This window comes from Dendrobates tinctorius, unplaced genomic scaffold (genome assembly GCF_039654945.1).
Source record: "Dendrobates tinctorius isolate UK_male_01 unplaced genomic scaffold, ASM3965494v1 ptg000226l, whole genome shotgun sequence".
NCBI lineage: Eukaryota > Metazoa > Chordata > Amphibia > Anura > Dendrobatidae > Dendrobates > Dendrobates tinctorius.
The window spans coordinates 7,175,001-7,239,303 of NW_027361893.1; the positions used below are offsets into that span (position 1 = coordinate 7,175,001).

At 46.3% G+C, this 64,303-nt stretch overlaps 1 protein-coding gene across 1 annotated transcript; it reads right to left on the reverse strand.

The window, feature by feature from the left end:
- Nucleotides 1-13,820: 13,820 nt before the first annotated feature.
- On the reverse strand, nucleotides 13,821-48,722 carry LOC141059316 (oocyte zinc finger protein XlCOF8.4-like). Its single transcript, XM_073555642.1, has 7 exons — nucleotides 48,607-48,722; nucleotides 38,774-38,923; nucleotides 38,465-38,644; nucleotides 38,258-38,381; nucleotides 38,077-38,174; nucleotides 37,808-37,898; nucleotides 13,821-15,138 (listed from the first exon to the last, which is right to left on the reverse strand). The coding sequence occupies exons 2-7, from the start codon at nucleotides 38,849-38,851 to the stop codon at nucleotides 14,207-14,209; spliced, it is 1,503 nt and encodes a 500-aa protein (XP_073411743.1). The 5' UTR covers nucleotides 38,852-38,923; nucleotides 48,607-48,722; the 3' UTR covers nucleotides 13,821-14,206.
- Nucleotides 48,723-64,303: the final 15,581 nt, after the last annotated feature.

Sequence of the window (64,303 nt, forward strand, 5' to 3'; positions counted from 1 at the left end):
GGTCAGGGTTAGGGTTAGGGTTAGTTAGGGTTTAGGGTTTGGGTTAGGGTTAAGTATGATTTGGTTAAGGGTTAGGGTCAGGGTCAGGGTTAGGGTTAGGGTCAGGGTTAGGGTTAGGGTTAGTAAAGTCATGGTTTGGGTAGTGTGAGGGGCCACCTAAAAATGTTGGAAAAAAACGCAAACGCGGTAAAAACGCACTAAAAACGCATACAAATGCATAAAAACGCTGCGTTTTTTTCATGCATGCTCATAAAAATGCTTGAAAAAAACGCAGCAGTTGTATGCTTATGTATGCGTTTTTTCAATGCGTTTTTTTGCGGGAAAAACGCGCTGCAAAAAAAAGCAAGTGTGAAACTAGCCTTAGAGAAGGCTGTTGATTACCCATCCAGCGTAAAGTCAATATTTTCCTGGCTAAAAAAAGTGTTTCCCACAGGAAAATTCTAACGTGGTGTCCCCATATCTCTTCCTCCAGCACACCAAAGAGACATACCAATGGAGTTAGAGGAACAGGAGTACCTATGAGGGAGGTTAACAACGAGGTCACCGCTCTCCAAAAAGATGGAACAGTTGGGCATCTCCACACCATATGTATAAAATCCACATCCATTGTATGGCATCTTAAACATTCTGAGGATTGGGACCACCCCATCCTAAATAGCCATACTGGTGCACTATATACATTTGAGTCATTTTATTATTGGCTGATGGAGACACCCCGCTTGGAGAACCAAGGATCTTCTCCCAATCTTCATTCTGGATATCTGCAACGAGAGACCTCCACCTCTCCCTTACTGACGATAAAGCAGAGTCAGAGCCCGCGGACAACATATGAATATACAAGGTAGAAATAAGACCCTGGGGGCCTTGTGATTTTGAGAATCCCTATTAAAGGAAAGGACGATATTACTTGGGTCGTATTTCTGCTACGTAAGTGTGATTGAATTGCTGATCTAAGCTGTAGATATCGAAAAAATTGGGACCTCGGGACACCGTGTTTAGTTTGTATTTGTTCAAAGGACATTAGGACATTATGATCTTATAAATAATTAATCGAGGAAACATATGAGATCCAGAATTGAGTGAACGGGTGGTTTAATAGCGTTGGGAAATAGGAATTATTCCATAATGGCATTTAAGCTATAATCTCAACAAAGCGAACCACTCGTTTAAGTTGTCTCCAGACTGACCTTGCCAACCGGAGTAAGGGTAATAATCCAGAGATGTTAGGTTTGTCTACTTCTAAAAACCCCAGCAAGCAATCAGTCCCTGCAGTGTGGGCCAGATGGCTCTCCGAGAAAGGCAAACAATTATTGGGCATCCATCTACTCAGGGCTCTGACTTGCCCAGCCAAGTAATATAAAAAGAAATCCAGCAATGCCGCCCCGCCCAACTATTTAGACCTATGTAAGGTAGACAATTTGAGTTTGGGTCTAGTCTTCCCCCATATAAAGGCTGAGATTAAAGAATTTAGGCCTGAGAAAAAGGATTTAGGGATCAGTACTGCACTATGTTGAAGGGAGTAACTGAGTTTGGGGAGTAGGATCATTTTAATCAGAATAATCCGTCCGGAGACAGATAATGGCAATTAACTCCAGATAGCGCATTTAAGTTTTTAACAAGATCTAACAACGGGAGAATATTCATTTTTAAGTCAAGTCTACTGTATTTTGAAATATTTATTCCCAGGTACTTAAAGTTAGTTACAACAGGCAATGGGGATAACGTTTCAAGGTGATCTATTGGACCAAGGGAGAGAGGCATCAAGGCGGATTTATCCAATTTATGCATAATCCCCAATAGTTACTAAATTTGTCTATAGTAGCAATCACAGGGGGTAATGTTTCTTCTGCTTTATCCATAAATATCACCATATCATCAGCGTATAGGCCAATGGTATCTAAACGGCCTGCTATTTCTATACCTTTTAATGCCTAGAGTGGATCTTATACGGATCACCAACGCTTCAATTGCAAGCACGAAAAGGGCCGGGGAAAGGGGGAACCCCTGGCGCGTTCCTCGCCAAAGAGAACGATTCGGATACAGAGTTATTTATTATTATTCGGGCTTTAGGTTTCATGTATATCGCGCATATCCACTTCCTAAATTTTGAACCGAATTCATATTTTCTATGTATATAAGGATATGTTTGTGTGTATTTGTGTTTGTGTATGCTTTTTGCTGGTTGTTTTATTTATAGGATAGAAGGTTATGTGTAGTATATATAGCATATATTTTATAAGTTTTTATAATGATCGCATTTTGCATGAATTTTATCTTTTTTTTCTCCTTTCCACACAATTTTTGAATATTCAATCTTTTTAAACATACTGTTAATATTACTGACCTCTAATAGATACTAAAGGACAACATCAATATACAACTCTCACAGTAGAAGTTTTTTGATTGTGCTACGTAATGTGCAGTTGCTAATACCCTTTGCCGCTGATAAACATATTGTTTCATGGTCTGTTTTTTTTTATTTATTTATTTTAATCTTCACTTTCTCTTTTCCCTAGAATATAATGATAACATACCAACAAAATAAGCCTTCTGGATATCCTGTCTCTTCACTGCTCCCACAGCTCTTTAACGGACATCTCTCTGTCGACGCCCTTTGGTATATGAAGCAACTTCACTATATAAAAACCTTCTTTTTTTTCTTTCCTTATGTTTTTTCTCCCTTTTTTCTTTTTATTATATATTTTTGTACCCACATCAAGGGGATATTCCAGGGTAAGCCAGTTTCAGTGGCGTTCAGCAGAGAGAGACTTTCCAGCTGAGAGATCACCTTGCTACGTCATTATACAGCAGCACTGTTTGTACTTCACTCTGATTACGGCACATATTCACACATATTTGTTTCACCACATAAAAATAGTCAATTAATGAATGTATAATAATAGTTTTTTGTTTTGTTATTCCTTTTTTTTCACATCAGGCTATGAATTCTTGTTATCTTCATTTATCGGGGCAGTCTGAGTTTGGTGCAACAGAAGATTAGAACGTTTTCATGGCCTAAATTCAACTCCATTTTATCTACACATAATTATATATTTTTACCTTTTAAATACATAAAAAAAATTATTTTTGTTTTTTCTTCTTTATGTCTTCTTTGGTTAGAAATAAATACAAACGAAAGTATAAGTCTGTACTACCAACCTGTAAAAAAATCTATTTTTCTCTCTTTTTTTCCCTGATGAACTTGGTTCATCATCAGGTGTCATCATGTGTCTATTTGGCTCCAAGATTTGAATTTTTATCACTATAAGGCCTGGGTCAGACTTGCGAGAAACTCGCACGAGTCTCGCACCTCAATACCCGGCACTGCCGCCGGCACTTGGACCGGAGCGTTCAGCTGCATAGAAGTACACTCCTGTCCCGATTGCCGGTGGCAGTGCTGGGTATTGAGGTGCGAGCCTCGTGCGAGATTCTCACAAATCTGACCCCGGCCTAAATGTAACTGCATTGTGGTGTGAGCTCGGCTTTTCTTGTCCTGATGAAGAAGTCTGTAGTACTTGGAAACGTGTAGACTAAATAAAGGTTAACCACATGTACTTTCTGTCTGGATTTGTTATATCGGATACCAGCAGCGCAGATTACCCACAAACCCTCCTTGTCTGTGTTTTCATTGTCTGAAGACCCGTTGGACCTGCAGCAGCTAGATATACAAGTGATTGAAATGTTGTGTATACACAAATAAATCAGGTTAGTATAACCTTATTTAAACAGCTTTATCTCCCTTGGATAAAACCCTATTGCACTGTCTTTTTCCTCCTAGTTTTTTTATTACAGTTAGGTCCATATGTATTTGGACAGAGGCAACATTTTTCTAATTTTGGTTCTAGACATTACCACAATGAGTTTGAAACAAAACAATTCAGATGCAGCTGAAGTTCAGACTTTCAGCTATCATTTGAGGGTATCCACATTAACATTGGATGAAGGGTTTAGGAGTTTCAGCTCCTTAACATGTGCCACCCTGTTTTTAAAGGGACCAAAAGTAATTGGGCAATTGACTCCAAGGCTATTTCATGGACAGGTGTGGGCAATCCCTTCGTTATGTCATTCTCAGTTAAGCAGATAAAAGGCCTGGAGTTGATTTGAGGTGTGGTGCTTGCATTTGGAAGGTTTTGCTGTGAAGGACACAAGCGGTCAAAGGAGCTCTCCATGCAGGTGAAACAAGCCATCCTTAAGCTGCAAAAACAGAAAAAACCCATCCGAGAAATTGCTACAACATTAGGAGTGGCAAAATCTACAGTTTGGTACATCCTGAGAAAGAAAGAAAGCACTGGTGAACTCATCAATTCAAAAAGACCTGGGCGCCCACAGAAGACAACAGTGGTGGATGATCGCAGAATAATCTCCATGGTGAGGAGAAACCCCTTCACAACAGCCAACCAAGTGAACAACACTGTCCTGGAGGTAGACGTATCAATATCCAAATCTACCATAAAGAGAAGACTGCATGAAAGTAAATACAGAGGGTTCACTGCACGGTGCAAGCCACTCATAAGCATCAAGAATAAAAAGGCTAGACTGGACTTTGCTAAAAAACATCTAAAAAAGCCAGCACAGTTCTGGAAGAACATTCTTTGGACAGATGAAACCAAGATCAACCTCTACCAGAATGATGGAAAGAGAAAAGTATGGCAAAGGCGTTGTACAGCTCATGATCCAAAGCATACCACATCATCTGTAAAACACGGCGGAGGCAGTGTGATGGCTTGGGCATGCATGGCTGCCAGTGGCACTGGGTCACTAGTGTTTATTGATGATGTGACACAGGACAGGAGCAGCCGAATGAATTCTGAGGTATTCAGAGCCATACTGTGTGCTCAGATCCAGCCAAATGCAGCCAAACTGATTGGTCGTCGTTTCATACTACAGATGGACAATGACCCAAAACATAAAGCCAAAGCAACCCAGGAGTTTATTAAAGCAAAGAAGTGGAATATTCTTGAATGGCCAAGTCAGTCACCTGATCTCAACCCAATTGAGCATGCATTTCACTTGTTAAAGACTAAACTTCAGACAGAGAGGCCCACAAACAAACAGCAACTGAAAACCACCACAGTGAAGGCCTGGCAGAGCATCAAAAAGGAGGAAACACAACGTCTGGTGATGTCCATGTGTTCAACACTTCAGGCAGTCATTGCCAACAAAGGGTTTTCAACCAAGTACTAGAAATTAACATATTATTTACAATTATTTAATCTGTCTAATTACTTTTGGTCCCTTTAAAAACAGGGTGGCACATGTTAAGGAGCTGAAACTCCTAAACCCTTCATCCAATTTTAATGTGGATACCCTCAAATGAAAACTGAAAGTCTGAACTTCAACTGCATCTGAATTGTTTTGTTTAAAATTCATTGTGGTAATGTCTAGAATCAAAATTAGAAAAATGTTGTCTCTGTCCAAATATATATGGACCTAACTGTAAGTTTGAGTAATGGCTGTCTCCTCTGAACTTGGAGCCAGGGAAGGCAGTGTGCGATAACAGTGCAAACCTGGTGGCGGACCTACATCGGGGCAACCTCACACATGTGCCTTGCATGGCTCGCATTCTCAAACTCATGGTACAGCAATTCCTCCACCACTGTCCCAGCCTGAATATGCTACTGCAGAAACCACTGTCATTGTGTGTTCATATACAACATTTCACTTGCGCTGGTATAGACATCTTTCAGCCTATCAGTTAACCAGTTGATATGCGATGTGATGACACCATGGATTTCAACTCTGCACATGTTGTAGTGCCGAGACCTGGTGCAGCATGACATTTTGCACAGCTTTGCCCAACGCAACATGGAGGTGGTGCAGTTCACACTTGCGGAATGGACACAGATGAAGGACCTCTGCACTCTTCTGCACGTTTTCAAAATGGCTACTAAGATGGTTAGCACAGCAAAGTCGGCATCAGCATCACTGTTACTGTCATCTCCATGCTGGAGGACACATTGAATAGTCTGAGGGAGGAGGTGGTGGTCATGGGGGAAGAGGAGGAAGCAGAGGAGTATGCAGAAGGGTTAACAATATCTCTAAGTTCAGGTCTGCCCTCTGACAGGCAGTTGCCATGAGGAGGATGAAATGGAGAAGGATGAGGCGGAAGAGGTGATGGACGCACAACAATTAGGAGATGAAGAGGATAATGATTCCCTCTCTGTTGTCCATGCTTGCCAGGAGGGGATGGAGGAAGCAAGCATGAGTGTTATCCCACTGTAAAGATACTAGAGTGAGGTTCGCGGGATGCAGTGAAGAGCCGGAGGCAGAGAAGGGTTTAACAGAATTTACTTATACAGGTTATTGACATACAAGGTATACTCCGCACAGGGAGATAAGATCAAACAACGAAATGTCACAGGAACACTAAGCGCAAAACAGAATTTTGAACAAAAACACAATATTAGGGGAAAAGGGTGTACGAAAGAGGTAACTTATCACTTGAAGTTCTTGTTGGGGAGAGGCTGGAATATCTCCCGCCGGCATCGTACATCATTAACAATGTTTTTGGCTGTTACAGAGAAATTAAATGCACTGTCTCCGGACCGTGCTGACGTATCCGGACTCACTTGGTTTGAGTACGTTGCAATGTAGAAAGTCTCTTTCGTTGATCCCTCTGGGATGGCACAGAACACGAACAGTATGCAGGCCCGCAGACTACGTTCGGATCTCGGACGTGCTCGCTAAACAGGAGACTAAAGGACAAGGCACTAGCACTCAGAGCAGTGGGGAGGGAGTCAACCTTCTCCTTGTTCTACTGTCGACTTCACGCCAAACCTTTCCCATTCCCGCGCTCAGCTGTCCAGTGCAAAGGTCCTCCCCCCTCAGAAGAATCTTCCCCCGGCAACAGTGGTGACAGTCCCGATAGTTCTAGCCCTAAAGTGTACAGGAAACCGCTGACTCTGTTCTGGTTCATCTTCTTACACCACCATCAACACACTATGGACTTGGACCTCATGAAAAAGACCGACCCATGAATGCCTTCTTGCAGCACTATCTGCAACATGATTACTGCCCGTATTGTTAGGATTCAAAATAGTGCAGACTACTGGGTTGCCAGTCTGTTCTGTACATTAATCAAAAGTACATTTTGCCAGTTGCTTCCCCCCTGGAAAGGGACGCACCCATGCTGCAGTATCAAAACATGCTTGAAGACAATTTTAACAGTGGTTTTCTCCAAGACAGCAGTGAGGCATACAGTGTGCATTGCAGTGATAGGCTTCCAATTCCAAGAACATTGAGTTGTCAATGAACAAACATGAGCAGCCTTGCTGCATTGTAGTCCAGGGTTCCAATCCCACCAAGGACAGTATCTGCAAAGAGTTTACATGTTCTTCCCGTGTTTGCGAGGGTTTCCTCCTAGTACTTTTTTTTTCTTCCCACACTCCAAAGACTTACTGATAGATAGGAAATTTAGATTGTGAGACCCAATGATGACATTGTCACTATTGTCTGTAAAGTGATGTGTAATTATTGGTGCTTTATAAGTGAGTAAAAGAAAATAAATAGAAATTGATGCCACTTTGATGCCCATAATTTTGGAAATGTTTGGTCTCCAAGTGGGGTTTCTTTCATTTGTGTAGCCTGAATTTGGCACAGCTCTCAGAGCACTAGGTCTACACTAGTCACTCATACACCAGTTACTGATCAAACGTTAAGCAAGAAATCCTGCTCAAAGCCCTGTCCAATGCTTAAATGTGGCATGGTTTAAAGACCACTCAACACAAATAATTTATATTGTAAAATGTGGACTCCTGGCTGGAGCACAATACCAGCCCAAAATAATTAAAAGATAAAATGTGGCCTGCTTTATGTAGCAAGGTCGGTAGTAACCTTGCCTTTCATGTGGGCAGAGAGGACACATGCAAGGCAAGGAACGATAGCACAGGGATCAGTATATGCTGCCTCCTGGAGGGCGGACGGAGAGGTAAAAGGCAAGGTACAAGGACACAGAGACTAGGATATTCTGCCTCCTAGAGGGCAGAAAGACAGGCACAGACACAGAACTAGGAATCAAGCCTCCAGAGAAGGCAATACATAGGATAGGTATGAGCTAATTGAATCTGTAAATAACACAGTGCCAAATATATTCATCTAACCATACTTGATCCCTGATGAAGGAAAGCATTCTTTCCGAAACGCGTTGGATGTTTTTTGGTCATTTCTGCAACCCGTACTCCTTCTAGCCAGCAGCAAGCCCCGGTCACGTGACTACCCGTGTTAAGCCAGGTCCTGCTTCTACCTTATCCACCAGCGGATCAGCAGGTATTAACCTAGGCGACCGGGATTCTTTCTACAACTAACCGGCGCAAGCTTAGCTTATCCACTATAGAGAGACGCGCCGCTTCGCTCTCTAGCAACGGTGTTCTATTCCGGATTGCGGTTGATCACGTGACACCGGCGTCACGCCAGGTCCTGCTTCTACTATCACAAACAACGGAGACGCAGGTACAGACCATGCGTACCGGAGTTGCTTGCTATCAGCTGGCTATAGTTTCTATATCTTCCTAGACTTTAAAGGTATTTTTAATATATATAAAGAGTGCTCTAACTATTCATTTGTTAGGAGAAACTGCCACCGGCCGGGGCTGTCTCCATGTGACTCTAATCAATTTGCCATTTTCTCCTCAATTACGTTTTTCTGTTGGACGATATTTTGGAATTTTTTACAACTCTATAGGTGGTGTGATATTTTTGATATCTATTTTTTAGGCATTACTTAGATTAGTGTATGATTTTTCTGGATCTAAAGTAACCCTTTGTTGGGGCAGATATAGCGCTATATCTATCTTATGTGCCTATTATTGTGACCTTTTTTTCCTTCAACAGGATCCCACTGGCACACATATCTATGGTGGGCAACTTCCAGTAGTCCTCTTATATATTCCTGAATTTATTAGTGAGCCATTAACACTGTAGTATTGTGTTTTTCCTCTGACTAAAACACTTATAAATAGGCTTTTATTAGTATGGTTAGATGAATCTTTATATTTGGCACTGTGTTATTTACGGATTCAATTAGCTCATACCTTATTTGCCCTTTTAATTAATGGTATTTTCCTGGTGTATTGTGCTTGTTTTATAGGTTTTCTATTATAATAAATTCATTATAAACAATTCTATAGTGTAGTGAAGTTTTCTGTGCGCGAAATTATTTTTATTTTATTCTCATTTGATTAATTTGACAAAATTGTGTTTTTTTGTCTAATTTTGCAGCACTATATACTCTGATCGCCACTGAAAGGCTTTTTATTTATTTAAAACATAGAACAGGACCTGGTGACTCAGCAGCAAGACACTGAGTTAAGGCTTTGCTCAGGCAGCTACCACCGGGTGGGACACATTAGACAGGTGCACCCTGAGTCCATAAGAACCAGAGAGTTCTGGAGCCGCCCCCCTATGCACAAAGCTAGGAAGCATGCAGAGAGCAGGCAGGAAGCAAGAGGCACACAGCATGGAGCTGGCAGCAGACAGAACATACAGCAAAGCCTAGAGCAGTAAGTTGGTGTGTGGGGGATGGGATGCCATGCAGTGATGCCGGCAAGGTTTGTTACAGTACCCCCCCTTAAGGCCCCTCTACTTGAAGCCTGTCAGGATGACCTGCAGAAGGAGTATGGGACCACACACAGTCTAGGCCAACAGGACACCCTTCATATAAGGTGAAGTAGGCGTGCCATCAGGAATCACAGAGTGCCAAGTCTCTTGGTGCCCGATGGAGTCAACTTCCACAATGACCTGGGCCTCCTCCTCTAGACTGGTGGAAAGCAGAGATGAGCAAATTTCTGTCTTGGGATCTTCGCCAATAGGCCACATGGAAGCTGGAGGCATACATTCAGGAAGCATCATCAGCCTGGTACCCTTAAAAAACTGGACCACCTCTTCCAGGTTAGAGAATGAGTAAAGCTCTGTCTTGGAATCTTCACCCACTGGCTACAGGGGAGCTGAAGGCATACACTCAGGATCCATCATCATCCCTTTATCCAGGGGAAGACAATCAAGAGTCAGGGATGCTCCTGGGAGCAGATCACTGGTATAGTCGCTGTAGACGTGAAGAGAATGCCACCGCTTCCCTCTCTTCGGAGACAATATCACAACTTGACTCGACGACTAGCAGACCAGATGATGAAGACGACATTGCTGACTGACTCTGACGCAAGGGAACCAGACACCTTTTGTCACTTGGTTGTTTCAAATCGAAGCACCTTGCTGGGTCTTCAGACCTGAATGGGTCCAAGAATCTCAGAATGACCCATGGGCATACCAAACAGCAAATGGAAGATAAACTTCTTTGTGTACAATGCTCCGACTTGGAGCTGCAGCTGTCCTTGCAGGACTAGACTGTTCTTTAATAGGGCTCAGTCATCTCTAGACAACGCCCACACCGGTTTCTGGAGTTGCAAAACAGAGACCACACACCGTTTCCGTATGGCTTGTGGCTCAAACACACCAAAGCTCCCAGATGGCAGAGAAACAGTCATTGGCTTTAATGAAGAGGAAGTACTCTCACCCAGTGCAGCCTCTCCTACTGACCTAGACATGATAATATAAACCAGGATTTAAAATACCAATACTCCCCTCCCTTGTCAGCTGGCCAAATTAGGAGATCAGCATTATCATCGAGTTGTTTCAGTGCCATCTTTTCCACAACAGATTGATTACCTTGCATAAACATATTATTCTTATCTAAATTAATCAAATCTTTTTCTATCAATTCTTGAAGTGAGTCCAGTACTTGGGGGGTCGAGGCTGGATCGGATAGAAGGGATTGTGAGTTTGAAATTTGTCATTTAAGGACTCCTGGACATTGATAGATTCTGAAGCCAATCCCCTCAATACACTTAAATGTCTGAGTTCTGTATGTGGCCTACAGCCTTTGTATTTATTGCTCTATGTCTTGTTTAGCAGGGATAGATGCTATATGATATAGAAATCAATTATGGCTTTCCCCATATCAGAATCCTTTGTGGCAGGAGGGGATCAAATATCACTGTGATGTAAGCACTGTGGCATGGGCAGACATACCGCATTTGCAGCCTATGTGGCTGCATCGGGGCCCAGAGGTGGAGGGGGGCCCCTGCAGGGTGGCTAATAATGAGGGCAGTCTGGCCTGTTTATCTGGCCCTGAGGCTCCAGTGGCCCCTTGTCAGATTGTCCTCATGTGTGACAGGCAGGTGAGTGATCCCTGCAGCTCCGCTGCCTACAAGAGAAAATAGCAGCGGAGCGGAGCTGCAGGGATCCGTCCTGCTTCCAGCCCGCGCTTCCTATCTATGACACAGCACGACTGGATGACATCATCATTCAGTGTGGCTATGCCAGAGAGAGGAAGCTGCCGTGACAGTGATGTTTCAGCTGCAGGAGAGCGTGCGGAGAGGTGAGAGGTGCTGTGTGTGTGTTTTGTTGTATGTATGTGTTGTGTGTAGAAATAAGTGGTGGTGTGTGTGCGTGCAAGCATAGCGATGTGGGGGGAATGTGCAGAGAGGTGAATGGTGTTGTGTGTTGTGTAGGTGGAGGAGAGGGCAATGATGGGGTGATGGAGAGGGCAAGGCTGGGGATGGTTGGGGAGGAGGAAATGATGGACTTGTGGAATGGGCAATAATGGGGGTGGAGGGAGGAGGAAATGATGGAGGTGGTGGAATGGGCAAGGATGGTGGTGGAAAGGTCAATGATGGGGATGGTGGGGGAGGAGGAAATGATGGAGGTGGGGAAAAAGGCAATGATGTTGGTAGTGGAAAAGAAAATGATGGGAGTGGTGGGAAAGAAGGCAAAGATGGAGGTGGTGGAAAGGACAATGATGGTAGTGATGGAGAGGGCAGTGATGGGGTGGTAGGGGAAAAAGCAATGATGGAGGTGGTGGAAAGGTCAATGATGGAGTGGTGGAAAGGGCAATAATGGGGGTGGTGGGGAGGAGGACAATGAGGGGTGTGGGGGATTGGGATGGGAGGAAGGGGGACCTATAATGGACTTAGGAACAGGGGGATGTGGAGGAAGACATTATTATTGCTTATTTTGTCTAACACAGTCCCTTAGTAAATAGTGTACTCACTTATATATAACACAGTCCCTTAGTATATAGTGTATGTACTTATGTCTAACACAGTCCGTTAGTATATAGTATACGTATTTATTATGTATAACATAGTCCCTTAGTATATAGTGGACTCACTAATTCTGTATAACACCATCCTTAGTTACATAGTTTCCTATTTTATTATGTATAACACCATCCCTTATTACATACCATTCTCTCTAGTTATACATGATGCATCCTGTTATGAATGAGTCACCGAAGGAGGAAAAAACAAAAATACAAGCTAAGTCCAGAAAACCGGAAAGGTTGGTAGCTATCGGATTGCAGACCCCTGATCCTATCCACAACTAACAGTAGCCGTGGGGGGTTCCTACGGTGCCCTAGACCCCTCGATCACAGCCGGAGAACTAAATAGGCCTAAAGAAAGGGGAAATCTAAACTGCCCCAGAGCAGACCCCAAAGCAATAGGCAGCCCCCAACATATAATGACGGTGAAGCAAGATGAAAACACTAACACAGATAGAAAGATAGGTTGAGCAAACGATGGGGCCCAAGCTAACTAAAAAGGACAGGATAGAAAAGCTGCTGTCTGCAATCCGTAAAAAACCCTACCAAAAAATGTCCCAACCGTCTGATAGGAAAAACAGGCCCTGAAGTCGCTAGGACTTCAAAAAGACTATATCAGCACTCAGGTATATTCTGAAGACAGAGCAAAGAGACAAACTGATCAGAGACAAAAATGGAACTCAGCACACCCCCGACCGGGGATGGCAGAACTCAAAAAACAAGGAAAACAAAACAAAACTAATAAGTTCAATAGCAGAGCAAAAACTTATCTTTGGGAATCAGGAATCAGACTGGTCTCCAAGAATCCAGCAGAGAAATCACCAGCGACTCAGAAGGGCGTTGGCTGCCTTATATCCAGTCAGAAGTTCCTGTTACCCAGTCATCATCTACCTGATCAGGTGCTTGGTAATCAGCCTCACTACCTTCCTTCACCAGAAGAGGGAGTTCATCAGACATCGACGGTGAAGGGGAAAATGAACTCACAACAGCGTCCCTTATTATATGTTTCCTCTGCTGTTGTGTACAGTGCTGTCTCTTACAGAGTGTATTCTTGTAAATTTTGTTATTCACAGCACCCTCTTTTATTACATAGTCCCCTCTCTTTTTAGATATAAAATGACTGCTGATGGAGGAGCCGGTGACCAACTGACCAGTCCATCAGGTCCTCCATTAGAAAAGCTTTTGCATGCTCCATCAGCCATCATTGCATTATACATCTACCTGAGGCATCTTCTTTTTATGTAAATTTGTGATTAATAAAAATTGAATGTTTAAATATACACTCCTTTGCTTTTCATTGCATGTATGATGGCATGGTAGTCTATCATGAGGGTTAAGACTGCTTCTTTTTCCAAGCTGAGGTGAGGCAGTAATGCCGCCAGAGCGGAAAGATGAGGCCTTCGATAAGAAACACTGTATAACAGATGTGTTCATGGAGGTGGAGGACCTCAGATTAACCTCTGATCACTTGTCTTTGTTCCCTATATCGGACATCACGTTGGAGGGTGTAAATTGCTTATAATTCTCTGCGGAGAGTGCTCCCAGTGTGTGCGTTCTCTTGGTGATAAGTCCAGGTCATGTCCCTCCTATTGATGTTCAAAATGTCTGAAGACGGGGACAGTGAAGCCAGCATTGATTGGGCGCAGAGATTGTGTGATGTAATAATCCTATGTGAACACCGGAAATGCAGGTTGCAGCACCAATGGAATGACACCAGAAGAGGAGGTGCATACGAGTATTTTTATTTTAACAATGCCAAACATGAGGAATGAAAAGGCGTTGTCCTAGAAGTGGAAAACCCATTTAACAAGATACAATTTTCAGTTCAATAATTTGTAACATTCTGAACATGAAAAATGGCATCTCTACTGTGTGTCTTCTCTGATGTCTATTAAGAGTTGATTTCCGTGTAAAACATTTACCACAATAAGAACCAGAAAAAGGCTTCTCGCCTGTATGACTTCTTTGGTGACTCTGAAGAGGTGATTTCTACACAAAACATTTTCCACATTTCTATGATTCTATTGAGATGAGTTAGTGAATCCTGTTTTGAGCAGGGGGGTTGTACCACATGACCCAGTAGGTCCTTTCCAACTCTTCCATTCTATGATTCTATGACCAAGAAAAACACTTCTCCCTTGTGTGAGTTTTCTGATGTTTGATAAGATTTGATTTATCTGTAAAACATTTTGGACATTCTGAACAAGAAAAAGGCTTCTTCCCAGTGTGGGTTCTCTGGTGGTTATCAAGATGAGCTTTCTGTTTAAAACATTTCTCACATTCTGAACATGAAAATGGCTTCTTCCCTGTGTGGGTTCTCTGGTGGTTATCAAGATGAGCTTTCTGTTTAAAACATTTCTCACATTCTGAACATGAAAAAGGCTTCTCCCCTGTGTGGGATCTCTGGTGTTTATCCAAATCTGATTTCCAATTAAAACATTTCCCACATTCTGAGCATGAAAAAGGCTTCTCCCCTGTGTGAATTCTCTGGTGCTTAACCATATCTGATTTCCAATTAAAACATTTCCCACATTCTGAACATGAAAAAGGCTTCTCCCCTGTGTGAGTTCTCTGGTGGTTAACAAAATGTGATTTATAGTAAAAACATTTCCCACATTCAGAACATGAAAAAGGCTTCTCCCCTGTGTGATGGATCTGGTGATTAACAAGATCTGATTTCTGGTTAAAACATTTCCCACACTTGGAACAAGAAAATCTATTCTCTGCTGTGTGAACTTTTTGATATTTAAGAGATTTTTCGAGGGGAAAATTATTTCCATATTTATGAGAAAATGGCTTCTTTGCTTTAGGATCAGTTTGTTTTTTAATGCCTCTTTTGTGACTGTGATTTTCCTTAGTAGTTGGTAATGAATCAGAAGATCGCAATTGTTTCAAAGGATCCGATGACAGATCTTTGATGTAAAGGGTTGATGGTATATCTGCAATAATGGCATTTAGTTCAATTGTATCATGTGGGATCTCAAGATCACCAGGTTTAAAAATTGAAGATGTCAGCTGTCCCTCTGATCTCCTGGTACAGTCATCTGCCAAGAATAAAACCAATTATTATTATTGAATAAAATATCCTTGAATTTTATATTTTTTTAACATTTCTAGTTAAACTGTCTGTAAAATTGGCAAGTTACAGTATGTAAAAATATTGATTTATTCACCAAGACAATGACAGTTTACAGTCTGATAGAAAACCTCTTAACATAGTAACACAGTATTTAAGGTTGAAGGGAGACTTTAAATCCATCTAGTTCAACCCATATCCTAACCTAACATGCCCTAACATGTTGATCCAGAGGAAGGCAAAAAAAAAACCCATGTGGCAAACAATAAGCTCCACAGTTGAACCAGTAGTGCATGGTGTTCAACTGTTTGTTCATTCTGCCTCCTAAGGGTATGTGCACACGCTGAGGATTCACCTGCGGGTTTTTTCCCGCGGAAACGCAGGTAAAACCGCAGGTAAAGTGACCTGCGGTTTTGCTGCGGTTTGGCCTGCGGTTTTGCCCTTCGGTTTCACACCTCTACTATGTTAAAGGTGTGAAACCGCAGCAGAATCCGCAGAAACAATTGACATGCTGTGGAAAAAAAAATGCAGCTTTTCCGCAGGTAAAAAACCGCAGCGTGAGCACTGCGGTTTTGAAAACACATAGGCTAACATGGTGAAGTACCATGTCTGCGGAACTGCTGCAGTTCTGCAGGGCCAAAACCGCAGCAAAACCGCAGCGTGTGCACATGGCCTAAATATGGATTAAAAAGCCAGTGCCAACAAAAAATGTTAAGTAGGCATAAATAATAACAATAAAATCTTCTACTCCTCTCACAAAAGACAAGTCTCCACTCAGGTCTATCTAACATCCCTCTCAGAGTGAAATTTCCCCCCTCACTTCTAAGCCTTGCCGTGTGCCCAAACCACATTTAGCATCCATGTATTTGGCATTACTATAGTGAGAACCTACTTAATTTACGGTGTGTCTCCTGATGCACAATCTGGGCACTATTGTTGACCAAAAAAATGGCAGATGTGCAATTTTCACTGTCCAACATCCGTTGCATACTAATTTCCAGAAAATGGCTGTGTAGTCAAAATAGTCACTACTCCTAGAGATTAATTTACTGAGACTTATTATTTCCAAAATGGAGTCACTATCTGGGGATTTCTACTACTCTGGTTTTCTGCCATTTTGGGATCTGCTCCTGCAACATCTATTTCTGTCACCAGGAGCCGCCTTGTTCATTCTGCAGGCAGCGCTGGTAATGGAGAAGTCAGAATCAAAATCTCTGTCCAACCACTAACATTAGGGTGCCTGGGATCAGTAGTACCATCCAGCCTGGCAGTATGGATGTGTGTTGTCCAGCTGGAGTAATCTGCTCCCTGCATCCACCAACTGAAAAGCACCACACTCTACTAAAGCTCAAAGAATATGGCCAAAAGCTTCCAGATGCAGCCTTGTTCAAATCTGGTTCAGTACTCTGTGGTCAGCTCCGAGATTGTGTATTCTTTCCTGTTGTGAGCCTGGCACATTTACTGATTACGTGTTTCTTGTGATTTTGTATATTATCCGTCCTCCTGTTTCTGACCTGGCTACCTGACTATACTTTTTGCAATCTCACACCACAGAACAACAGGTATCTCTGTGGCCAAAGCCTAGGGGTTTCTGTGTAAGTTCAGATCCATGTAGAGGGGTTGAAGGATGGAGATTAAGACAATCACTGGGATCTGGAAAATGGAGTCGATAGTGCAATCCCTGATCATGGTGGCCATCTTTTGAGCTGCCAGGTGACCATGAACAATTCCCAAAATAAATTGTGTGTGCAAACTATTCCACCAATGTCTAAATTCAAATATCTTGTAACGATCAACGTGTGACTGGACACAGCGCCTCCAGCAGGGCGAATTTATGGCACACGTGACCCTGGATACACCGCCTCCAGCGAGGCGAATTTAAATAATAATGGAACGTGCAGCCGGATACAGCGCCTCCAGCTGGCGAATTTAAGAAGTACACGTAAAACTAGATACCCCGCCTCCAGCTGGTGAATTTAAATAATAAGGGTAAACACAGGGAACAATTACAGTGGTGGGCCCTGCACTAGGGAATGGGGACGTGGAGACCTCCTGCACTCCCCTGAGCCAGTGACCCTGCACTCAACAGTCCATATGCCGGTTCCGCACTGGGCGCCGATTGGAAACCTAGAAACCCTGACTCCCCCTGCACCTAGTCCCTCACTAGGGAATTGGTCGGTGCGGAAACTAATCCCACCACTGTACTAGAACACACATAAGGAAAGTCACAAACAGGGATAAAGAAACACTTAGCTCTCTCTGTGCTAATGCTCCAGCACAGAGTCCACCACCAGAATGCAGCTCTCCTCCTGAAATGCTGCTACCAAGCTCTGTCAGAGCTGCAAGGAAATCCCCTCTAAATACTTCCTCAACAGGGCTCAGACCGTGCTGCAAGGAGCTCTCTCCAGCTCCTTCCTCCACCAAGGTTGGTTGCAAATGAACAACTATCACCAACTCTGATTGCAACACCTGTGACTCTTTTATAGCAGAGCCAGCAATCACACCTGCATGATAAATCATAGAATCATAGAATCGTAGAGTTGGATGGGACCTCCTGGGCCATCTGGTCCAACCCCCTGCTCAAAGCAGGATTTGCTAAATCATCCCAGTCAGATGTCTGTCCAGCCTCTGTTTGAAGACTTCCATTGAAGGAGAACTCACCACTTCTCATGGCAGCCTGTTCCACTCATTGATCACTCTAACTGTCAAAAAGTTTTTTCTAATATCTAATCTGTGTCTCCTCCCATTCAGTTTCATCCCATTGCTTCTAGTCTTTCCTTGTGCCAATGAGAATAAAGTTGATCCTTCTACAATGTGACAGCCCTTTAGATATTTGTAGACAGCTATTAAGTCTCCTCTCAGTCTTCTCTTTTGCAAACTAAACATTTCCAAATCCTGCAACCTTTCCTCATAAGACAGGGTTTGCAGACCGGTCACCATTCTGGTCGCTCTTTTTTGAACTTGCTCCAGTTTGTTGATGTCTTTTTTAAAATGTGGTGCCCAAAACTGGACACAATATTCCAGATGAGGTCTGACCAAAGAGGAGTAGAGGGAAATAATGACTTCACGTGATCTAGACTGTATGCTTCTGTTAATACATCCTAGAATTGCATTTGCCTTTTTTGCTGCTGCATCACACTGTTGACTCATATTCAGTCTGTGATCTATTAGTATACCCAAGTTTTTTTCACATGTGCTGTCACTTAGCCCTATTCCTCCCATTCTGTATATGCTTTTTTTCATTTTTATTGCCCAGATGTAGTACATTGCATTTCTCCCTGTTAAAAACCATTCTGTTAGTTGCTGCCCACTTCTCCAGTTTATTTATATCTTTTTGAATCCTCTCTCTTCTCTAGTATTAGCTATCCCTCCTAGCTTTGTGTCATCAGCAAATGTAATCAGTTTACCCTCAATTCCTTCATCTAAATCGTTGATAAAGATGTTGAACAATACAGGGCCCAGGACAGAGCCCTGTGGTACCCCACTTGAGACATTCTTCCAACTGGATGTGCAGCCATTTACGACCACTCTTTGGGTCCGATCACTAAGCCAGTTATGAATCCACCTAACAGTTGCCTTGTTCATTCAATACTTAAAATGTGCACTCTAACTAAAGTGTAATACCACTAACCACCACCGGGGTAACTTAGACCAAACAACACCATATGTAATGACCCTTATGGCCACCGGGGGCAATCAACCCACTGTGGCACCAAGCCAAAGGAAAAAAGTTCACTATATACATTAAATCTGCCAGATCAAACTCAGATCATGACATATCTAAATGGCATTCCTTCCCTTCTTAGCCCTGCCATGTGCACAGACAGTGGTGTACAATTGTATATAGAGTAATGTCGGATTAATGTGAAGTTGGAGTTTTTTTTTAAGGTTTATTTATTTCCTATTATCCTTTGTGAAAAATTCTAAAGATCACCACATAAACTTACACACGTAAGATTTGAAAAATAGGCCTTGATTAGGAGCACAAAACTGACTGCAGGATGTGGTTAAATCAGAGTATTTTGGGGACTATTTACTGTACTAAAAATGGGAATATAGATAATAACATCTACTGAAATAAGCAAACTCAAGTCTTTTTAGAGAAAAAATGAGTAGCTAATGGTGAAACCTCTCTGGGGTAATTATAGTATGTGGTTTGGTGGCTCTTGGCAATCTAAACTATCGTAAGGCACAATATTTTCTATCAGATGAGTTTCTATAACAAATATTAGACATTTAAAGGGAACTTTTTATAATACTGCAGAGCTGAGGTGTCTTAAACTGAGACCTCGAACATTTGGAAGATGAAATGCGACCTTTTATTAAAGACTACCAGGGAGTTACAGACTCACATAAGTGAGGCTGGCCGATCCCCCAGAATCAAAGTATCATACAGAACGAACCTGTAAAAAAAAAGGCATTTTTTATTCTATGTTACATCCCCAACAACAATGCATGTATGAGGGGAGAACTACAACACTAAACCGGAGTAGCACTCATTTATGGTGGACCATTGGAGCTACTATGAGTCCTGACAAGAACAGTAGACAAAGTATTAGTGCCTCCCATTTCAGGAAAGATTGTGCAGGAATCTGAATTCCTCAGGATCGAAAACAATGAAATGCCAACACATTTCCTGCAGGCGCAAATACCACCATGGTTACTTACCGGTAGCCGGTTTTTCCGGAACCCATGACAGCACCACATGAGAGAGGGATCCGCCCCGCCAGGACAGGAACCTACTGAAACATAAGGGGTGGCACCTCTCCCCTGCTTCAGTTGGACTTCCCGGTTAGTTACATGTTTATCCATCACCAAATAACACAAATACACCCGACTATTGTGCACAACCATATGGTGAAAAAAGGGGGGGGAAATATACGGGTGCTTTCATGGGTTCCGGAAAAACCGGCTACAGGTAAGTAGCCATGGTGGTTTTCCCTTCACCCACGACAGCACCACATGACAGATTTTTGGAGACTTCGAAACACCTTAGGGAGGGACCACCGCTTGCAGCACCCTTCTACCAAAGGTTAAATCAGCAGAGGAGGATAGATTTAATCTATAGTGTTTAAAAAAGGTTGAGGGTGAGGCCTTACAAATTTGCTCAATTGATACCTCTGCTTTTTCAGCCCAGGAGGTCGCCACGGCTCTGGTGGAATGAGCCTTGATGCCGTCAGGAATCGGAACGCCACTAGCTGAGTAGGCTACACTAATGGCCTCCCTAATCCATCTGGCAATAGTCCCTTTTGATACTCCGTAACCCTTCCTGGCACCCTGGAAGGCTACAAATAGGGACTGGGACCTCCTCCACTGGCTAGTCACTGATATGTACTCAGAGGGCTCTTTTGACGTCTAGATTATGGAATTTCTCCTCTCCTGGGTTTTTTGGATTCTCACAGAAGGAGGGGAGGACAATTTCCTGGCTACGATGGAAATCTGATACAACTTTCGGTAAGTAAGCAGGGAATGTTTTTAGGACAACCCTGTCTTGGTACACCTGGGTATAAGGTGGGTTAACTGAGAGGGCCTGCAAGTCACTCACTCTACGTGCCGATGTAAGGGCCACTAAAATAATGGTTTTTAGGATAAGGTATTTCACTGGTATGTGTTGCACAGGTTCAAATGGCTCCTTCGTGAGAGCTTCTAACACCAGGTTTAGATCCCAGGGAGCTATTTTTGGCAAGGGGATTGGTCTAGACCTGTGGCAGGATTTAATGAATCTAGCTACCCATCTGTTTGCTGCTATATTACAGTTAAACAGAGCACCTAGTGCTGAAACTTGTACTTTGAGAGTATTTACCGCTAGGCCTAGTTGTAGTCATGCCTGCAGGAACTCTAAGATAGCCTTGATCGGGGGTTCTTGATCTAACGGTTTTCCTAGGAACTGCAGAAACTTATTCCATGTCCTACCGTATATATTGGTTGTTACTGGCTTTCTACTTTTCATCAGTGTAGCCACCAACCCCGGAGAGAACCCTCTATCTTTTAAAAGTGACCTCTCAAATTCCACGTCGTCATATGGAACCCCTTGACTTGCTTGTGGAATACCGGACCCTGAGCTAGCAGGTCTGGAATCTCTGGCATCACCCATGGGTCTGAGAGGGACATCATCTGTAGTAGCGAAAACCAGGGCCTTTTTGGCCAGAACGGGGCTATCAAGATCACTCTGGCCTGATCCTCTCTTATTTTCTTCACTGCCGCCGGGATTAGAGCTACCGGGGGAAAGGCGTAACTCAGTTTGAAGTTCCACGGAATTTGCAATGCGTCTACTGCCCATGAGTCTTCTTTTGGGTTCAATGAACAGAATCTCTTTACCTGCCTGTTGCTTTTGTTGGCAAAGTGGTCTATTACTGGCTCTCCCCAGAGTTGTACTATCTTTTGGAACACTAAGTGATTTAGGGCCCATTCTCCCTGTCTTAACGTGTTGCGGCTTAGAAAATCGGCCTGTATGTTCTCTGCCCCTCTGATGTGTAAGGCCATTAGAGAGTGTCGGTGTCGTTCTGCTCTGTGAAAGATCTCGCTGGTTTCGCTCATTAGGGAGTGTGACCTTGTCCCTCCCTGGTGGTTGATATAAGCCACTGTCACTCTGTTGTCCGACATGATCCGGACATTGCGACCTTCTAGACTGGGGATGAATGTCCTTAGGGCTTTCTTTACTGCCCTTAATTCTCTTAGGTTGGAGGATGCGTTTTGTTCTTGGCGTCCCCAGGGCCCCTGGGCTGCCCGTCCTCTCAGGTATGCTCCCCACCCCGAGGAGCTTGTGTCCGTTAGAATCACGTCGGATACTAGCCTGTGCCACAATGTACCTGCTGCTAGGTTTGTTCTGTCCAGCCACCATCTGAGAGAGTTTCTGACTTTCCTGGAAAGTTCCAGCCTTCCTTCTAAATGCCCTCTTAGCAATTTCTGTGCTGATAGGATCTCTGCTTGCAGTTGACGGGTATGAAATTGTGCCCAACTGACCGCTGGGATATAGGCTGTCAGAGTGCCTAGTAAGGACATTGCCCCTCTCAGGGTCGCGTGAGGTTGGTCTATTGCTGCCAAGGTCATATTCCTCATCTTTTCCACCTTTGCCTCTAGTAAGAGACAAATCTGCTGTTCCGAGTCTAAGATGAATCCCAAAAATGTTTGTCTTTTTAGGGGTTGTAGCCTTGACTTTGATATTTACCATCCAGCCCAGTCTCTGCAGGGTCTCTGTTACCCTTTCCACTTGTTCTACGCAGTGACGTTCCAAGTTGCCCACAATTAGAAAATCGTCTAAGTAGGGTATTATAATTGTGTTGTGGATTCGGAGGAAGGCTGTCATCTCTGCTACTACCTTCGTAAACACTCTCGGGGCTATGGATATGCCGAATGGAAGGGCTCTGAACTGAAAATGTCTGAGGTTGCCCTGGAGGTAGAGAGCTACCCTTAAGTACTTCTGGTACTCTGGATGGATCGGGATGTGGTAATAGGCATCCTTTAAGTCGACTACGGCTATAAAGCAATTGTGGTGTAACAGCTTTATGGCCGAAGCGACTGGCTCCATTTTGAAAGTCTGGTTTTCTATCCATTGGTTGAGGCCTCTGAGATTTATAATTGTTTTGAATGAATGATCCGTTTTTTTATTAGGAAGAGGGGTGAGTAGAAACCTCTCCTTTCCTGTTCGCTTGGAACCTCGATCAGAACATGTTTGTCCAGCAGACCTAGGATCTCTGCTTCTAGGGCCGACTGCTCTTCCAACCCTTTCCTGACGGGGGTCACCACAAACAATGCTCTCGGCCGTTGAAAAAAAGGAAATTTTAGACCTTTTTTGATGATGTTTAAAATCCAAGTGTTGGAAGATATATTTTCCCATTCCTGATAAAAGAGCATCAGTCTCCCCCCTACAGGGACATTGGCGTCATTGAGGGGACTTTTTTGCGGATGAAGTGGCTCCTCCAAACATGAATCCGGATTCTTTCTTTCTTTTGTCCTCCCATCTTTTCCGATCCCCCGGGGGGACGGCCTCTATTGAATTTTCCCCTCCGAAAGGGCGGTCTTCTTTGATCTCCCATAAATCTGGGAAAGCCCTTCTTCCTATCCCCAGCTTTTTCGAGGATGTCGTCTAAATTTTTTCCGAAAAGAAATTGTCCATCACACAGCAGAGAGCATAATTTAGCTTTTGACTGTATATCTCCTGGACAGCCTTTAAGCCATAATGCCCGCCTTTCGGCGTTTGATAACCCCGCTGCCCTCGCTGTCAACCTCATGGAATCGGCAGAGGTGTCAGCCAAAAAGGCGGCTGCTCCGTGTAGCAGATACATCTCTTCCAAAAATTTTTCCCTTGACACCTTGGATGCGAGTTTTTCTTCCAGCTGCTGTAACCAGATCATTAAGGATCGGGCTGTGCATGTGCCGGCTATTGCCGGTTTCAGGCCCCCTGCCGCTGCTTCCCATGTATGTCTTAGGTAGGAGTCTGCTTTCTTATCTAGCGGACCTCTCAGCACTCCTGAGTCTTCCAGGGGCACGGCCGATTTTTTTGATGATCTGGATACTGCTGCATCAATTTTTGGGACCTTGTCCCAGATGTCTGTATCTTTAGGCTCAAAGGGATATCTCCTTTTTGAGGAGGAGGGAAGGCTACCCGATCTTTCAGGCTTCCTCCACTCTCTTTCAATGAGTGCTTGGATTTTGTCATTGACTGGAAAGGTGCGCTTTTTCCTTTCCTGCAATCCCCCAAACATTACGTCTTCTAGGGACTTAGTTACTTTCTCCTCCTGAAGGCCCATGGTTGTCCTAATGGCCTTAAGGAGAGCGTCTGTATCCTCTACTGGGAAACATGGCCTGCTCCCCGTATCACTATCCGAGGAGGAGGAAGAACTGTGTTCAATCAGATATTCAGACGAGGAAGAGCCTGATGGAGAACTTGGGGAGACTCTCCTACTTTTTTTCTTTTTCTTTAATAATATTTTAAGTGAGCCTTCTACCTCGGACCTTATGACCGATCTGAGGTTAGTTGCCAGGCTCGGCACCTCCTCCGCCATAGTCTGCTGGATACAGCTGGCGCAAAAGTCCTTTTGCCAATCTTTTGCTAGGGGGCTCTGGCATATAGCACACTCTCTATTATTTCTTTTGCTCACTGCTTTTTTGCCTTTTCCCTAAGGAAAAAATAACGCACAAGAGGGACCCTATTAATATTGGTCTAACATTCACGGAGATCACTCACCACCCAAAAGTTGGATACCGGACTCGGAGGCTGTGTTGGAGCATGCGGCCTGAGCTCTCTCGACCTCGTGGAATCCCTCGATCTATGGCTCGGGAGGCTGCTGCTCTTGCCGCTTGAACGGCTCCCATGTTTGCGTGCAGAGGTCTGCGATGGAGGCAGAGACAATGGAGACGGTGAACGCTCTTCCTGAGACCCCATTGTCACCCCTGGCCGTCCTGCTCCCTCTTTTGTAGATGCCTCCGGTGAGTGATCCGGTGAGCGGTACCCCTCCCCCCTGCGACCGCCGGCCGTTCTCCATCTTCTGTGGCCGGCGCCGCACCAGGCGCCATGTTCGTCACATCTGTGACGTCAGCGGGCGCATTCCCAAGGTGCACCGTGCCGCTGACGTCAGATGCCGGAAACCGCCTCCGGTTTCCCCTGACGCCCAGGGAGAAGGATCGGGCGTGCGCAGGGGGAGGGAGGCACGGAGGAGAGCCCCGCACTGAGGTCGCCATACCGCACCCGCACGAACCCGGGGCCTGCAGGAGGAACCCCGGGGACTGCGCTTCCAGGACACCGACAGCCGGCGCTGCAGGTAAGCTGACCCTGCTCTTCCCGCGCCGACCCTGGGTCCATCTTCATCCATGACAGGCACCACCGCTCAGACTGGGATCCCGTTCCAGGACAGGAACCCAACTGAAGCGGGGGAGAGGTGCTGCCCCTCATGTTTCAGTAGGTTCCTGTCCTGGCGGGGCGGATCCCTCTCTCATGTGGTGCTGTCATGGGTGAAGGGAAAAAATGTATATTACAGCCATCAGCCACGCACAGCTTAGAGATACAGGTGCTTCTCACAAAATTAGAATGGCATCAAAAATTTAATTTATTTCAGTTCTTTAATACAAAAAGTGAAACTCATAAATTATATAGAGTCATTACAAACAGAGTGATCTATTTCAAGTGTTCATTTCTGTTAATGTTGATGATTATGGCTTACAGCCAATGAAAACCCAAAAGTCATTATCTCAGTAAATTAGAATACTTTTTAACACCAGCTTGAAAAATTATTTTAAAATCCGACATGTTGGCCTACTGAAATGTATGTTCAGTAAATGCACTCAATATTTTGTTGGGGCTCCTTTTACATCAATTACTGCATCAATGCGGCGTGGGATGGAGGCGATCAGTCTGTGGCACTGCTGAGGTGTTATGGAAGCCCAGGTTGCTTTGATAGCAGCCTTCAGCTTGTCTGCATTGTTGGGTTTGGTGTCTCTCATCTTCCTCTTGACAATGCCCCATATGAGGATAAGGTCAGGTGGGTTTGCTGGCCAATCGAGCACAGTGAATACTGTTGTTTGTAAACCAAGTATTGGTACTTTTGGCAGTGTGGACAGGTGCCAAGTCCTGCTGGAGAATGAAATTGCCATCTCCAAAAAGCTTGTCAGCAGAGGGAAGCATGAAGTGCTCTAAAATTTCCTGGTAGATGGCTGTGCTGACTACACCAGCAGATGACATGACTCCCCAAACCATTACTGATTGTGGAAACTTCACACTGGACCCCCAGCAGCTTGGATTGTGGCCTCTCCACTCTTCCTCCAGACTCTGGGACCTTGATTTCCAAATGAAATGCAAAATTTACTTTCATCTGAAAACAACACCTTGGACCACTAAGCAAAAGTCCAGTTCGTTTTCTCCTTGGCCCAGGTAAGACGCTTCTGGCGTTTTCTATTGGTCATGAGTGGCTTCAAACAAGTAATGCTACACTCCTAGCCCATGTCCTGGATACGTCTGTGTGTGGTGGCTCTTGAAGCAATGACTCCAGCAGCAGTCCACTCACTGTGAATCTCCTCCAATTTTTTGTATGATCATTTCTTAACAATCCTTTCACGGCTGCGATTATCCCAGTTGCTTGTGCACCTTTTTCTACCACACTTTTTCCTTCTACTCAACTTTCTATTAATATGGTTGGATACAGCACTCTGTGAGCAGCCAGATTCTTTAGCAATGACCTTTTGTGGCCTCCCCTCCTTGTGGAGCGTGTCAGTGACTGCCTTCTGGACATCTTTCAAGTCAGTAGTCTTCCCCATGATTGTGGAGCCTACTGAAACAGCCTAAGGGACCTTTGCTTAGGAAGCCTTTGCAGGTGTTTTTTGTTAATTATTCTAATTTACTGAGATAATGGCTTTTGTGTTTTCATTTGCTGTAAGCCATAATCATCAACATTAATAGATAAATACTTGAAATAGATCAATTTGTTTGTAATGACTATATAATATATGAGTTTCACTTTTTGTTTTGAAGAACTGAAATAAATTAACTTTTTGATGATATTCTAATTTTGTAAGAAGCACCTGTATATCATGGCACATGTGTAATGTTTTTACATATTTTATCACAATCCTGTCCTCAGTTTTAAAAGAAATTGAAATGTCAGGGTAAAAGGAAAATCTGTTGCTATTGCACAGAAATTCACACTTGGCCCTCACTGCACATTTAATGTAGTTGATCATAAAAGCAAAGTTTGGCCAGAAAGACTGGACCTGGTCTTGTAGGAACCATATGAGCACATTGAGCAGCACAGAAGGGAGAGAAGGTAGATTCATCCACTAAGGAATCAGGATTCTAGGAGGCCAACAGCATCATTACCCTCCGCTTTTTCGTACAGAAAATGTTAGGGCTGGCTGAATGCACCAAATAATAAGAAGGTAGTAATAAGGTGCATTCAGAGCCCAGGGTCCACCGTGCAGAGATTCATGCATGCATACAACTTGAGACATTCATACGTGCATACAAAACTCACTCCACATGGTTTATAAGAGCGCATGGCCGTGCAGTCATGTGATCCTTTTATAACTGCAGCATTCCAGGACCTTGCTGATGGCCTAGTTCGAGCTGCTTGAGGACCTGAGCATGTGACCTCCGACCACCAATGAGTGGTCGTCTCTGGAAAACGGCAGGAGCATTACAGAGCCCAAAGGGCATCTCCAGATACTCATAGTGACCATCCCTGGTATTAATTGCCATCTTCCATTCATCCCCCTCACGGATGCAAATCAGGTTGTAAGCACCCCGCAGATCAAGTTTAGTAAAAACCATCACCCCCCGCAACCTATCAAATAGCTCAGATATCGGGGCAGAGGGTACTTGTTCTTAATGGTGATGGGGTTAAGACCCCTGTAATCTATGCATTTACGTAGTTCTCCGTTCTTCTTCTGCACGAAGAAGAACCCCGCCCCTGCAGGTGACACTGACTTCCTAATGAATCTTCTTGCCAGATTCTCCTGGATGTACTGAGTCATTGCCTTTGTCTCTGGGAGAGATAGTGGATAGACTCAACCCCAGGGAGGTTCAGCACAAGGCAAGAGGTCAATAGGGGAGTCATAGGGGCAGTGAGGCGGAAGGGTCTCCGCAGCCTTCTTGGAGAACACGTCCGCATAGGGCCAATAGTGTTTGGGGAGAGAGGAAAAATCTGCGGGTACCTCTGCAGTAGCAACCTGAATGCACTCCCTCTGACATCTACCATCAAAGGATTTACTCCATCCCAGATTTCTCTTTGAGGACCACTCTATATGAGGGGAGTGGTAGCGTAGCCACGGTATCTCTAAGAGGACCTCATCAATTCTCTCGGGAAAGACTAGCAGGGAGATGATCTCCTGATGGGATGGAGACATGGATAGAGTAAATGGGATGGTCTGATGAGTTATCTGTGAGGGCAATGTCAACCCATTTATCACTCGTACGGTCACTGGTTTGGCGATCACCACCAGAAGAATTGCGTGCTGTTGGGCGAAGGCAGAAGACGTAAAGTTGCCCTCCGCCCCGCCCCGGAATCCATGCAAAGCTCTACCGTATGAGTGAATGGGCCAATGATAATTGTCCCCTTGAAGGACAGTTTGGAGGAAAACGCCGCAGTGTCTAGTGAACCACCTCCTACGGTCACTAAATGGGGACATTCTCCCGACCGCTGAGGAAATCAGGAACTTAGATCCCGCTTGTGACACCTCCCTGGCCTCATGTGGCTCGGACGCCTGGACTGGAGATTCAAGAGGTTTAGTGAAGGTGGGAGCCAGCCAAAACCTCTGCCTACACTGGGCTTGCTTTAACCTTCGCTCATTAAAACTGCTATTAGCTCCTCCAGTGTGGCGGGAATCTCCCTAGTGGCCAAAGCATGATTCACATGGTCAGCCAGTCCCCTCCAAAATACAGGGATAAGTACTTTGTCCGGCCACTCCAGCTCAGATGCTAAAGTCCGGAAGTGTACGGCAAAATGGCTGACCATGGACGAGCCCTGTGTCAGTGCCAGAAGTTGGAGCGCTGTATCATGGGTCACTCGAGGTGCCAAAAAACCTGTTTCAGAGTGCTCAGGAACCGCCGAGCACTCTGCACATGATCGTCGCGCTCCCACAGCGGTGTGTCCCACTCCAACGCCCTGTCCGACAGTAGGGATATTATGAATCCCACCTTGGCCTGCTCTGAGGGGAAACTTGCAGCCAGGAGCTCAAGGTGTATAGCACACTGGCTCACAAATCCCCTATAAGACTTGCTATCACCAGAAAACTTATCTTGCAGTGGGAGGCGGGATAGGGGTGGCAGTGGACAAATTAGCTGCAGCCACGCTAGCAGCCTGAACAGCTACTGCGGTAACATCCATGGCTGAGGTTGTGCATTCAAGAGCCGCCAACCTGCCCTCCAGCTGCTGGATGTACCGCTGCAATCGCTGTTCGTCCGCCATTACTAGCCAGACCCTGGCGCTAGTATAATGTTAGGGCTGGCAGAAAGCACCAAATAATAAGGTAGTAATAAGGTGCGTTCACAGACCGGGGTCCACCGTGCAGAGATGTTACCTGCTGCCCGGTAATGGCGGACGCTACATGGTGGTATAACAGAAGAACACACGCGGGTTAACGTCACCCGGTGTGTACAGAGGCGGACTCTGTTGCTTCACAGAACCGCACTACCATGTAATATAAATGCCATAGCCTGTTAAAGCTCACAGAGCCAGGCAAAGTGAGTGCCTGTGCACAGTCACAGAACTCTGCTCCAAAGACACAGGGTTAGAGTCCCTCTAGACCCACTAAGCGTCCGGCGTCGCACCTGCGAACACCACCAATAGATGCTGGCTACTGTGGAGTGCAGACTAAGTGCACAGTTGCATACAGGCAAAGCGACTACTTGGCGCTGAAGCTAGTCCCTGACTCTGCCTCCTACCTGCACTATCAGCCTAAGTACTAACTGGTCAGGCTGAACAACACATGCGTACTAAGGGTAGGGGTTTCATAATGAGTCATTCACCCGAGACATTCATATGTGCATACAACACTCACTCCACAAGGTCTATACTAGCGCCCGGCTGCCCGGCCATGCGATCCTTTTATAACTGCAGCCTTTCAGGACTTAGCTGATGGCCCAGTCCGAGCTGCTTGAGGACCTGAGCATGTGACCTCCGACCACCAATGAGTGGTCATCTCACGGGTGTGGGGAGGAGGACCCCCGTGTAGTGATTGGGCCGGAACCAAGGGGACCGCCATCGGAGTTGTTGGGGGAATCACATCAGGGGGATTGCAAAGGGAGACATGCGACTGGGGTTGTCAGGGCAACAGGGGGCGGGGCTAGGGTAAAAGGAGCAGGGGACGCGCTGAAGTGGCAGTTGGAGAGGAGCCAGAGTGAAGGCAGGGAGGAGAGTGACTTGCAGGGGCACCGAAAGGAGCTTGTGAGGAAAAAGCTGCGCAGTTATCGACGAGAGGGACTGTTACCGGAGACTGCTACCCACCCCCGTTCTCAGAGAATCGTCCCCGCTGTCCCCAGTCTTGGCGAGAGGGGAACTTTACCTCAGGTTGTGGCCGTGAGTACCCGTAACCAGGCCAGAAGCCTGGGCACTTCCCCCCAGCCTTCCCCTATCACGCCGACCCGTCCGTCACCGGCCTGAAGGTACGCCAACTCGTCACAGGCGAGATAAAAGGCTCGCTACCCTAGCTTAGGGAGAGACTCCTTGATAAAGGACGGCTACTGGTCCTCTGGGGAACTGCGTCATCACCGCGCGCCACCTCCATCATTTTCTTCAGGGCCTGTTACGCCCCAACGGCATCGCTTCCTTCAGGGCCTGTTGCGCCCCAGCGGCAGCGCTTTCTTCAGGGCCTGTTGCGCCCCAGCGGCAGTGTTTTCTTCAGGGCCTGTTGCGCCCCAGGGGCAGCGCTTTCTTCAGGGCCTGTTGCACCCCAGCGGCGTTTCCTTCAGGGCCTGTTGCGCCCCAGCGGCAGCGCTTTCTTCAGGGCCTGTTGCGCCCCAACGGCCTCGTTTTCTTCAGGGCCTGTTGCGCCCCAACGGTATTGTTTCTTCAGGGCCTGTTGCGCCCCAATGGTATTGCTTTCTTCAGGGCCTGTTGCGCCTCACCATCATCATTTTCTTCAGGGCCTGTTGAGCCCCATCCCTCCCAGGAGTAACGAGGCGTCAGGACAGGCGCCTCAGCGACCTCTACACGGCCACGTTCACGAACCTGTCAGCCCCTGGAAGGCTAGGTACCGCAATAGTGTTGTTAAGATTGTTGAGTCCCTGCGTGGACTGTTTGTCCCTGTATATCTTGTCTGTTCAGTTAAGCCCCAGCGGCTAGTTTGATAAAAAGTTATTTCACCAACCACCATCCGTCTAGTGTCTCGTCACTGCATCCTGCGAACCCTACACTTGGCGTAGTCGGCAGGATGCAGTCTCCGAGCGTAGACGGTGGTGGCACAGGTCAGGGGGAAGCTGTAGACTCTGTAAATAATGAGGGCCCCCGTACTAGCATTTCATTGGGGGCCATGCTGAACAACCTCCCTAGATTCTCCGGCTCCAATACTATGCTATGGAGCTGGACAGAGCGAATGCGGGGGCTCTTTCGGATGCACCCAATGACCCCTGACCTGGAAGCTGAAGTGGCACTCATGGCCCTAGACGGGGAGGTGCGGAGGTCAGTGATGTTGAAACCTCCGGGGCACCGCAACACTTTTGAAAAGGTGTTGCAGATAGTGGAACAGACCCACGGGGATCCCACTAATGTGGGAGAGTTAAGGACCCGTCTGTTTAGCCGGATGCAGGCAGAGGGGGAGACGATTACTCAGTATATGAATGTACTCCAAGAGTTGCATACGGCTATTGAAAGAAAAGACGGGGTAGGGGTAGGACCTGTTGACATTACCCTACGTGACCTACTGGTGACTGGACTGCGAGATCCACTGATAAAGCAGGCATTACGGGAACAGATCAGAATGAATCCCCAAATAGACTTTTCAGAAGTGGGAAGTCAGGCACGGGTTCGGGAGCAAGAGCAGGGGATGGCGGTCCCCGTGGGGAAGGTCCGAGGTGTGGAGGCCTCCTCGAACACAGTTGAGGAACCTCAGTGGGTGGAGGAGATGAAGCGAGAATTGAAAAATATTAAGAGCGAGTTGGCTGAAGTAAAGAGAAGAACCGAACCAGAGACTGGGCGACCCAGTGTTAATCCTGGTCCCTGGGGGTCACGCTCTCTGCGGGGTGGTCAATCTCTACCGGCCCGGTGTTATGAGTGTGGAGAACCAGGCCACTTCGCCCGAGAGTGTCCGCGGCGTGGGAGATACCCACCCCGGCGGCCATTAAACTAAAGGGCTCCGGGCTGGGGGGACGCCGTTCGGAGCCGAAAACCACAACTAGGGGTGGTGGAAGTCCCGAAGATTTGATAGCAAAGTGTCCGGTAGTTGGGGCAGAAGTAGAGGGCCGGGCCGTCCGGTGTCTGGTGGACACGGGGTCACAAGTAACCACTATGCCCGCAGCGTACTTTCAACGAAACTTTCCGGAGGCAGCAAGGCCTCAGTGGGGGCCCATGATTAGACTAGTAGCCGCCAACCAACTGCCGGTCCCGGTTGCCGGGGTAGTGTGGGTGCAGGTGACGTTGTGCGGTAAACCCCTCAGCCGCAGAGGGGTGGTGCTGACTCAAGGAGAAGCTGATCAACGACACCCCGTCACCCTAGGCATGAATATTTTAAAAGAGTTTGGTAACTTGTTGCTTAATGATCCCGCACAAAGGACACTGAAGCAGTGGGGTTCTCGCACAGCTCAGGGACAGGTATTCCAGCAGCTGGTGCGAGGTGCGCGGGTGCATCGGGACTGCCAGGGGGTGAGGCTCTGGGCAAGGTCATCGCGTCAGCGGTACCCCTGCTTGTGCTGCCTCCTGGACAGACAGTGGTGGCCCTGCCAATTTGGGCCTCGATACCTTTGGAAGGCGTAGAGGTGCAGGTGGAGCCGTGTCCCTCAGAGCACTTACCTCCCGGCATACTGGTGGCCCGTTCCCTCGCTACGGTGCGAAAAGGAACCGTCCTGGTCCTCTGCGTTAACCTTGAAGACCGAGATACCATTCTGAAAGCACGGACTGTACTGGCCAAACTAGTAAAGCCTTTAGAAGTGCTGCCCGCTCCTGCGGTTCAATTACAAGTACACCCCGAGGATCCTTGGGAGGTAACAATACGAACCTTACAGGCCCACGAAGTCTCGACACAAGAGAAGGTGCCGAAATATTTTGGAGCAGATGTGGGCCGAGCTTTCTGGACTAACTGCGGCCCAACTTTCACAAGTAAAAGCATTGCTGGGACAGTACCATGAAGTATTTGCTAGTCATGAGGACGACTTTGGGTGTACCACCGCCATCACTCATGAGATCCCCGCAGCAGGAGCGGCCCCTATCCGAGAACGATATCGACAGATTCCGCCACAACTCTATCAAGAGGTGAAAACTTTGCTGGCTCAGATGCTACAAAAAGGGGTGATACGGGAAAGTCAAAGCCCTTGGGCGGCCCCCATCGTGTTGGTCCGGAAGAAAGATGGTACACTACGATTCTGTGTGGATTATCGTAAATTGAATGCTTGCACTATTAAAGACTCATACCCACTGCCCCGCATAGAAGAATCTCTGTCTGCATTGGGCAAAGCAACATATTTTTCGACCCTGGACTTGGCCAGTGGGTACTGGCAGGTGCCCATGTCAGAAGAGGACAGAGCTAAGACGGCGTTCATAATGCCCATGGGACTGTTTGAGTTTAATCGAATGCCAATCGGGCTGGCGAACGCCCCTGGGACATTTCAGCGATTGATGGAGCGATGTCTAGGGGATCTCAATTTTGAGGCCACATTGATCTACCTGGACGACATCATTGTCTATGCCGCCTCCTTTGAGGACCACCTGAAGCGGTTGGGACAGGTACTCAGCCGACTGCAAAAGTACGGGTTGAAGGTGAAGCCTCAGAAATGCCACCTATTTCGCTCTCAGATTGAGTATCTGGGTCATGTCGTTTCGGCAGAGGGTGTGAGGCCATCCCGGGAGAAGATTGCTGCTATCCAGGAATGGCCTACCCCCGAGACGGTGAAAGACGTGCGGGCTTTTCTAGGGTTAGCTGGATATTACCGTCGTTTCGTAAAGAATTTTGCATGTCGAGCTCGAGCCCTGCATGACCTGCTGAAGGGGGCTCCCGCTGGGGCCAATGGCCGAAAAATCCAGTGGCAACACCCTCAGGAAGAGGCCTTCCGAGATCTCAAGGCTGCACTCTCGGATGCCCCAGTGTTGGCTTATGCGGATTTCTCTCAGCCGTTCATCCTGCACACTGACGGGAGTCTTCACGGGCTAGGGGCTGTGTTGTCACAGGTTCAGGATGGCCGGGAGAGGGTGATCGCATATGGAAGCCGTTCACTCCATGACTCCGAGCGTAACCCTGACAATTACAGCTCTTTTAAGCTCGAGCTCCTCGCAGTGGTGTGGGCTATGATGGAGAGATTCGCAGAGTACCTAGCGGGCTCCGAGGTGGTAGTGCGAACTGACAACAACCCACTGGCTCATTTGGAAAACGCCAAGTTGGGGGCTTTGGAGCAGCGATGGGTGGCCAGAATGGCGACGTACAATTACAAGATTATTTACAAAAGAGGGGCCGAGAATGTTCATGCAGATGCTCTCTCTAGGATTCGACATACAACTCCCGGACAGAATCGAGACGAAGAATTAGAAGGAGAGGAAATACCGTTCGCTCTTACCGCTGCCGTGCTCACCAATGCTGATGCAAAAGTATCTTCCCCAGAGGCCCACAGGGGCATCCTGGAACAATCTCGTGATAAGTGGATACAACAGCAACAAGAAGATGAAGAAGTTGGACTTCTCCGGACATGGGTCGCTGCTGGTCAATTACCCACTGATACTCAACGACAAGCTTTGACCCAAGACCTGTCGCTGATGCTGCGACAATGGGAGAGACTGATTATCCGAAAGGGACTACTGTACCGTAAAATCACTTCGCAAACAACCTCAACGACTGTTTGGCAGGTGGTTACGCCTGGAGCACAACTACAGGAACTGGCTCGAGAGGCTCACGAAAAAGGGGCCCACTTTGGAGTCAAAAAGACTTTGCAATGGTTACAACAGAAAGTTTATCACCCACGCTTGTCGGCTGTTGTGGACGAAGTTTGCCGTACCTGCCGCTTATGTGAATTGGCCAAACCGCCTGTTCAGAGGGCCGCAACACAGACGATTGTGACTTCAGAACCCTTTGAGCTCCTGACGGTGGATTATCTGCACATTGGTCCCACATTCCAGGGATACGAACACTGCCTCGTCATGGTGGATCATTTTACTAAGTTCGCTGTGGTCACCCCTACTCGAGACCAGACCGCGGAGGCAGCCGCCTCCGCAATTTGCAGAAACTTTATACAAGTGTACGGCTGTCCTCAACGTATACATTCTGACCAGGGAGCATGTTTTTTGGGGAAAGTTATGGAGGAACTACATCATCTTTATGGGATTGATAAATCCCGGACCACACCGTATCACCCGCAAGGAAATGGGGCTTGTGAGCGATTTAATCGGACATTGATTCAAATGCTACGCACTCTGGAGAGTGACAAGAAAGCTCGTTGGCCTGAATATGTTTCTGAATTAGTGTGGGTTTATAATAATCGGGTACATCGAGTAACGGGCTATACTCCTTATTTCCTGCTGTTTGGACGAGAGGGTAAAGGGATCACGGAGGTAGAGTTGGACCCCGAAGAGCCTCGGCCCTGGACCGGAGTGTCGTCTTGGGTCCGAAATCATCGCCATAGGTTGCAAACTCTTCACCGAATAGTACATACCAAACTTCAAGACTGGGAACACCCAGGCAAGAATACAACCTCCCCTCCCCATCTCCAAAGCGGGGACCGTGTGCTTGTACTAGATCAACGCCCCCAGAATAAACTGGAGCCACGCTGGGAAGAGAGTCCTTATCGCGTACTACGCCGTATCCATCCAGAAGGACCTGTGTACGAAATACGGCCCGAGCAGGATGAAACACTGCCCACCCGCATTGTGCATCATAATATGTTACGCCCGTGTATTTCCACCGACCCGAAGCAACTGAAACCCGTCCCGAAGACATCCGAACCGGAGTCCATATGCTGGGACTCGGACGACGAGGATTTCCCTCCAGCTCCCAAGGGCCCTCCACCCAATAATGAGCCAGTTGACACAATTAACCCACCGGCATCTTGCAGCCCACCGACGTCCACCACCCCAGAAAATTTCACCCCAGTCGAACTTAGACGCTCCGAGCGGTCAACAGCCGGCAAACCCCCCGAACGGTATGAACAAGACCAGTTCGTATGGCAACGAATATTGACACCTTCACAGACCAATCTCAATAGATTAACTCCCTCGCCCGAGGACTGGCGAGCTTACAGGGTGGGGGAATGTGGGGAGGAGGACCCCCGTGTAGTGATTGGGCCGGAACCAAGGGGACCGCCATCGGAGTTGTTGGGGGAATCACATCAGGGGGATTGCAAAGGGAGACATGCGACTGGGGTTGTCAGGGCAACAGGGGGCGGGGCTAGGGTAAAAGGAGCAGGGGACGCGCTGAAGTGGCAGTTGGAGAGGAGCCAGAGTGAAGGCAGGGAGGAGAGTGACTTGCAGGGGCACCGACAGGAGCTTGTGAGGAAAAAGCTGCGCAGTTATCGACGAGAGGGACTGTTACCGGAGACTGCTACCCACCCCCGTTCTCAGAGAATCGTCCCCGCTGTCCCCTGTCTTGGCGAGAGAGGAACTTTACCTCAGGTTGTGGCCATGAGTACCCGTAACCAGGCCACAGAGGCCTGGGCACTTCCCCCCAGCCTTCCCCTATCACGCCGACCCGGCCGTCACCGGCCTGAAGGTACGCCAACTCGTCACAGGCGAGATAAAAGGCTCGCTACCCTAGCTTAGGGAGAGACTCCTTGATAAAGGACGGCTACTGGTCCTCTGGGGAACTGCGTCATCACCGCGCACCACCTCCATCATTTTCTTCAGGGCCTGTTACGCCCCAACGGCATCGCTTCCTTCAGGGCCTGTTGCGCCCCAGCGGCAGCGCTTTCTTCAGGGCCTGTTGTGCCCCAGCGGGAGCGCTTTCTTCAGGGCCTGTTGCGCCCCTGCGGCAGCGTTTCCTTCAGGGCCTGTTGCGCCCCAGCGGCAGCGCTTTCTTCAGGGCCTGTTGCGCCCCAACGGCCTCGTTTTCTTCAGGACCTGTTGCGCCCCAACGGTATTGTTTCTTCAGGGCCTGTTGCGCCGCAACGGTATTGCTTTCTTCAGGGCCTGTTGCGCCCCACCGTCATCATTTTCTTCAGGGCCTGTTGAGCCCCATCCCTCCCAGGAGTAACGAGGCGTCAGGACAGGCGCCTCAGCGACCTCTACACGGCCACGTTCACGAACCTGTCAGCCCCTGGAAGGCTAGGTACCGCAATAGTGTTGTTAAGATTGTTGAGTCCCTGCGTGAACTGTTTGTCCCTGTATATCTTGTCTGTTCAGTTAAGCCCCAGCGGCTAGTTTGATAAAAAGTTATTTCACCAACCACCATCCGTCTAGTGTCTCGTCACTGCATCCTGCGAACCTGCAGAACCCTACACGGGCATGCTCAGATGGAGAAAAGCAGGACTTAGTCCCAGGGGCGTCTGCTCGCCGCTGACTAATGCTGGATGCTATAGCTGAACCTAGGGGCGGAAGCAGCAACCAAACGCATAGCATTAGCCTGAGCAAGACGATGGGACCGATGTCTCTGCTGAGCAGGAACCTCTGCCGCTGAAGAAGAATGGGAGACCGCAGAGGACATGGCTTGAGATTCCCCCTGTGCAGTGGCGGGAACTCGACGACTAACAGAACCATCATATTTTTCTTCAAGTGATTATCTAACTTGTCAGCACATTCTCTGTACGCTGTCATTTGGCCTTGTAGTTTACAGACCTGGACATGTAAGGGTCAGCTTCTCCTAATCCCAGGGGGGTAGGTGGATCCTCCAGATTGTAAGTCTATAGAAAAGGGCTTTCAATGACCAAAGTTATTTGAACAGTTTTGGGTGGAGGATAATGTTGTGGTCTAGTGGCAAAATGTTGATCACTTGATTGTGATATGGAATACACCATAAATAAAGCAGCCACACCCGGTGACGGAGGAGAATCTGTGACTTCTCTGCATTTAGTGGTTATTACTCACATGGGTAGTCATATGTAGGAATCTCCTCTTTACACCATTCATCACCCCACACATATGTCTCTGTAGTATTAATATGGGTCAGATCTTCACCCTGAAACAAATATTGTAAATGTCACAGACAGATGAGAAGTCACATCTATGATCAGCCCTTATCCTGCCATCTCCACCGTTCTCATTACACAAGTATAAAACATATAATACTGGTGGATAAAACAAGACTGAGCACAAGACCTTCACAGCCGTCTACACATCATAGGGGAGATATCTACCTGATTATCCTCAGGAACATTGGGATCTTCTTGTTTACAGTCCTGTGGAAGTAGAGGACGGGGACATCTCTCTGGTGTTGTCCTCTTATTGGATAGATCTGGAGGAAACACATACAGGGACTGAATTAATATTTTACATACAGATAATTATAGGCCTTGTGTATTTAGTCCTGTCTATTACCTGGTGATGTGAGGCACTGTGGAACCTCCATCATCATGTCCTTGTGCACATCTTTGTGTCCTTCTAAATACTCCCACTCCTCCATGGAGAAATAGACAGCGACATCCTGACACCTTATAAGAACCTGACACATACAATGATACCGTCATCCCCACGATCCCTTCATAGTGTTACTATATAATATCCCAGCATTCCCAGCAGTGTCACCTCTCCAGTCAGCAGCTCAATCATCTTGTAGGTGAGTTCCAGGATCTTCTGGTCATCGATGTCCTCATGTATCAGGGAGTGAGGTGGAGGCCCCGTGATTGGGCTCAGGGGTCTTCCCCATCTCTCAGACACAGGGTCCTGACAGCGCTCACTAGAGTTCTTCTTCACTACTGTGTAATCCTGGTTATGGAGAGACACATTAATAAATCTCACTACAGACATTTCCAGAGTCCTCACCTCTCCAGTTCTGTCCATCTGTTATTCCCATAGATAAGACTGATGTAATGTGACGTCATCAGAATCTCTCACCTCTCCAGTAAGCCGGAAGAGGATCTCTAGGGTGAGGTGTAATATCCTCTCCGCCATCTTGTCTCTGTCCATATCCATCCTTGATGGGTAAATCAGGAAAATTCTCTTATACAGAAGATCTTCACTGAGAGGATCCGATATTGTAGAGACCTGAATGAGAAGAAGATGAGCCGATGTAACATCATAAAAATCCTGTGTAATAATACAATTACTGGAGATAATAAGGGAAACATATGAGTTTTAACAATTTACAATATTTACTTTAGTTCTTTAAATCTATATATACATATAGCCAAAAATCTTTGTGTGGTAGCCCGTGGAATACAAAACCACATTTTTCAGCCAGTTTTAGAGAAATTTTGCAATTTTTGTCTTTAACACCAGACTAAAACTACTGCGAACATTAACCCCTTAGTGACGGAGCCAAATTTTTGAAATCTGACCAGTGTCCCTTTATGTGGTAATAACTCTGGAACGCTTCAACAAATCCCAATGATTTTGAGAATGTTTTTTCGGGACACATTGTACTTTATGATAACAGTAAATTTAGGTCAATATGTTTTGTTTTTATTTATAAAAAATATCAGAAATTTGAGAAAAATGTTAAAAAATTAGCAATTTTCAAACCTTGAATGCTTATCCCTTTAATCCATATTGTCATACCACACAAAAACATTCATAAATAACATTTTCCACTTGTCTGATTTACATCAGCACCATTTGTAAAATGTTCTATTATTTTGTTAGCATTTTAGGAGGTTTAAAAATGTAGAAGTAATTTTTCATTTTATCAAGGAAATTTACAAAAAATTTTTTTTAGGGACCTATACAGGTTTGAAGTGACTTTGGGGGTCCTATATATTGGAAAACCCCCAAAAGTGATACCATTTTAAAAACAGCACCCCCTGACATATTGAAAACTGCTGTCAGGTAGTTTATTAACCCTTCAGGTCATTTTCAGGAATTAATGCAAAGTGGTATGACAGAAATGAAAAAGTGTATTTTTACCACCTAAATGCCGCTAACTTCTGAACAGGTTACAACGGCCATCAGGCTTTAAGGCCGCTATTTGGCTGTGAATTGCCATGGAATATATGAAAATTAGTTAGAAAATGTAAGCTCAAAAAGTCAAGAGGAGTTAGAAGGGAGCATTACTAAACCAATCATATGTAAAATACAACCTTTATTGAAGCTTGATCTAAAAAGACAAACACACAGAAACCAACAAGTAACCGTGTCACCTATTATGGCCCTACGCTGGGGTCCTGATAGCAGCTACCTACCAGCGGAGGTTGGCACCCTAAACACAGTCGAGATTGGCGCCCCCGCTCATCGATGGCTGACCCTATTGCTCCTAGATAACCCTGGACTGGTGCAGCAAGCATACATTTAACCAGGAAAGGAGTATAAAGGTGCCGCCCAAGTAGGTTAATAATAATAATAATAATAAATTTTATTTTTATAGCGCCGACATATTCCGCAGCACTTTACATTTCAGAGGGGATTTGTACAGACAATAGACATTACAGCATAACAATCACATACAGTAGATTATAACAAATACCAAGAGGAGTGAGGGCCCTGCTCGCAAGCTTACAGTCTATGAGGAAAGAGGTAGACACGAAAGGTGGGTGGTAACAGTTGCTCTGATTGTATGGACCAGCCATAATGTTAAGTGTGTAACAGTACAGACACAGAGGGCTAATGGATGCATAAAGCATGTGGGAACATGATGCTGGGAACCTGGTTATGGTAAAACTTTTGGCTCTGCCACACAGGGATAGATTAGGTTAATGTGTTGAGGCGATAGGCCAGTCTGAATAAATGCGTTTTCAGGACACGCTTAAAATTGTGGGGATTGGGGACTAATCGTATTGACCTGGGAAGTGCATTCCAAATAATTGGCGCGGCACGTGTAAAGTCTTGGAGACGGGAGTGGGAGGTTCTGACTATTGAGGATGCTAACCTCAGGTCATCAGCAGAACGGAGGGCGCGGGTAGGGTGGTATACTGAAACAAGGGAGGAGATGTAGGGTGGTGCTGAGCCATGGAGGGCTTTGTTGGTGAGGGTAATAAGTTTATACTGAATTCTGGAGTGGATGGGTAGCCAGTGTAATGACTGGCACAAGGTAGAGGCATCGGTGTAACGATTGGTGAGGAATATGATCCTGGCTGCAGCATTCAAGACAGATTGGAGAGGGGAGAGTTTGGTAAGAGGGAGACCGATTAGAAGAGAGTTACAATAGTCGAGACGAGAATGAATAAGAGAAACAGTAAGAGTTTTTGCAGAGTCAAAAGTAAGAAAAGGTCGAATTCTAGAAATGTTTTTGAGGTGCAGATGACAAGAGCGAGCCAGTGATCGAATGTGGGGGGCAAAGGAAAGCTCGGAATCAAGTATGACCCCAAGACAGCGGGCATGTTGCTGGGGAGTAATAGTGGAACCACACACAGAAATAGCAATGTCGGGTATAGGTACATTAGTAGCGGGAGGAAACACCAGGAGTTCAGTCTTTGACAGGTTCAGTTTCAGATATAGTGAGGACATGATATTAGACACAGCGTTTAGACAATCGCCAGTGTTTTCTAGAAAGGCTGGCGTGATGTCAGGAGAAGAAGCGTATAATTGGGTGTCATCAGCATAGAGATGGTACTGGAAACCAAATCTACTGATTGTTTGACCAATAGGGGCAGTGTACAAGGAGAAGAGGAGGGGGCCTAGAACCGATCCTTGAGGAACCCCAACAGTAAGGGGAAGGTGAGAGGAGGAGGAACCGGCAAAAGAAACAGTAAAGGAGCGGTCGGAGAGATAGGAGGAGAACCAGGAGAGAACGGTGTCCTTGAGGCCAATGGAATGGAGCATAGTGAGGAGGAGCTGATGATCCACAGTGTCGAATGCTGCAGAGAGATCCAAGAGAATTAGCATGGAGTAATGACCATTTGATTTAGCTGTTAGCAGATCATTAGAGACTTTAGTGAGGGCAGTTTCAGTGGAGTCTAAAGAGCGGAAACCGGATTGGAGAGGGTCGAGAACAGAGTTTTCTGAGAGATAGCGGATAAGACGGGAGTGGACCAGGCGTTCCAGGAGTTTAGAGATGAAGGGAAGATTAGAGACAGGTCTATAGTTAGCGGCACAGTTTTGGTCGAGGGATGGTTTTTTAAGTAGTGGATGTATGATGGCATGCTTAAATGAGGGAAAAATACCAGAAGAGAGAGAGAGGTTAAATATTTTAGTTAGGTGAGGGGTGACAGCAGGGGAAAGGGACTGGAGGAGATGTGACAGAAATGGGTCACTGGTGCAAGTAGTTGGGCGAGAAGATGCAAGGAGCCTGCTTACTTCTTCTTCTGTGACTGGTTCAAAATCAGAGAGTGAGTTAGATGCAGTGGGGGAGGGAGGACAGTGCATGGTATGAGGGGATTTGGAGATAATTTCCTGTCGGATCTGGTCAATTTTTTCTTTGAAGTAATTGGCCAGATCGTCAGCTCGGAGCTCCGTGGTTGGGGCCTGTACTCTTGGATTGAGTAGAGAATGAAAAGTGTCAAAGAGACGTTTCGGGTTATTGGACAGTGAGGTGATGAGGGTGTTGAAATAGGTTTGTTTGGAGAGGTGAAGGGCAGTGTTGTATGTTCTAAGCATAAACTTAAAATGGATGAAATCTTCGTGTAGATTGGATTTTCTCCACAGACGTTCGGCGCACCTGGAGCACCGCTGCAGGAAACGTGTTTGCACCGTGTGCCAGGGTTGTCGCCGTCTGTGTTGTGGTGTTCTATTTATAGGGGGTGCAAATTCATCCAGGGCACTTTGAAGTGTTTCATTGTAATGCTTCAATGCAGAATCAGGACATGAGAGGGAGGAGATAGGGGCCAATGAAGACTGCAAGTTCTTCAGAAGTTTCTGGGTGTTAATGGCCTGTATGTTTCTATAAGTCTGGACAGTGGGGGGTGACCTGAGCAGCCTGGCAGTTCTTTATAGAGAATGAAAGAAGATTGTGGTCAGAGAGCGGGAGAGGGGAGTTTGCAAAATCATCCACTGCACAAAGCCGAGAGAAGACCAAGTCGAGGGAGTTTCTGTCTTCATGCGTTGGAGAATTAGTAAGCTGCGAAAGGCCAAATGAGGAGGTTAGAGATAAAAGGTGAGTAGCAGATGGGGAGAGGGGAAGAGCAATGGGGATGTTGAAATCTCCCATGATGAGGGTAGGGATGTCACAGGAGAGAAAATATGGAAGCCAAGTGGCAAAATGATCCAGGAACTGATGGGAGGGGCCGGGAGGACGATACACCACCGCCACTTGCATGGAGAAGGGGGTGTAGAGTCGGACGGCATGGACCTCAAAAGAAGGGAAGACAAGTGAGGGTACTTGAGGGATAACCTGAAAGGTACATTTTGGTGATAGGAGCAGACCAACGCCTCCACCAGCTCTATTGTCTGATCTTGGGGTATGAGAGAAGTGTAGCCCCCCGTATGAAAGAGCAGCAGCAGCGGTAGTATCTGACTGCTGGATCCAGGTTTCAGTAAGAGCCAGGAGGTTAAGAGAATTAGAAAGGAAGAAGTCATGAATGAAGGAGAGTTTGTTACACACTGAGCGAGAATTCCAAAGTGCACAATTAAGAGAGACAGATGGCATGCAGGGAATATTAATAAGATTAGAGGGGTTTCTGAGTGTAGCAGTGGGGGGGTTTGACTTTCTATAACATGGGGGACCAGGGTTGGGAGCAATGTCTCCTGCGACTAGGAGAAGGAGGATAGAAAGAGTGAGCAGATGGTTAAGTGATTTGTGAGAGCGTCTCTGGTGTTGAATGGTGGGACTGCCTGGATCTGTGCAATTTAACAATGTGAAAAGAGCGTGAGTGCTATACATAGGAGAGGAAAGAAGCGAGGGGCCAATATGGATGGAGTATAGAGAGTTAATGCCAGGGCGGTGGATGTGTGTGAATGCAGCGGCCAGGATAAAAAATTACACAAATGCATATGGTATATATTTGTTGTACTCCTAATGTACAGGGAGTAGATGTATATAAATGTCTTACCTGTCTCCTGCCCTGTCTAACAGCCATGTTATAACTGCCAGAAGTACTTTGATACATGTACTTCGATTACATGTGCATAAATGCTACCCCTGCATAAATGCTCCCCCTAGCTATGTCTGAATATATAGGAGGTTAAGGCTAAGTTTTTTTTTTTTTTGTTTTGTTTTTTGTTGGCTCTCTCTTCTCGTTAATCAATCACACTAAATTGAGACACCAGGACCCAATAAAATGTTGTGGTCAGATAAACACATGTCCAGCACTACATGGATCATACAGCACTTTGAAAAGTTTCTTGACCTCACAACATAAGGGGACAAGCAGAGTAAGTTGAAAAAACTATATACCAGATATAAGTTTGCAGAGTTGAAAACACATAGATAGCATTCAGGATTAACTGCTTGCTGACATTGAATGGAGACACAGGAGTGGATTCAGAGCAGAGATTGGAAAAGCTGGTTACCAGATATAAGTTTGCAGAGTTGAAAACACATAGATAGCATTCAGGATTAACTGCTTGCTGACATTGAATGGAGACACAGGAGTGGATTCAGAGCAGAGGTTCATCAATAAGCAACAATAGAAAAGGTGCAAAAAAGGTGTCGTAAACACAAGACATAAAGTGACACATGCAAACAAATGAGTACCTGACTAAACTGTTCCCTGTGACTGAAAACCTTCCTGTCAGCGGAGGTTGGCACCCTAATGGTCAGCGGAATGGCGCCCCCGCTCCACGACGGCTATCCCTGAAGTCCCTGATGTGGCTAATAAATCAAATGAGGATAGCAAAAACTAGATAACCAGAAGGTACATTTTGACCCATTAGTCCATCATTGACCCATATGAGAAAGTACAATTCATATTGATAACAGTAAAATGGTACTCAAGGTTAGTAGTCGATGAAGTGAAACCTCAACGCATTTCTCGTATTTGGATCATCAGGAGGTAGATAATCAGATGCTGTGTGAAAAGTGACCAAAACACCCCATATACATAACCTAGCCATCAGGACACAGTCAATAACCGATAACCCCTCCTCTATATTGCAGAGGTCTCATTTGCAAGATGTAGTTCAATGGGGCTAAATCATAGTTAAAAGCATACAAATGGCCATGCCCTTATACTCTATAAACAGGATAAAGGCTTAGTGAATTGGTTGGATCAGCCCTCAGTAGGTAGATACAGCTGTCCATCACATTTATGACCAAAGAGTTAATAGGCTAGGGGGCGGTGGTAGTCAGCGTGCGTTCCACATGGAGCGCAGATCAGCTCACAGCTGTTAGAAAATGCTGCCCGGAAGTAATAACGCTGGGTGCGCTTAACTAAGGGCGCAGATCAACGATGCACTGCGCATGTCAGATATCCCTATAAGCAAAGTACAGGCTGCCGCCACCACTGCGCATGCCCAGATCGTCTCCCAGGAAACAGAAAACCACAGCAATACACTGCGCATGTCAGACATGCTAAGCATGGGTTTAGTTTGTAACAGGGAGTTCCTATCTTGAATCGAAGCAAAATTATATGATTGTTCGATGATAGACCTAGGGTAACCCTTTTCCAGAAACCTCCTCTAGGTCTATCATCAAACAATCATATAATTTTGCTTCGATTCTAGATAGGAACTCCCTGATACAAACTAAACATAACAGCTCTGAGAAAATATTGGATGTGACAAGAATTATTGGCACCTTTGATTGCCAGAATAATAGAGGCAGGGGGATCCGATATTCTAACATCAGACCCCGATTTGAATGGGATTGTAGGCCCGCACCCCATGATAACATTTAGGAAGGGGCGTTCTATTAAGGACAACTTGGACTCCTTTTTAAATCCTGCCAAATGGTTTAGTGGCCTAGGAGGATGGATTTCTGGTATTGTACAGACTCGCATGCAGATTTTTATTATTTTGTTTATTGCTCTATGTAGCTGTAAAAGCGCTAATATATGTATTACCTAAGCTATGTGTAAGAAAAGAATCTAAGACTGAGCCTTCCATAGTGTATCACAGACCCCAGATAACCACTGCTGACGGGGGAAGTGAGTGTCCACACTGAGGGTGGATGGGTGAAGCAGGTAGGAAGCCCCCTTATGGGTACTAGACCCATGAGACAGTATCTCCATTGTGAACCTCAGCTGACCCTGTGGCAAAAGGTTATACCATTTGTAAAAGGGGGAAATTGATATAGAAGGGTTAATGTTTTTCCTTTTATTGCTAGAATTTGTTCTTATATTGTTGTAGCCTTATAGTCTCCGATTCAAGGATTTTATACTTCTTATCTCATGTGCCATGTTTTCCAGAATCAGCAAGAACATGTTCTGGGTACATGGTAAATAAAGGTCAGCATGACTCTGGGTAACAGGGGGAGCTACACTGAGTTACATCGCTGTAAATGGTATAAAATACTGCTTCTCAAGTCACCACCCGTGTGCATTCTTTTCTCCAAGCTCGTTATTTGGGGGCCTTATCTCTTAATTCGACCTCAACAGCTGATATGTGCCCGCAATAGGCGCAGGTGGAATCGCAATCCACTCGCGCCCATTAACTAGTTAAATCCCGTTGTCAAACGCTGACAGCGGGATTTAACCAGCGCTTCCGGTGTCGGGCCGGAAATACGCCCCTCGCCGACCCGTCATGTGATCGGGGGGTCAGCGATGCATTAGCATAACAACCTGAGGTCTCCTAGAGACCTCTATGGTTGTTGATGAGGCATTGCTAAGAGCGCCACCCGGTGGTCGGCGCTCATAGCAATGCTATAATTCTGCTACAGATAGGCGATCTGCTCATCGCCTATATGTAGCATAGCCGATCGAGTTGTGGATGCTTCTAGCTTCCCATGGAGGCTATTGAAGCCTGACAAAATTAAAAAAAAAAGTTTTAAAAAATATGAAAAAAATATAAAAGTTTAAATCACCCCCCTTTCGCCCTATTAAAAAAAGTAAAAAAAAAAAAAAAAAAAATCACAGATACACATATTAGGTATCGCCGCGTTCAGAATCGCCCGATCTATCAATAAAAAAATAGGATTAACCCCATCGCTAAACAGCATAGCGGAAAAAAATTGAAACACCAGAATTACGTTTTTTTAGTAGCCGCAACATTGCATTAAAATGCAATAACGGGCGATCAATAGATCGTATCTGCACCAAAATGGTATTCATTAAAAACGTCAGCTCAGCACAAAAAAATAAAGCTCTGACCCAACCCGAGATCAAGAAAAATGGAGACGCTACGGGTCTTGGAAAATGGCAAAAAAAATTTTTTTTAGCAAAATTTGGCATTTTTTTCACCACTTAGATAAAAGAGAACCTAGATATGTTTCGTGTCTATGAACTCGTAATGACCTCCCTAAATCTGACATTTTCCTCTCCATGGGTGGCACCATAATAACACTCCGGCAGCAGGCGCGCTGTCTGGGTGTTATGTTTGACACCAATCTCTCCTTCACCTCCCATATACAATCTCTTGCCCGCTCTTGCCGCTTACACCTAAAGGACATAATAATTCGCCCTTTTCTCACCATGGGAACAACAAAAACCCTTACTGTCGCCCTGATCTACTCCAGCCTGGACTACTGCAACGCTCTATTAAGTGGCCTCCCCGTCACTCGACTATCCCCTCTCCAGTCCATACTTAATGCAGCGGCCAGGATCGTCCATCGGGCTAATCTGTACTTGGACGTGTCCACTCTTCGCCAATCGTTACACTGGCTGCCCATTCATTACAGGATACAATTCAAAGTACTTGTTGTCACCCACAAAGCTCTCCACAGTGCGGCAACCCCTACATCTCCTCCCTCATTTCTGTCTATCGGTCTAACCGACCACTGCGCTCTGCAAACGACTTTCGACTAACCTCTGCACTAATCCGTACCTCCCACTCCCGTCTCCAAGACTTCTCCCGCACTGCGCCAATCATCTGGAATGCTCTACCCCAAGACATCAGGACTATCCACAATTTGCATAGTTTTAGGCGCTCCCTCAAAACACATTTGTTCAGAGCGGCCTATCAGGTTCACTATTCAAAGTCATTCTATGTGTAAGTGTGTGTGTGTAGCCCATTCACTATCTCCATGTATCCCTCACTCCCTCAAGATGGCTGGACCTTCATTGTGAATACAAAGTACAGGTGTGTATCTCCCCCACCTCATTGTAGATTGTAAGCGCTCACGAGCAGGGTCGTCTTATTTCGTCTTATTTTGCTTTAATTATTGTATTGTTAACGTTGTTACTTATGACTTGTGTTTTGAAACTGTTAAACTGTAAAGCGCTGCGGAATATGTTGGCGCTATATAAATAAAGATTATTATTATTATTATCATAATGACCCCGAGAATCATAATGTCAGGTCAGTTTTAGCATTTAGTGAACCTAGCAGAAAAGCCAGGCAAAAAACAAGTGTGGGATTGCACTTTTTTAGCAATTTCACCGCACTTGGAATGTTTTTCCCGTTTTCGAGTACATGACATGGTAAAACCAATGGTGTCATTCAAAAGTACAACTCGTCCCGCAAAAAACAAGCCCTCACATGGCCATATTGACGGAAAAATAAAAAAAGTTATGGCTCTGGAAAGAGGGGAGCGAAAAACGAAAACGTAAAAACGAAAATACCTCCGGGACTAAAGGGGTTAAACGAAGGGTTCCAACAATTTGGACCATGTGTGTATATGAAGGCCTCATGGCTCATTCAGCATCAGGATCACCCCTGAATCTAGTGCTCTTGGAAACTCCCGTCTGTAATATCACTGAGATCTTTCAAAAATCTGGGGGGATCCAATCACTTAATGGGGGGAATTGTACTTTTTCCAATGTTACCTGTTACGGAAGCAACTCCAGCAGACGAGCAGAATACTCTGAGGCCGCTGATCATGTGACCCCTGACTCCTCCCCTCCTGTGACCTCATCACAGGTCCTGGGCGCACAGAGCAGCCATATATGTGGAGGGAAGAGGCTAAATCCAAGTTGGCTAAAGGACCTCTGCTGACGTCATGCCCATGTGACCAGAGGGGGCGGTGCCTCTATCTCTATATAGCAGACACAAGGAAGCTGCGGGTGTCATGGCAGGATTTGGAGTATTTTTGGGGTCACAGATCAGGTAAGTGGATGTTCATGCAGGAGCTGGGAGTCTGCCTGGGGAGAAGGGAGTGATGTTGCTTGCATGGGGCTGCATGTGCATGCTGGAGGGGGTCTGCCTGGGGAGAAGGGTTGATGTTGGTTGCATGCGGCTGCATGTGCATGCTGGAGAAGGGGGTGACGTTGCTTGCATGGGGCTGCATGTGCATGCTGGAGGGGGGTCTGCCTGGGGAGAAGGGTGTGATGTTGCTTGCATGCGGCTGCATGCTGGAGGTGGGTCTTCCTGGGGAGAAGGGGGTGATGTTGTTTGCATGGGGCTGCATGTGCATGCTGGAGGGGGGGTCTGCCTGGGGAGAAGGGTGTAATGTTGCTTGCATGGGACTGCATGCTGGGAATTTTTCTGGGGAAGTGGGTGTAGGTTGCATGGGACTGCATGCTCAGGGTCTGCCTAGGAAAGGAAGTGCGCTGCCACTCTCCCTGCCGGGTGCGCTGCCGCTCTATCCAAGGTTTGCCCACGGTGCCGAACCTTTAAGGCTAGGGACCCCCTGTTTTGGTCACTGTGACGTGGTCGTTGGCTTCATACAGTCTGATCAGAATGTAAAGTTTGTACATTTTAGCTGATGAGTATTAGATCAAGGTATGAATATTGGGAGGTGCGGCTATTATTATTATTATTATGCAGTTATATAGCGCCATTTATTCCATGGCGCTTTACATGTGAAAAGGGGAAATATAGACAAGTATAATAAACATGTGTAAGACAAGGGACACACAAGTACATAAGGAGAGGGGACCCTGCCCGTGAGAGCTCACAGTCTACAGGGATGGGTGAGGATACGGTAGGAGAGGGTGGAGCAGGTCGTACGGTGGTTCAGTAGACCGAGGATCATTGCAGGCTGTAGGCTTGTCGGAACAGGTGGGGGTTCAGGTTCTTCTTGAAGGTTTCCGTTGATAGTGAGAGTCTGATGTGTTGCGGCACGGAGTTCCAGAGTATGGGGGAAGCACGGGAGAAGTCTTGTATGCGGTTGTGGGAAGAAGAGATAAGGGGAGAGTAGAGAAGGAGATCTTGAGATGATCGAAGGTTGCGTGCGGGTAGGTACCTAGAGACCATGTCACAGATGTATGGAGGAGACAGGTTGTGGATGGCTTTGTATGTCATGGTTAGGGTTTTGAACTGGAGCCTCTGGGCAATAGGAAGCCAGTAAAGGGCCTGGCATAGGGGGGAGGCTGGGGAATAGCGGGGAGACAGGTGGATTAGTCGGGCAGCAGAGTGTAGGATGGACTGGAGCAAAGCCAGAGTGCTAGAGGGGAGGCCAGAGAGTAGGAGGTTGCAGTAGTCGAGGCGGGAGATAAGAGCATGCACTAGTGTTTTTGTGGTTTCATGGTTGAGGAATGAGCAGATCCGGGAAATATTTTTGAGTTTGAGGCGGCAGGAGGAGGCGAGGGCTTGGATATGTGGTTTAAAGAGAGCGCAGAGACGAGGATCAACCCAAGGCACCGAGCGTACGGGACTGGGGAAAGAAAGCAGCCATTGACATTGATGGATAGGTCTGGTGGAGGGGTAGAGTGAGATGGGGGAAAGATGATGAGTTCTGTTTTGTCCATGTTCAGTTTGAGAAAGTGAGCAGAGAAGAAGGCTGAGATAGCAGACAGACATTGTGGGATTTCAGTCAGTAAGGAGGTGAGGTCGGGTCCAGCTAGGTAGATCTGCGTGTCATCGGCTTAGAGGTGATACTGCAAACCGTGGGATTCTATGAGCTGTCCCAAGCCGAAGGTAAAGATGGAGAATAGTAGGGGTCCTAGGACAGAGCCTTGGGGAACACCGAGAAACAGGGGGCGAGGTGAGGAGGTGGTGTGTGAGAGGGAGACACTAAATGTTCAGTCTGTTAGGTATGATGAGATCCAGGATAGGGTCAAGTCCGTGATACCAAGAGATGAGAGAGTCTGTAGCAGGAGGGAATGGTCTACGGTGTCAAAGGCAGAGGACAGGTCCAGGAGAAGGAGGACAGATTAGTGTCGCTTGCTCTTGGCAGTTAGTAAGTCGTTAGTGACTTTAGTTAGGGCAGTTTCAGTTGAGTGAGGCCATGTCTTTTTGTACAACTTAGGCAGGATTTTTCTTAAATAAATGTCTTTGTTTTATTCTAGGTGTTGTGGATTTCCTCTTTTTTCACCGTGCCCTCCACAGTAGTGACCTCTTTGGATGCCAATTCATCATGTGTCCTCTCTCCACCGAGTGCAGTGCTGGTGCTTCCACCATCCGTGTTCTGCCAAAATAGGTGTGACCCAGCGCACCTCCAATGTCAGATGAGTCTAAGATCTCCGAAGTTCCCGTCTCCACTTCTCCTGGCTTGCTAGGGTGGGACCTGTGGGGTCTACCAGACCTTTTCATTTCCTTTGTCTAATATTTATTTCTCACCTTTTCCGTATTTGCCTTACATACTCTCTGTACTGTCATGCTTCTCTGTCTTTTTTTCAGGGCTTTCTTTTGTTTTTATGTTTTTTTTTTTTTTCTTTTTGGTCATCCTAGGACGTGATATCTGTGGCACAGGGCCCACCTAGGTCTCCTTCCCTTTACCCACGCTCGTGTCCTATAGTGTATTCAATGAGACAGGAATTTTGTGTTAAGTACCGCAATACAATTTTTCGCAGCTAAGGCCTGGATCACACTTCCGTTTTTTCAAATCCGTCAAAATCCGTCGGTTTCCGTCAAAAAACGGATCCGCCACTTTTTTGGAGGATCCCTTTTTTTGTCCCATAGACTTCCATTAGCGGTGTCCGCGGATCCGTTTGCGGCAAAAAACGGAAACGGATCCGTTTGGCGGACACAAAAAACGGATGTGTGAAACAGGCCTAAAGCTTCGGGGACTTTGGTACAAAATGTTTTTTTTTTTTTTCTTCATTAATCTGTAATGTGCCTTAATTCATTGTTTTTTGTTTTCTAAAACTCATTATCATTCATTTGTATGTATGCATATATTTATATATTTTAGTTCTAACTATTTGACTTGTGATAAAATAGTTTGACAGCTATGAGTTGAATTTTCATTTCTAGAATGATAAAGCTCGGTGTGACATTAGTGGAGTACCGTATTTTTCACTTTGTAAGGCCTGTTTCACATTTGCGCTTCAGGGCGCAGCGACGGCCGCCGCTAAGCCCCGCCTCCGCCGGTAGCTCCGCCTCCGGGTGCGTGACGCTGCATGCGTCATGCGTCCCCTATCTTTATCACTGAGAACGCAGGCCGTGCGCAGTATGCGTTTGGCGGCGCCTGCGTCCTTTTGACTGTGCGCCGAGCGCAACCAAATTGCAACAGGTTGCGTTTGGCGCTGGTCGGCGCACCGTCAAAAGGACGCAGGCGCCGCCAAACGCATACTGCGCACGGCCTGCGTCCTCAGTGATAAAGATAGGGGACGCATGCAGCATCATGTGCCGTGAGGCGGAGCTACCGGCGGAGGCGCTGCAGGGGGCGGGGCTAAGCGGCCGTCGCTGCGCCCTGAAGCGCAAATGTGAAACCGGCCTAAGACGCACTTTTTTCCACCAAAGTTGGGGAAAATGGGGGCACGTCTTACAAAGCGATCATGCCTTACAGATACTGTGGGTGTAGGCCGCAGGCTGGGATGAGGAGGGGTGTCTGGGTGCCCGGCGGTTGTTGGCCGCTGCTGCGGGTGGCTCCGGTGCCTAGCGGTGCTGCGTGGATGTCCGGTGCTGCCCTGGGCTCTACCGACATTTTGTGACATACCAGAGCACTAGTACTTCCATGTTTCCCTGTGCTGTGGACTGCGGGAATATGGCCACCTTTGGCGCATGTGCAGATGGTGATCTTGGGACCAAGATCTTGAGAGATGAGATTTCAACGCTGAGCATTGTGGAGTTTTCCGCGAGGAATCTGCATCTTTTGGCAGAATCCGCAGGTCAAAATCCGTGTGTTTTATGTACGGATTTGGCCTGCGTCTTTATACCTGCGGATTCCTATAAAGAAATGGGTGTAAAAACGCTGCGGAATCCGCACAAACAATTGACGTGCTGCGGAAAATAAACTGCTCCGTTTCCACGCGGATTTTTCCGCAACATGTGCACAGGGTTTTTTCTCCATAGAATAACATTGTACTGTGAATCACTTGCGGATCCGTAGCAAATCCGCAACGTGTGCACAGACCCTAAAACCTCACACACCTTATCTATGAACTTTCCCAATATTTATGGCCACCACTGTTTCCCCCCCCCTCTCATATTGATAGTTCTGCTTCCCTTGTCTTATTTCCTGCCTGTTCTGTATAATATGTGACTCTTCACATGTTGTGTCTCGCTCTTGCTGGCATAATAAACAGCTGAGTGCAATCCTCTGCATGTTGGCCTGCACTCGAAGAAATGTTCTTCTCGCAGGCCAGGCAGATCGGTGGGGTTTTCTCATCTGGACTCACAATGTGACTGAACTCAGATGGGTCTGAGCAGAAAACATTGGATGCCATCCGGCCCATCAGTGTGACACTTATCAAGATACAATTCTGTAATATGGAAAATGGTCATGTAAAAGATTAATAGCTCATGATTAAAGATAACTGGGCTAGCACAATAATGAGACGTGAGAACAAATCATCCCTTTGAAGATCTGATGTTGTGGGTTGTAATAATCACCTAGGCAGGTCACCGCTGCAACTATTTTATTCCATAAATCCAGGGTTGTACAACAAATCCATGTAGATGGCCAACATGTAATGTCCTCAGTCCACAATTTCCCTAACATCTCCAAAACTCATAGTCCTTGGGGTCCTTTAAATGATGGTCCGTCTTCTGGCGGCAGCGGTCGGTCTCCGGTACCTTCCGCTGAGCCTCTAGTCCATAAACACATGCAGCCGAAACAAAACCGCAGCGCTCCCAGAGTGACACGTAAATGGCTGTGCAGCAACTGGCAGGGAAGGCCGCCAATGTATGTCCGGTGCTCGGCACGTGTGCGGTACTCAGTCACGGAGTACTCAGTCACGGAGTGCACAGCACCTTTCTCTGTTTCTGTCATGGGGCGCAAGGCACCTTTATCGCCCTTGGTCCCGCTGTAGACAGCAAATGCAGCCTGCCGCAGCGCCGATGCTCAGTGGACGGAGCGCGCTGCTCTCTCAGCTGTGCGCTGCTGGTTATCACCAAACTGACTGCTGCAGCGCGCGCTTTTCCTTTCATTCTACCCCACCTCCCGGGGTCATGAGCTTGGTCCGGCTCCTCATTATTGCCCCATGCAACATGGGAGGCAGCCTCAACAGTTCTGGACCAGGCTCAGTACAGGTACCCGTAGCCCAGTCTTCGTCCTTACAACAGCACCACCACCAGCAGCGTCACCGAGCATCTCCACCCCATCCCATGGGAATGTTCAGCTCTCCATCACCAAAACCCTATAGAGAAAGAGAAAATACACTACCTGCCCACTGGCCCTGGTCCTGAATAACAGCATTCCTGGCCTTTGAAACGCTGCCATTCCATCTAATGGAGAAAAACAGTTTTAAATAAAGTGCAGTACGTGGTTCCCATCCACCACTATTTTTTTTCAAGCATGCCATCCCTGTCCAGCACACACATGTTGCAGCCAAAATCAGGTGTGCACTGCGCAACGCCATCAGTGGCAAGGTACAGATAACTACCGATACGTGGAACAGTAAGCACGGGCAGGGACATTACTGCACAGGAGCTGTGGACAGTGATTAAACAAGAGACCGATGAGTGGCTGAACATAAGTCTTGGCCTGGTGGTGTGCGATAATGTGCGAAATCTGATAGCAGCTCTAGGCCTAGCCTGTTTGATGTACATCCCTTGCCTGCCACATGTTAAATTTAGTGGTGCAAATCTTTATTAAAAATTACCCATATGTTAGAGCTGCTGCAGAAATTGTAGGTCTGTGCAAACTTATGGCGTTTACATCCTGCAGCTACTCGCCTGTCTGCACTGCAGCGTCACTTCTGCCTTCTTGCTCAGCGCCTCATATGCGACGTATCAACAAGGTGGAAGTCAAGAGCTGAATACGCTGTAGACACTGCAAGCAGAAGCAAGCAATAATGGAGTTTCAACTGCAGCACGCACGGTTGAGTCGCTCTGCAGAACAACACCAGTTCACCATCATGTAGTGAACACAACAGGGTGGCCCTCAAGGTAGCTCACGAGCATCACTGGAGCATGGCGTGGAGGATATAGGACACAGACCATACACCTCCACAGAGGACAGCTTGTCTTTGCCTCTGGGCAGCCTGGCACAAATGAGCCAATACATGCTGCTGTGCCTGCGCAACGACCGCAGAGTTGCCCCGATCGTACCCCTCCTGATTACTGTGTTGCCACTCTGCTGGATCCCTGCTGCAAAGACAAAGTACCATCATTACTTCCCTCAATGGAGCGGGATGGCAAAATGAATACAAGCACACGCTGGTAGAGGCACTACTGACGGCGTTCCCACTTGACAGATGAAACACATGGCATATGAGGAGGAGGAAGTCGCCAACGCACCTGGGGCACCACCTCGGACGGGAGGGTTAGCATGGCTGAAATATGAAAAAAAATTAATCAGCACGCCACAACATCCACCACCACCATCTGATATGGTGTCCGTACAACCAGGTGCCAGCGTTATAACAACATGGTGAAAGAGTACTTGTCCATGTCCACATGTCTGCAGGTACTAAGTTATGGGTCTGCCCATTTAACTTGTTGGTTTCCAAACTGGACACATGCCTAGGCTTGTACTTTTTTACTTGGAAGTGCTGGCAAGCCCTATGGCAAGTGTAATGTCAAAACGTGTGTTTATCACAGGGGGGATGTAATCACACATAGGTGCATCCACCTGTCCAAAGCCAATGTGGGAACTCTTGCATTTGTTAAAATAAACCAGGAGTGGAGCACAGAGGACTTGTCTGTACCTTTGGTTGACTAGACAAATGTACCATCTGCACCCAGACATTGTTATACTCTGTTTGCCATTCATTTTATTTTAGGGCCTCACCAAAAATGAAGAGAAAAAAAATCAACAAAAAATAATGTTGGATACCATCTGACCTGCCTCTTCCACCTACACCGCAATGTCCACCTACTGCTCATCCACCTACTGCTCGTCCACCTACACCACCTCCTCCTCCACTTGGACATCCGACTACCGTATCTATTCTTTTTTATTTTATACTATATTCTTTTAAGTGCTGTCCCTAAAAGATAAAGTAATAAAAAAAAACCTGTGTTGGATACCTCATTGCCTGCCTCTTCCACCTTCATCGCCATGTCTACCTCAAGCTTATCCACCTACTATACCTCCTCCTACATTTGGACTTACGCCTCTTTTTTTTCTAAATTTATATATATATTTTTAAAATCTCTGTAATTTAAAGTAATTTTGATATCCACATTTGTTTTCAGGGCTATTGTCCTGCTTACCCCCATTTTGTTCCCTTTTTCAGCTTTACCCCTTAATACCCCCATTTTACAACATGAAATTTCGAGACCACGTTGTCCTCTATTGGCCTTGATCTGGTCTCATTATGCTGGGAATGGCCCAATAAACATGAACCTGTTTTATTTGCTGGTTATTAAAAATTGAATGGACTCACTCCCCCAAAAAATTAATTAGGGTCCCCTCCATTTTTAATAAGCAACTAAGGCAAAACAGACAGCTAAGGGCTGATATTAAAAAGCTGTGACGGGCCATGGATATTGGCCCCTTCCCACACTAATACAACTAGTCCTCAACTGCACGATAAATGGATCATCTATTAGATGTGCTGATTCTTGCGCTTTGCCTCAGCTCTTCCTGATTGCTTTTGTGCAGTGGCAATTGGGGTAATCTATAAGTATAATTCCAGCTGTTACTTGTAAAAAAACACAGCTGACATCAACCCCAGGATTAGTAAGAGATGTGTCTATGAAACACCTCGATTAATAACACTGTAAGTAAAAATAAAGAAACACAGATTAAAAACATGTATTTTAAATATAAAAAGACACCATCTTTCACCTATTTATTTGCCAAAAAAAAACACCTGCAGGTCCAACGTAATGCACAAGGTCTTGCGTAATCCACATCGATGTCCAAAGACAGTCCCCAGCTCCAATACATTCAGAGGCCACAGAGACATCATAAAACGTGACCTCTACCCATGTGCGCCTTACACACACTAAGGGTAGCATGGAAGCCGCCACCCAAGTCTGGTATTAAACTACTCCAAAGGACCTGGTCCTTTAACCCACTGGGATTTAGCGTTCTCAGTGTGAGCCGGCTATTTCCAAGTGGGCAGAAGGACCAGATCCCTCTGGCCACTTGGATTTAGCTTTCTCAGGCCGGGGTCACACTAACCGACGCAAAATACGGTCCGTATTTTACAAGCGTAATACGGGTGAATGACCCCTAAATAGTGCTTCGTATGTTATCCGTAAGCAAGGTGTGGTCGCGTATTTTGCGCATGTCAGCATCCGTATGGCGAGATTTTCTCGCAGGCTTGCAAAATGGACATTTAACGGTTTTGAGGCCTGCAAACTATTTAAATCATTAGCCTGCACCCTATTTATTGGCTCAGGAACAGGTGGCTGCCTCCATTCTGTCCATTTGTGACCTTGCCTTGACTAGGTGTGTTGTTGTTGTATGTGCAACATGGCAGACAGTCTGACTTTCAACACAACTGAGCAGGTTCTCTTCAACTAGCTTTTGTCACGCCGCTTTGGTCAACCATACCCAGTGATAGTGGATCCGCGGAGGAGAAGACGCATGTGGGTCCATCCACTTTTGAGGCAACGACTCACAAGAGGTCATTTCCACCGCCTCTATTCTTCTCTGCGGGATCATCCTGAAAAATTTTACCAATACTGTCGCATGAGCCTTGCAACATTTGATCTACTCTTGGAGACAGTGCGCCCTGGAATAACCTTTCAGGACACAAGGATGCGCAAAGCTATATCTGCAGAGGAGCGACTTCTACTCACATTACGGTATGTACTACACAACCACATTCTCTATGTTCATAATGTGTGGGCCAAAGTATGTATTTTTTGCTTTTTGGACTAAGTTTAATGCCCTCATCTTATTCCAGAAATGTTTAAACTTACAGACCAGAATGCTATATGTAATATGTACTGAATATCACTTAGTCATTGTGCGACGAAATATATGTGTGTTAGTAGATCTGAATCACTTACAAGTTTGGTATGTATGTACCTGGTCTTTTGTTAATTTGTGCATTCTAAAATGTTCCATTTCTGTTGTTCTTCAGCTTCCTGTCCACTGGCCTGTCTTATGCCGCCCTCCACCATGAGTTTCTCATTGGAAGATCTTCCATTTCTGGCATAGTCAGGTCGACATGTAGTGAAATATGGTCAAGACTACATCAACTTGTCATGCCCGAGTCCAGGATGGAAGACTGGTTGAGGATATCAAGGGACTTTGAGGAGGACTGCCAGTTTCCTAATTGTATTGGGGCCCATCATGGAAAACATATCCGGGTGAGTAAGCTGCGGAACTCTGGCTCCCAATTCTTCAATTATAAACAATACTTTTCTGTTGTATTGTTGGCTCTGGCCAACCCTCAATACAAGTTTATAATTGTCGACATTGGGGCCTATGGAAAGACGGGAGACTCTCGAGTCTTCAAAACTTCCATTATGGGTCGGCGGCTACGCACCAACCAGTTGGATCTACCAGGCTCCACTCAAGAATCAGTCCCTTATGTCCTTGTGGCAGATGAGGCGTTTCAGTTAACGCGCAATGTTATGAGGCCATATCCCCGGCGCAACCTGGACCACCGGCGCTGAATTTTTTACTCGTGCCTATCACGTGCTCGGCGACTGGTGGAGTGTTCCTTTGGCATTCTTTGTGCCAAATGGGGGGTACTCCAGTCTGCCATTCAGCTGAGTGAACAAAATGTAAATGAAGTAATTAAAGCCTGTGTGGTTCTTCATAACTTCACCAGGAGTTATGAAGGGTCAGCCAGAGCCAACAATACAAGTTTATAATTGTCGACATTGGGGCCTATGGAAAGACGGGAGACTCTCGAGTCTTCAAAACTTCCATTATGGGTCGGCGGCTACGCACCAACCAGTTGGATCTACCAGGCTCCACTCAAGAATCAGTCCCTTATGTCCTTGTGGCAGATGAGGCGTTTCAGTTAACGCGCAATGTTATGAGGCCATATCCCCGGCGCAACCTGGACCACCGGCGCTGAATTTTTTACTCGCGCCTATCACATGCTCGGCGACTGGTGGAGTGTTCCTTTGGCATTCTTTGTGCCAAATGGCGGGTACTCCCGTCTGCCATTCAGCTGAGTGAACAAAATGTAAATGAAGTAATTAAAGCCTGTGTGGTTCTTCATAACTTCACCAGGATACATGATTGTTCCTCCTCTGCTGGTGTTGTGCGTGGGTCGGACAATGTGCGTAGGGCGAGACCACCTATCAACCCTCAACCTAGACCGCTTTCTGGGCTCAAAGTGCGTGATGTTTTCACAATTACTTTATGTCACCTGAGGGTGAAACTTCTTGGCAAGAGCATGCTGTGTCTATGTTATAATTTTTTGGTTTATGTGTGTCTAAATATATATATTTAAACCCCTTATGATTCTATGACTGTTTAATTGCATTGGTAAGCGTATGTTAGTATGCTGACACCTTTTTTTTTAGAATTGAGACAGAGACGCAAAATGTAGTAGACAAATGTTTACGTTTGCCTTATTTGTTTTTTTTAGAAAAACATATTATTGCCGTATGATCAATGTGGCAATGGGCTAAATTGGCCTTTGTGCAGATTTGAAAATTGGGAACAAACAACATTTTCTGACAAACAAAACAACCACAAAACCAATACCAAAATGGCAACATTATAAATTTTGGTAGGTCGGGGGAGGAGAAGGCGGTAGACCAGCCTGTGCTTGCTGCTGGCTACTTTGCCCAACTTGGCCATCGCCCTGTGTGGGGGCATACTGTTGCCCATGATGTGGGTAGTGTACTGCCTCCTGGGATTGTGGTTGGTACTGGCCAGAGTGATACTGGAGAGGTGCCTCTTGTTGGGGCTGGTAGGCCCGTGTCTCATACCCACCAAAATAGCCATGTCGTCCCCAACCAGGTTGGGACCAGCCTCCAACACTGGGTGGCAACAAGTGGCTATATTGGTGAGGTTTCGCTAGAGCCAGACATATGCGGCTGCTGTAGGAAAGGTTGGGTAGGGGGAGGAAGGGGGTGAGGTGTAGGCCCACGTATTTGAGGATCCTCAGAGCCTGCTTGAGCAAGCATGTGTGTGGGGTGTCTAAGGCGCATCAGATTCCTGGGGGAAAGTTGCCACCTCTCCAGACATTCAAATAAATCATATGGGGTATTGGGGTGTGTGCTTGCATCAAGCAGGATCTGAAAACATCTTCGAATACGTAGCCTCACCTCACGGGAAAGGGTACGAAGATAAAGGGCCAGGCTGCGTAAGTATGCCTCCTCACCATCATCATTATTGACTCTAGCCAGATAGTTCAGTACCCCTGTGTCAACATTGGTACGGGTATCTTGGGCAGGGATATGGCGCCTTCTTCCTCACCAGGATGGTCCAACAGGCTGTGGGGAGCCCCGGATCTGGGCAGTTGGGCTGCTGCTGATGTTGCCCTGCTCCTCCTGTATGGCTGATGGTGCAGCAGCAGACGGTCCTGCTTGTGGATGTGGTCCTGGTGGTGGGGTTTGTGGTGCAGGCACTGGGTTTTCCTGAGAGGAATCTTCACCCATGCTTCTTGGAGGGGGAGAAGATGGGCCAGCCACCTTTTCCCCTACAGACCCAGGATCTATGATGGGCTCAGTATCTGAGCCAGTTTCCCTCTCCGTAAGGTTGGACTGAGTTCTATTATAAAATAGAACAGAGCCAAAAATCAATTTTTTGGGCCCTGTAAAGTATCTGTGTAATGTTGTGTGAGGTATCTACTTACGGTCTCAGATTCAGAATAAGAGCGAGGAAGGAGAGGCGATCATAATAAATATATTTTCGCTTTGTGTGGCCCGCATCACCACTCCTGACCCGCTGCTGACGTTCCCGCCTGTATTGGTCGCGGATGCTGCGCCAGCGTCTCATCACATCTTCCACTGCAATGTGACAGGAAATATTCTCAATTTCACATATTTGCTAGGTCAAATTTGCTACCAGTAGCCTAGGCCTGTGGCCTTCTAGGGTGTGCTTTCTACCCAGGGTGGCATATATAATTGGGGCATCCAGGCCAGATACACAGGGTCACAATAGTTCAGGTATCAAGTAACTACACTTAATAACTTGGTTGGCTAGGAGGATGAGGAGTTTATGGCCTGGGCCAAATTATGTCAGTTGAAAACCATGGGTCACTTAAAAATCTACCCACCTCATGAGGCAAAAAGTCCAAGCACAGGAAGGGGGGGGCCCTGATTCTAAATGCCTTTTTTGATGCGAGCAACTGTGCAAGCTTATATCTGGTAACCAGCTCTTTCAATCTCTGCTCTGAATCAACTCCTGTGTTTCTCCACTCCATTCAATGTCAGCAAGCAGTTAATCCTGAATGCTATATATGTGTTTTCAACTATGCAAGCTTATATCTGATAACCAGCTTTTTCAATCTCTGCTCTGAATCAACTCCTGTTTCTCCACTCCATTCAATGTCAGCAAGCAGTTAATCCTGAATGCTATATATGTGTTTTCAACTATTATGCAAGCTTATATCTGGTATATAGTTATTTCAACTTACTCTGCTAGGTCCCCTTATGTTGTGAGGTCAAGAAACTTTTCAACGTGCTTTATGATCCATGTAGTGCTGGACATCTGTTTATCTGACCACAACATTTTATTGGGTCCTGCTGTCTCAATTTAGTTTGATTAACGAGAAGAGAGAGAGCACAAAAAAAAATCTAAGCCTTAGCCTCCTATATATTCAGACATAGCTTGGGGGAGCATTTATGCATGGGACATTTATGCACATGTAATCGAAGTACATGTATGAAAGTACTGGCAGTTATAACATGGCAGTTAGACAGGGCAGGAGACAGGTAAGATATTTATATACATCTACTCTGTTATGAATGGGTCACCGAGGAGAAAAAAGCAAAACAAGCCAAGTCACAGAAAACCAGAGAGGTTGGTAACTATGCAGATTGCAGATCCCTGATCCTACCACACAACTAGCAGCAGCCGTGGAGCGTACCTACGATGTTCCTAGATGCTTCGTCACAGCCGGAGGACTAAATAAGCATGAAGCATGAAAAGGGGAAAACTAACTGCCCCAGAGCAGACCCCAAAGGAATAGATAGCCCCCACACATGTATTGACGGTGAAACAAGATGAAGTCACAAACACAGGCAGGAAAATAGGCTGAGCAAACGATGGGGCCCAAACTAACTAGAAAGGAAAGGAAAGGAAAGACACTGTCTGCAACCTGCAAAAAACCCTACAAAAATAATGTCCAACACTTCTGATAGCAAAATTAACCCTGAAGTCACTAGACTTCTCCCACTATATCAGCACTCTGAAATATTCTGAGACAGAGCAAAAAGAGACCAAACTAGTAAGGGACAAAAAGCAAATTGGCAAAATACTGATAAATAAGAGTGGAAATTCAGCACAGCCCCCAGCCGGGGCTGGCTGACCACACAAAAAACTGAATAGACCAACAAAATCAAGTGTGAACATTAGCAGAAAATCTTAGCTTTAGATGACTGGAACAGAGCTGAAAACCAAGAGCAGACAAGCCAGAAGGAATCACCAGCAACTGAATAGGGTGTCAGCTGTCTTAAATCCAATCTGAAACTCCTGAGGTCCAATCGTCATCCTCATTCTCAAGTGGCAGATCTCCACCGATCAAATCAGCCTCACTACCTCCTGTTACCACCAGAGGGAGTCTGGAAGGAGAACTCACAACTGGTGAACCAGAGAATGAACTCACAACACTACTCCCTGTACATTTGGAGTACAACAAATATATACCATATGCATTTGTGTAATTTATATCCTGGCCGCTGCATTCACACACATCCACTATCGGCCCCTCGCTCCTTTCCTCTCCTATGTATAGCACTCCCGCTCTTTTCACATTGTTAAATTGCACAGATCCAGTCAGTCCCACCATTCAACATGAGACGCTCTCACAAATCACTTAACCATCTGCTCACTCTTTCTATCCTCCTTCTCTTAGTCGCAGGTGACATTTCTCCCAACCCTGATCCCCCATGTTATGGAAAGTCAAACCCCCCAACTGCTACACTCAAAAACCCCTCTAATCTTATTAATATTCCCTGCATGCCATCTGTCTCTCTTAATTGTGCACTTTGGAATTCTCGCTCAGTGTGTAACAAACTCTCCTTCATGACTTTTTCCTTTCTAATTCTCTTAACCTCCTGGCTCTTACTCAAACCTGGATCCAGCAGTCAGACACAACCGCTGCTCTTTCATACGGGGGACTACACTTCTCTCATACCCCTAGATCAGACAATAGAGCAGGTGGAGGCATTGGTCTGCTCCTATCACCAAAATGTACCTTTCAGGTTATCCCTGAACTACCCTCACTAGTCTTCCCTTCATTTGAGGTCCATGCCGTCAGACTCTACACCCCCTTCATGCGAGTGGCAGTGGTGTATCGTCCTCCCGGCCCCTCCCATCAGTTCCTGGATCATTTTGCCACTTGGCTTCCACATTTTCTCTCCTGTGACATCCCTACCCTCATCATGGGAGATTTCAACATCCCCATTGCTCTTCCCCTCTCCCCATCTGCTACTTTTATCTCTAACCTACTCGTTTGGCCTTTCGCAGCTTACTAATTCTCCAACGCATGAAGACGGAAAATCCCTCGACTTGGTCTTCTCTCGGCTTTGAGCAGTGGATGATTTTGCAAACTCCCCTCTCCCGCTCTCTGACCACAATCTTCTTTCATTCTCTATCAAGAACTGCCAGGCTGCTCAGGTTACCCCCACTGTCCATTCTTATAGAAACATACAGGCCATTAACACCCAGAAACTTATGAAGAACTTGCAGTCTTCATTGGCCCCTATCTCCTCCCTCTCATGTCCTGATTCTGCATTGAAGCATTACAATAAAACACTTCAAAGTGCCCTGGATGAATTTGCACCCCCTATAAATAGAACACCACAACACAGACGGTGACAACCCTGGAACACCCTGCAAACACGTTTCCTGCAGCGGTGGTCCAGGTGCGCCGAACGTCTATGGAGAAAATCCAATCTACACGAAGATTTCATCCATTATAAGTTTATTCTTAGAACATGCAGCACTGCCCTTCACCTCTCCAAACAAACCTATTTCAACACCCTCATCACCTCACTGTCCAATAACCCGAAACGTCTCTTTGACACTTTTCATTCTCTACTCAACCCAAGAGTACAGGCCCCAGCCACGGAGCTCCGAACTGATGATCTGGCCAATTACTTCAAAATAAAAATTGACCAGATTCGACAGGAAATTATCTCCCAATCACCTCATACAATGCA

What these genes read in the sequence shown, in the direction of transcription:
- LOC141059316 (XM_073555642.1), bottom strand. Translation starts at nt 38,851, where the DNA reads ATGGATATGGACAGAGACAAGATGGCGGAGAGGATATTACACCTCACC. An exon ending in TCTTCCGGCTTACTGGAGAG is followed by an intron (nt 38,645 to 38,773) that starts GTGAGAGATTCT and finishes CTCCATAACCAG; the next exon opens with GATTACACAGTAGTGAAGAA. An exon ending in TCCTACATATGACTACCCAT is followed by an intron (nt 15,139 to 37,807) that starts GTGAGTAATAAC and finishes TATTCTTGGCAG; the next exon opens with ATGACTGTACCAGGAGATCA.